Below are 61509 nucleotides of genomic sequence, written 5' to 3'. Positions count from 1 at the left end.
TATGTATATGTGTATGTATATTTATATATGTATGTGTGTATATTTATATATGTACATGTGAGTTTATATGTATTTATATCTATGTGTATATGTATGTATATGTGTCTATGTGTATATATGTTTGTGTGTGTACATATATACATTTATAAATGTTTGTATGCATGTATGTGTGTATATGCATGTATGTGTATGTATGCAGGTGTGTATGTATATGTATTTGTATGTGTGCATGTATGTGTGTATGTGTATTAATGCATATATATGGATGTGTATGTATATGTAGGTAAGTGTATGTATATATATGTGCATATGTGTACGTATATGTATGTGTAAGTATATGTGTGTATGTATTTGTATATGTGGATGTATATGTATGCGTATGTGTATGTATGAATGTGGGTATGTATATGTATATTTTGCATTGTGTATGTATATGGGTATATATGAGCGTATGCTTATAGACATGTATGTATGTATGCATGTATACATTTATATGTATGTATACCAATGACCGTCTTGTTTATGTTTGCATGTGTGTGTGTATGTATATGTATGTGTGCGTATTGTGTATTGTGTATGTACGCATGTATATGTGTGTGTGAGTGTATATATATGTATGTATAACAATAACCGTCTTTAGTGTCATGTCTGCTTGAGCATGTGAATTCGCTGGCAGGACTATATGTCATTTTTCGGGCTCATGAACTTTCAGTGTCTGAGGGAGTGGCACTCGTCTGACATGACGTTGCAATCATCATATATATATATATATATATATATATATATATATATATATATATATATATATATATATATATATATTCTCTAGTTTCTGAATTTTTTAACAAAGTTATCTCCCTTGAACGACGGCACCGTTTTTGAATGAGGCAAGTTAAAGAGCACATGACGCCTCCCTTCTCTCACAATGGATGTCCTGGTAATTCTCACCTTCTCATGGATTGTCCTTTTCATTTTCTTCGTTATTGCCCTACAGTTTATGTATGGCAGAAGATCTAAACTCGTCCTGAAAAATGCACACGTTCTCGTAAGTAAACGGGTTCCCTCTTTCAATCAAAAGACATATGACTTGAAACCGTTTGCGCTTGACGTGCAGTGTGACACGATTGGGCAATTTTCTAGTTTAGCAGCTCCCTCCGAACCCCCAATGGAATTCTATTTAAATTACAATCATAGGTTAATTACCAGAAAAGTTAGATTAAGTGGATTATTTACTTAAAAAAAAATTATAAGCTGACATTTTGGGGCTTAATCGATAGTTAATGGAAAGAGCTCAAAATAAGAAGGGTTGATCAAAGGATACTCTCTGTTGGGTTTGTTTTCCGAATTCCGCTGAAATTTTATTTTGAAAATTCTAAAAATATTACATTAAGCAGATTATCGGATTTAAGTGATCCTAACTAATCTGAGGACAATACATTGGCGTAGAAATATGTTCTAACACACACACACACAAAAGAAAAAAAAAAAGGAAGAAAAATGCAGAATACCGACCGTCCGTGCTATATTTTTGGTATTATTATACAAACACCGTGACAGCGTTAGGGTTTAGGGTTAGGGTTTAGGGTTAGTGTTAGGTTTAGGGTTAGGGTTAATTCGCTGTCACGGTGTTTGTATAGTTTTACCATATTTTTTAGATAGGATTTTCAAGTTGGTGCTTTTATGCACTTTTGCCATCGTGCTATTTTTAAATAGTTTTTTCATGTTAAATTCAAGCTTCACAATATCTTATTATTGTTAAGTGGAAGCACAGAATAGTTACAAAACACCCTCCCCTCCCATGTTAAGAATGGCTTTCAAAATAATGTTATTATTCCAGCCAGCACGGTGGCAAAAGTGCACAAGTACCCTCAATTTTTGCGATATCTTTTATGTATTAAATTATTAGATAAAAGTACAGAATAATTACATAATCTCCAAGTTATGAATGGGGACAAATATTCAGTTTAGGTTATAAACATAGCCTCTAACCCTTTCCGGGCGAAAAGGGATAGGTTGCAATTTACACCGTCGTGACGCCATCTAAGTAAACGTAAATAATTAGTTTCATTTTTTTTTTTTTTTTTTTTTTTACTTAATCTTAACTGACAATATATTTTATTTCTAAATGACGTTAAGAAAATTAAACAATAAATTTATAAACAATTTTTCTCTTCGTCACCACAAGAATTCCATCAAATGTATATCAAACACATTCTCTTTATTCCCAACCTTTCTCATTTTTGTTTTAGTATGAGCTTATAAACCTTCAGTGGGTTATGTGACGGCTACCGAGATACAAGTTGTGCGTGAAACTCGATCCATGAAGTTTCGTCATGGAACACTGTCGTGATCGTATATCCCATTCTCAAATTGTTCGAGATCTTCGTCGGCTGCCCATTCATCAGACATGTCACATGGTAGGATCCAAGATCTAATAATTGAAAATTAGGTTTCTCGACCCCTTTTCGCCACAACAGCTAAATTACAGTGGTTCGACCCATGTTCAACGGCTCCTAAAACCTCTGTTGTATTTTCCCTTAAAAAATACGATTCATCAATTTCAACCTCTTTAAGTTTCTTTGGGTTTGTATTACTGTACACATAGATTCGAAAAAGTTAAAAAAAAAACAAAAAAACAAAAACAAATATATAACAAATAAATGTTATCAAAGGCAAGATAAATTACTTTTCTGCCAAACTGGATATATTTTTTGTGTTTTTATTCAATGTAACATATTTATTCAGCTCGAAAAACATACAGTGTTTACCGATGTATTCGAAAATTCAAGATGGCGTCTCACACCCTCTTTAACACCGTAAGTTTGAAAAAGGTGCTATAAATAAAAAACCATACAAAATACTATTAAAAACCCGCCGAATATATGTCAACCTATGTCACGGTAACATATATTGAGCGAGTTTTTAACAGTATTTTATCCGGTGTTTTATTTATAACATCTTTTCCCACACTTACCGTGTTAAAGAGAGAATCAGACACCATCTTGAATGTTCCAATACATCGGTAAACACTGTATGGTTTTCGAGCTGAATAAACATGTTACATTGAATAAAAACATGAAAAATATATCCAGTTTGGTAGAAAAGTAACTTATCTTGCCTTTGATAACATTTATTTGTTATATATTTGTTTTTTGACAACTTTTTCGAATCTATGTGTACAGTAATACAAACCCCCCCCAAAAAATGAAACTAATAAATCGGTCATTTACGTTTATTTGGCTGAAGTCATGATGGTGTAATTTGCAACCTGTGCCTTTTCGTCATGCAAGGATTAGAGGTTATCTTTACAACCTAAACTGCATACTTGCCAGAATGGATTTCGAAATAATAGCGTTATTATTTCAGCATAAGTACCCACCTAATAGCTGTCATTAAACAGCCTAGTGATAATGGCACAAATATTTTTTTTCTAAACTCTTCCGATTATTGTCGATGAAGCCCGAAATTTAGGCATACATTGTTGTTGTTGTTTTTTTTTTTGGTATCGATCTACTTAATTTTAATAAAACTCCAGCAGAGGTTTGACTTAGAGGCAGCCACATTTGGTACGCCCCCACCTCTTAAGTAGGGTAAAATGGGCCACTTTTTAGCGTTTTCTTTCTTTGACATTCAATATCTTCTCCAAAACTGCATGCATTAAGGTGGAAATGTGCTCAGGGTAGCAAATGGGGTCTCAGCATTCAAACAAATAAAAATAAGACAAGGTAATGTTTCTGAATTTTTTAGATGAGGATTGATAATTTGTATGATTTGTACTACTGTTCTCACCTTGAGGGTTATTTTCAGAATATTTCGGCCGATGTAACTTCTTATCTTCTCCAGGTGTATCTTGTCAAACTCTGGAATCTTTCTGTCAAACTTAAGAATTTGTACAGAATTTTAAACACCACCCTTTATTTAATTGATGGGGTAGCAAGCTCTCATGCCTTCAGCCATAAGCACTTAGAAGTCCTAAGTAATTTGCAATTGTATTCTGAGAATTCGACGTACTGAGGATTAAACCTTCAACCTCCAGAAGAGTGTCACTCATAACTGAATTTTACCAAGTATTTTATCTGTTATGCCACAGGTTCTTGCAACTTTGATAAGATACATCTGAAGAAGGTTGGAGGTTACATCAGCCGAAACGTGAAAAATAACACTCAAGATGAGAACAACACTCGGAAGAATAAAGAAGTGAAGCATGCATGGTCCCCCGTGAGTGCATAGTGAACGAGGCATAAAAAAATGACTAAGTTCACGCCCCCCCCCCCCATTTAGCTCCAAAAGTCCCCAGGGGACGTCAAATCCTGGTGAAAATTAACAAACGGTGCAGTTTTAGGCCTAAACATATGTAAATTTTAGTTCTGCACGATGCAAAAAAAGAAATGACTAAGTCCATCATTTGCCCCCCCCCCCCGCCGCCTCCATTTAACCCCGAAAGTCCCCAAGGCCTTAACATATTTAAATTTGAGTTCAACACCATGCAAAACTGCTAAATAGACATACACAGAAAATTTTGGACAAATATGATAAAATAATCCCAAAAAATGGAGTGTTTTTATTAGCTCTAAAAGAGCCCCTGGGAAACACCTAAGAGTTATCGTGAAGTATAGACAAAAAAAATTATATAAAAATCAGTTAGTTACAACTTTTCAGAAAGTTTTATAAAAATCCAAAGCATCAATTTTTTTTAATAAGCATAAAAGTGTCAATTTTAGCAATTTTAACCCAATAGGCACTCCTTTGGGGGGCAATCAGAGTTTTCCCGAAAAATCCGTTCTATTACTTTTTTACTCATATTATGTTTAATGTTTGTTCAAACATTCCAACGCGTAGTTATGGAGAAAAGTGTGGACAGACGAATGGACAAGGGTGACTTTGCAGATACCCCCTCCTCCTTTTGTTGGGGGGGACCAAAAAAGATACAGATGCATGGTAATGTTTCCCATAGTAGTAAAATGTACCAAGTTTTATGAAGTACTTTACTGGGGGGGAGAGAGGGGGACGTACATTACACTATCAGGAAGAGCATCAAGTATTTTTTTCATCAATAAATGTCTATAAGATGAAGTTATTTTATTCTTACATACATTTTTTTTTTACAGTTAAAGTCCTCTTAAAAATCAGTATCACTTGGTGGTACACATACTCATCACAGATGTCATATGTCAATCAACTCAATGTCACAAGGTCACAAATGTGAAGCAAGCATGAAATGAATACAATGTTTTGAGTCACACCTGAAATATTCTGAAATGACAACCAAAACTCTGAATTGGGTCAGGTAAAAAATTAACTGACCCAATTTTTTTTTTTTTTTTTTTTTTTTTTTTATAGGAGAAAAACAACAAAATGATCTATAATTTGCAGTATTTCAAATTCCATATGAAATAACCATGATTATAGTGTGGTATCTGTTTCTGTTTTGTCTTTGATCAAAATAGAAGAAATCCTCTAGGCAATTCTTATTTTTTTATCATCTCACTCAAAACAGTTTTTTTGTGTCTGTGTGTGTTTTTTTTTTTTTTTTTTTTTTTTACAAAAGATTTCAGGAAATTAATGGTACAAAAAAGCAAAATAATACTGATCTTTAACAGCCAGTCTGGGAAAGAATTTTAGATGGTGTTATGGTTGACATGATTCCTATAACCATTCAGCAATTTGCCCGGATTACTATCAGTTATACAACAAATTTTCGGATGATCAGAACGAAAAAGAAGAAATGCAAAAAGTACTTGTATTATTTTAATTATTCAGACTATTGTTTTTATCTTAGATATTATTCTCACATTTCAGCCAATGTAACCTCTGACCTTCAGCTGTGCCTTGTTAAACTCGACAATCTATATAGAATTTCAAACTTATTTATTTAATCCATTGAGTAGATTTATTTTTTTCCATTATAGCCATGCTCATGTTGACGTTTTCAGAAATTATATTCTTAGCATTGTCTGTACTCCAGATTGAACCTTCAATTTCCAGGAGACTGTCACTTAGCACTTTGTCCATTGCACCACGAGTATATGGATTGAATAAAGAGCTCAGTTCAAAATTCCATATAGATTCCAGAGTTCAACATAAAATGTACCAAGTTTTATGAGGTACTTTCCAAATTTGACAAGATGCATCTGAAGTTTAGAGGTTACATTGGCTGAAACATTGCGTGAATAATATCCAAGATGAGAACAGTAATCTGAAGAATAATCTAGATTATTGATCCTCATCTCAGAAATTCTAAAACTTAAAAATTATTTGTTTAATTTTTTTGAGAGGGGGAGAGGTTGGCCACTTCACTATATAAAAATTTTGAATAAAATCTGTGCTGATTGATAAGTAACTTTTTAATGCAAAATAATCATATTTCTTTTATTTTTTATTTATTTATTTTTTTTTTACATGGAAGTCACCACTTATCAAGGCCCAGAGGCAACTCGAGGATAAGGGTTATTGCGTGTACAGTAATCAATGGGACAATATCATAGTAATCGTTAGTAATGGAGATCTGATAAAGTGTCTTACTTAAGGGGGCGGTTTATCAGGAATTTGTTTGTTGGACTTGAAGACATCCAAGTTGTAGTCAGTTTGGAAACAGGCAAACAGAAGAGAGTTCCACAGGTGTGCACTTCTAAGAGAGAAGCTTTATTCATGGAATCTACATTTTCATTTAATACTAGCTTGGGTGCCCGGCGTTGCCTGGGTGTTTGGAGGTGTGTGTTGAACAAAAAAAATAAAATAAAAAAAGCAGGCACTCTCTAACAAGTACTACAAAGGAGGAAAAGAATGTGAAAAAAGAAGTAACGTTTTTGTCGTTGCGTTCATTGCCAAACCGGAAGTGGCAAAGGTTTAAATTAAGGCTAGTCAATCAAAAAGAGGGGATGACTTTCAAAAATCTTGGTGAAAAAAGTGATCCCTCCCTGCTGGAAATTGCCCAGTTGAGGATGAAGGAATTAATGTTTTTAGCCAATTTTTCAATATTTGTCATCCGAAGGGTCGGGCTTCAAAGCGATCTCGATCTCATGAAAATCCGTTGCCTCTGTTGAAAGTTTTAGGCAGAAATACATACATACATACATACATTTAAACAGACAGGTGAGATTTATATTATAGATTATACAAGATATTTTCATTACTTTTTTCACATTTGTCCAAAGCGCAAGATTCATTGTGTTTCTGGATTTTTGAGATGAGGATTGATAATTTGGATTATATGGACTACTGTTCTCATTTTGATTGTTATTCACAAAACGTTTCGACTGATGTAATCTCCAATCTTTTTCAGGTGTATCTTGTCAAACTTGGGAATCTGCACAAAATTTTGGACAGAACTCTTTGTTTAATTACCAGGGATAGCATGCTCTCATTCTTTCAGCCATGACTGAGAAGTTTTAAACAATTCGTAATTGTATTCTTAGTATCTGAAGAATTGAGAATTGAACCTTTAACCTCTAGAAGAGTGTCATTTAAAATTGAATTTTACCTAATGCTTTTTGTCACAGGTCCTTGCAGACAATTCTAGTATGAATTTTAGGACTCTTAAACTTATTCTTACTTTTAGATGTACAATCTTGCCACTTATCACTATAGGCAACTACTTATTACCACACACACAATTTTTTTTCTTAGTGGTGACCTTATCTATTATTTATAATTAATGGTTGAACAGAAGGACTCCTGAGTTTAACAACATATATCTGAAGAAGGTTGGAGGTTACATCAGCCTAAATGCTGTGCAAATAACACTCAAGATGAGAACAGTAGTCCAAATGATATAAATAATATAACTTAAAGATTCTTTGTTCAGAGATTCTACAATAAATGTTTAATAATGTTTTTCTCTTTCTTACTCAGCATAGACAAGTAATTCATCTAGTTTTATATGAAATAAAAAATATATTTTTGGTCTCTAATCTTTGATCTTTTTTCCATTTCAGGTCACAGGTGGATCGAGTGGAATTGGTAAATCTGTAGCCATTTATGCTGCTTCCAAGGGAGCCAATGTCTCACTATTTGCAAGGAACCAGGTTTGCAGAAAGTTTTAAAGGCATTTTCAATGCCGTAAAATAATTGTACCATTTTTTTTCTACCATCAATTAATATTAAAGAAATATAGTCATGATTAGGTCCTATAATTAAAATCATTGCATATTGTTCTTTGAACCTAGAGATATGGAGTAAAACAATACTCGATGCCTCTGTTCAATCTCATGAGACAATGGATACCCCCTCCAGGATAGCTGCACAAGTAATTATAAGGCAAGGCTTACACAATCTCCAACCACACCTCTCTTGAATTGGCATTGCTTGAGTTCAGTGACAAGAAATGCTAGACAGCTTTAAACAATGCCAAGATAAGCAAAGAGCACATACAGCACCTGGAATTCCAAAATGGTCACCCATTTTAGTATTGACTAAGCTCAATGTTGCTTAACTTTGGTGATCTAACGGGAACTGGTGTGTAAATGTGATTATGCTTATAATGAAAAACAATACAGTAACTGGCTAGGATTCTCTAATCACACAGACGTAGCTGGTAGCGCAACACATAGCTTCTCTATATCCCATTCCCTATCTCAGTTGGTTACATTTCCGACACGTTTCCCAGACCAGCACGATCAACATGCCTCACTTCTAGATCTCTTTCTGACAACGGTTCCCAATGATTGTACAACAAATGCTCACAGCCCACTCGGGAATGCTGATCACGCTGTGATAATGGTAGAAATCAGCCTAAATTCTCGCCCTAAAACTGAAGACCCACTACTCAAAACAACGAGGTATTACAAAAAGGCTGATTGGGAAGCCATCAGGGAGCTCATCAGAGATGCCCCATGGCAAAATATCTTTACTCTTCCAGCGGAACAGTGTGCAAATGAGACAACTGAATGGTTCAAAACTGCTATTGAAGCACATGTTCCCGCACGGAAATTCTATAGAAAGCCCCACTCTCCCCAATGGTTTACTTCTGTTCCGCAGATTCAACCGACATAAGTCCAGCTCAAATAAACAGAAGTTTATAGAAGCTAGAAATAATTGTAAGAGAGTGATAGAGACAGCTAAGACAGATTACTCTGAAACCACCAGAAAGCGCATCGAAGCACAGAAATTAGGAACCCAGGATTTTTGGAAAATCTACAACAGTGTAGTTAATAATGGACAGTCAACTATTCCCCCACTAACAAACAATTATGAGGTTGCTTGCACGGCAAATGACAAGGCTAATCTGCTTGCCAGTCGGTTTGCCTCAAACTCCACACTGAACTCGGTACACCACTCACTCCCTGATTTTCCTCTGCGAACAGACGCCACACTTGACGATTTGAAAATCACCCCTTCTCAGGTACATGCTATTATAAAAAAACCTAGACACCTCAAAAGCATGTGGACCAGATCTCATCCCGGCTGTACTATTAAAAAAATGCTCTGCCGAGGTTGCTCCAGTTCTGTCCAAACTTTACAATAAATGCCTTAACGAATCTTGTTTTCTCGACTGCTGGAAAACCGCCTCTGTGGTACCAGTCTTCAAGAATTCTGGTGAAAGAACTGACTCACTAAATTATCACCCCATTAGTCTCCTCCCGCTTTTCGCCAAAATATTTGAGTCCTTAGTTAATCAAGCCCTAGTCCAGCACCTAACAGCTGCTAAACTCCTGACTGACAAACAATATGGATTCAGGCAAGCCCGTTCAACAGCAGATATCTTAACTATAGTTTCTGAACGTATATACCGTTCATTGGATAAAACAGGGGAGGGTAGAGCAGTGGCCCTTGATATATCTAAGGCTTTTGACAGGGTATGGCACGATGGTCTTCTAAGGAAAATTAGATCATATGGAATCACTGGAAGAATTCATAATGTAATTAAATCCTTCTTAAGTAATAGAAAAATCAAAGTTGTCCTCGACGGACGTACATCCAAACAATATGACATAAATGCGGGAGTACCTCAGTGGTCTATCCTTGGACCTCTATTATTCCTGATATTCATAAATGACCTCCCTGATAAAATTGTTTCGGAGATGGATATATTTGCCGATGACACCACTCTCTATAACAGATATGAGGGGAAAACAAATGAACACATATCCAAGGAAATGGCAGAAACACTAGAGGATGACCTCCAATCCATAGTGGAATGGGGACAAAAATGGTTGGTCACATTCAATGCTGCTAAGACTAAGCTTGTTTCCTTCAATAACTACAAGAAACCTTCTCTACCACCAATAGCAATGGCCAAGAACACATTGCCTGAAAGTACTTCTTTTAAACTCCTCGGCCTAACGTTTACAGGAAATATGAACTGGAATAGATACATTGAGAGCATTGCCAAGGCTGCTGCAAAGAAGGTTGGCTCCCTCTACCCTGCTAGAAAACTACTTACGCCTGACAGTATCCTATACCTCTATAAGGCAACCATTCGCCCATGTATGGAGTACTGTTGTCACATCTGGGCTGGTGCATCTGCTTCTTGTCTCTCGCTCCTGGACAGGGTTCAAAAGAGAGTCGCCAACCTGATAGATCCTGAACTGTCATCTGTCCCATCGACGAGATGTTGCATCCCTCTGCCTGTTCTACAAATACTTTAATGGTGAATGCTCTGATGAACTGCAAACACTTGTACCTCCCCGACGTAACTACCCCCGACAAACCCGACAAGCTACTAAGTCTCATCCCTTTACAGTAGAGATCCCTAGGTGCAAGAAAGCCTTTTACTCCAATAGTTTCTTCCCCAGAACTGCGGGTCTTTGGAACTCCCTTCCGGGATTCTGCTTTCCCAACTGCAATGATATGCAGAAGTTCAAGTGTAATGTTAACAAACATCTTTCTACTCTTCTCCCTTCATAATGACCCCACTAATTAAGTCCCTAATAGTAGCCCCCTGCTTCAAAGTGGCACTGTGCCTTATTTGGGGTGAAAATTGAATTAAAAAAAAAAAAAAAAAATACAAACTCTGTGTAAAGCTCTTAACTTCGTTATATGTAAGAAAACCAACAAAAATTATATTCTGAACAGTCATATCAATTTTGTCATAATTCTATTCTATATAATACTAGCGGGGGTACCCGGCGTTGCCCGGGTTTTTAGAGGCGTGTGTGTATGGGGGTAAAATGATTACAAAGCAAAGTAATAACCCTGTTTAAATATTAGGTATTTTTTTAGATTAGGTCCACTTGCACAATTTTCTTTTAAATTACGACTTTTAAAGGTTTTCGACTATGCTGAATATGGAAATCGCATTGAAATTTTGCAGAAAGAAGTAGTTATTGAGATATAAAAAATTGTTTTATGCATCATATTCTTTGGCGGCCATCTTTGTTATGTGTGTAGATTTGCTTATGGCGTGCATGCATGCACGTAATATAGACGGCCGGCAAAGAATACAATGCATAATACAACTTTTTATATCTCGATAACTACTTATTTCTGCAAAATTTCAATGCGATTTCCGTATTCAGCATAGTCGAAAACCTATAAGAGTTGTCATTTACAAGAAAATTGTGGAGGTGGACCTAATCTAAAAATTTACCAAATATTATAAAAACAAACAATGTTAAAACTTCTAAAAAAAACAAAACAAAAAAAAAAAACGGCGGTCCGGCAGTGCCCGGGTGTTTGAAAAACCAAAAAAAGTTTGAGGGAGGGGAGGTTCGAACTCGAATACTTGAGGCGAAAACGAAAAAAAAAAAAAAAAAGTTACGAATAAACTAAAAAGTGAATTAGGTCAAATATCAATCCCGCAGTTAAGTTTGTTTTGGTTTAGTTTCCCAACATATCGGTCCCCATTAAAAATAGGGGTGTCCATATGAAAGCAATTGTCTGATATAAGGTTTTCACCGCATTGATGAAAAGCTGATTGCTTTCTGGACGTTCTGGTGCGAAAGCCGAGAACACGCACCGTTTGAATTTAGTTTCACTTTATTTATACTAAAAAGCAGGACAAACAGGCAACACAGCGAAATAGCGCGACGTTTATAAAAGTCGATGTAAATAAATCTAGACCCGACACGCGTTCCCAAATCCTAGATATTATTATCTAGGGGGTATATAAATACTTCTAAGCGATAGTAACCCCCCCCCCTCAAGAATCGTGGCGAAAAAAGCCTTTGCGAGACATACATATGATCACACGCATTTGGCCTTTTATATAGACTAGCCTGTGTGGCCAACATTGCCTGGGTATTTGGAGGTGTGTGTTGAGCAAAGAAAATAAAAAAGAAAAGTAAAAGTGGTAGGCAGGCTCGAACCCGTGACGTGAAGGCGGAAAAGAAAGTGAAGTAGAAGTCCATTTGTTGTTTTCAAACAAAATAAATATCTGTTTATTTTGTAATAATGTGTTGTTTTGGCTTCAAACGGATCCAATACATATTTATTTTATTCAAACTCAACCAGCACTTCTATTCAAGGAACACAAACCCTAACGTGAATTCCGCATGACAAATGCACCGTTCCGACATTTGAAATGACTACTGCAGAAACAACAAACAGACTTCTACTAATTTTATGCTCCAACAACAACATGGCAAAAAAAAAAAGAAAAGACATACTGAAGATGAAGTTTAACTTTAAAATATATTTATGAATTTCAATATAAATTTCAATATAAATTTCAATATAAATTTCAAACAAAATAAATATCTGTTTATTTTGTAATAATGCGTTGTTTTGGCTTCAAACGTATCTAATACGTATTTATTTTATAAAGAAAAATTATGCTTTTTTTAAATTAACCACTCCGCTGACCTTAAGTCTCATCTGATCAAATAAATGTAACCATACTGGTTTCACCATGGACCCTGGACCGGTTGGGCTGGCTCCATCCAGAGAATTTATTGCATCCTAAACAAATGCTGACCAGGTCAACCGGAGAAGCAGATGCAATCGTTAGCCAATCTCGGTTTCAGCGAAGAACTCCATAAAATTGATGACTCAGAATCAGCTCAGCATCCTGAGTCATGGCTCTAGCTGGCATCCACATTGTTTTTTTCCAATGAGGAGGGACTGGATTGATGGCTTTGTGGATGAAATCATCTGGATGACAATGAAGAGTGTGATTGAACCAAAGAAGACGTCTTATTAGGAGAGCTTGTTGGAGAGAAGATATGTTGCAGTGAAAATGAACAGCAGCATTTGAGATGCACTGCTTCCAATGAACATGAAGGATGAGGCAGTAATAGTTGTCAAGCTTCCATAGGTCATTTTAAGGGACCACTTATGAATTCCATATTCCCTTGTTACTCTATCCAAAATGTAACCATATAATAAAATGATTGTGCATAGTATGAGAAAATATGACAATCCAAAGTTACAACTAGATATTACACAATATTAACTTATTAGAAACCATTTATAAAATGAATATGTAAATTTTAAAATCCTAAATCTGTTTATGGGTGTTTTCAAATTGCTATATAAACAGTACTGACAGGGAGACTCGACGTTACCCGGGATTGAATGATAGTCAACGGATGTTTCACACTCCAATATTTTTATTATCATCAAAATCAGTGAAATCGCTCATTTTTCAATCAAATCGATTGATTGCCTGCTTTAGTTGGGAACTCATCATGGTGCACCGGGAGGAAGCTTCACATGCCCCCTCGCAGTAAGTTAGTCCACAATACATTATAGTCTGCATTGAACTGGAGAGAACCTACTGTTGATTTTATAAGATTATTTTTATATATAATGGCTTGAATTGAAGTATAAAATGCAAAAGTTAAATATTCTAGTTCAATTGTGCTCTAAACAGAAACCTTCATTTCAAACACACTCCTGTCATAGCGAAGAACCTGCTGTTCATTTGTATGCAAAGCCTTTCGGCTTGTGTGGTAATAAAACTTCTCAAATGCACATGATGTTAGGTTGTGTAAGGTGTTAACTTAGTTCAAAATCACCTGTTCCTTCTTTCAGGTGATTATTTTGATTATTGATACTCATCAAAGACATTCCGATACAAAACATATCTAAGAACACTGCCAGGCTCATAAAATATCTTTGTGTGAAATTTCATAAAAGTTGGCCCAACCGTTTTCGAGTCCATCAAGAACGAACTTACACACACACACACACACACACACACACACACACAAACTTCCTTTAATATGATAGTAGAGATAGATTTTAAAATCTCATGTTGTATAAACACAACTTATTTTGATGTTAATATAGTTAGAATAAGCAAACTATATCAGCCTCCATATTTTTGCCTTGAAACATAACATATGCACTAACAAAAGAATAAGCAGAATTATTACAAGATTATTCTTTTTGTTATAGGAAAAGCTACAAGCAACAGCAACTGAGATAAAAGGCCATTTCATCAACAAAGACCAAGTGAGTAATTTCTGTTTATTTCATTCCTTAATTGCCTTTTAGTGATCTTTGATTTGCTAGGTCAGCATTGGTACATGAGTGTATACATTACATAGTTGGAAATGAACAATATTTTAGCACCTCTAAAACCAAGCTTCTCTACTTTCACCATCAATGCTGGGATCTTTGTTTTTCCCAAGTTGAAATGAATGGCTCTCTCTCTCTCTCTTTCTCTCTCTCTCTCTCTCTTTGAAGAAGCTCCCTCCTTGTCTTTAATAAGCTAATAAGACATTCACTTTAGACCTTAAATAGAAAACTTACATCAATTTTATTACTAAAACTTCTGGAAAAATTGATGAATCATTTTTATTGCTGTAGAAAGTTCCCAACTCCTGATACAATTCTCTACCTGTATAAGAGTCAGATACCTCTTAAGATAAAGGGCAGGTACCGCTCAGAGCACTTTTTCTAACCTTGACAAAGTACAAAACCGGCTTTACAATCTAATTGGTCATGATGTCTTCCATTTTCTACAGCCTCTTTTCTTGTGGAAGAGATGTTTGGTAATTTTTCTTCACTCTATCATTACTTTTATAACAGGTTCTCGTCTGAGCTCCAATTTCTGGTTCCCCATTTAAAACATTCACAACAAAATCTCGTCTGATTGCAACTACTGCAAAGAACTTTCTTCCTCTGTATATCTAAAACCAAATGGAACTTCCATGAACAGAGTTTTTTTGTTTTTTTTTCTCCCAAAGAACTTCTCATTTGTGGAACACAATAGCAGAAGGCTGCTTCTTAACTGACTACAACATTGCTGTCTTCAAGCCCAATATTAAACAAATACTTGTTGAACTGTCCTCTTAAGTAATCAAATTTTATCCAGTCCAGTTTCTTATAGTATTGTTCATCATCCAACTGTCAATTGCATTAACCTTTATCCTCGAGTTGCCTTTGGCCCTCGTAGGTTTTGATTGATTAGTATAAAACAAATATCTTTTTCTATTTATGTCATTAAGATGTATCCGTTTACATCATTTATTATGCTGCTGCTCCTCCTACTACCAATACTACTTTCACTATCCCCCTCCCCTTCCACTGTATTCTTCTTTTCCAGCTACTTCTTGTCTAAGTTTTTAATCCTCTCACCATCCAAAGCATTCAATGTGCAAACAAGCAAGCAAGATTATTAGTGGTTTCATATTATATGAATTAAATAAATGCCAACTCTTCCAGCATCAAATATTATTATTTTAACTTTATTATACAGAAAGTGACTTATGCTTCCGTTGACTTGACTGGTAATTTTGAACATGTTATCTCGGCTGTGGAAAAGGTATGTATAATTAATTTCTTACAGTGTATCACTTTGAAAATCTAGCATGTTCTGGATTTAAACTTATATTTGAATGATTCTTTTATAGCTTCTGAGTTGCAAGCTTTTAATTCATCAGTATCATTTAGATTGCCTGCATGAACAAGTCTGATGTTGCAAGACTTGTAATCTTTTATGATTTTAGACCAGCACTATTACTGACAATGTAGCTAAGAGCATTTTATAATCACTATTAACAATACTCCCCACTCCACTCTCTTCTGAGCTTGACCATTACTCCTGATCTTAAATGGAACACGTACATCAAATCTGTTGCCAAGGCCGCTGGAAACATGGTGGGATCTTTCTATCGATCCAGTAGATATCTCACTGCTGATGCTATTCTCTATCTATATAAGAGCCAGGTACGTCCAAGGATGGAATACTGTTGCCACATCTGGGCAGGAGCTGCTAGAAAGGACTTGTCCTGCTTTGATAGAGTTCAAAATAGACTTCGTAGCCTCGTAGGAGATGTCCTTTTCTCCTCCTTGCAACCTCTATCTCACAGAAGAGATGTTGCGAGTTTGTCTCTGATGTATCGTTATTTTCATGGAAAGTGTTCAACTGAGCTTCAATCTATGGTCCCCCCTCGCCAAACTTTCACAAGAAACACTCGTCTAGCTGTAAACACTATCAATAATTTCCCCCACTCTTTATCTGTGCCTAAACCTAAACGTAGATTCCATGAACAAAGCTTCTTTCTTAGAACTGCACGCCTGTGGAATTGTCTTCCGTTTTCCTGCTTTCCGGCTGACTACAATATGGTTGTGTTCAAGTCTAAAGTAAATAAGTTCTTGATGAGCCGTTCCATATAAGTTATCAAATTTACCAAATTTTCATTACTAATGATTACTATATTGTCCAATTTCTACTGTACACTCTTTAACCCTTATCCTTGAGTGGCCTCTGGGCCTTGATAATGTGGTGATGCCTATGTAAAAAAAAAAAAAAAAAAAAAAAAAATCTAAACACAGATTCCATGAACAAAGCTTCTTTCCTAAAACTGGCCACATGTAGAATACTGTTCCATTGGACTGCTTCCTGGCCAATTGCAATATAATAGCCTTGAAGTTCAATGTAAATGAGTTCCTGTTGAGCTGACCTCTTAAGTAATCCAAATTCTACCTAATTTACACCATTAACAATTACTAAACTACCACCTTATATTCATTAATCCTTATCCTTGAGTGGCGTTTGGGCTTTGATAAGTGGTGACATTTTTGTGAAAAAGAAAACAAGAAAAAAAAACGTTGATTCATTTACTTTCCTTTTTATAAGATCATTGATTAAAAAAGAAATGCTCAAAAAGACATAAATAAATATTCCATCATGTTTTTTTTCTCTTAATTGTAATTCCTAACCTCAATTTAGCTCTGTTGAGCGATGTTCAAAACTGGTTAGCTAGCCCTTTCAATATTTTTATTTTTTAATTCATTATGTTTAAAAATAAATATGATCTGTATATAGCCATATTAAAATAAATAAATATTGTTTTCAATTTTAATACTGCTTGTTGGATTGTCTATTGGAGTGTTATTAATCCCCCCCCCCCCACTCGTTCTTTGATCTTTGCAATATGTCCATTTCATTCATGGGATTCACTGGCTTGATTTCGGTGTTGATATAGTAGTCAATGTTTGCATTTCCTCTTCTCTACATTGCTGCCCTTTTCTTCTCAATGATTGTTTACGAATGCTAATAAAAAAAAAAAGAATCTTTGACAAATATAATTGGATTTTAAAAGCTTCTTTGATGTTCTATTAATTTTTGATAGTATACATGTACACACCTCAAACAACTCCCGCACCTCATGGGGAGAGGAAGCAGCTATCCAAAAGCCAAACTACTCTCTCTGGTGCTTCAGACAAAAGCAACACAACTCTTATTAATTTGTCACATCTGATTACTGTGCCAATGACATCATAAACATGCTGTCTTCTAATCTTAATTGCAAAATCCACTCTTTTAAATTTTTTAACCCTCTGTAGAAATTTACCATACTAATCCTATTTTTAAACACTCGTCACTAATGTTGTTGGATCTTAATGTGGAATTTAATGGACGTTATCTGAGCAATTTCATTTAACAAAAGTCTGATCATTGTAAATATGATATTTCAGAAATGTGTGTTTGTCATAAAGAACACAAAAAGAGATCTTTCTCAGACCAACTTTATTTATATAGATTAAAGCAATGACACATCAGCATCAGGGAGGTGACAGTGGCTAAGTAGTTAATGACACAGACTGACAACTGTTATATATAAAAGTTGTCAGTCTGTGTCATTAACTACTAGGCTATATAATGAACAGAACATATATATATTTATGGCACCAAAATATAACCATTGTTATATAGTTGAGTCTATATAATGAATGTATATATATTTATGAGATGTTTTTAAATGTGTATAACATATCTATTTATGTATGTATATATATATATAACGTGTTTGTGATCTACTTTATCTATATACCATGGAGTTCATATATATATATATGTGTGTGTGTGTGATTGTCTAGTGTTCATGCCTGGGGTTTACATCTGGCCAAACAAGGAAACATACCTTCCTCAATCTTTTAATCTTGGTCGACAGATCTGCAAAAGCTGCAATCAAGATTCATCCCCAGGAACAACCATCAAGTCTCGAGTTATATTTTCATGCAACTTTTATTTCCAAATATTCCCCACCTGGAAGTTGCACGCTTTTCTTGTTCTACGTTTTTGCTATTTTCTGCCCTGATAGCTTCCCCGGCGTACAGAATCCATTATGACTAGCCACCATCTTCCCGATTGCTAGCCTACTCCTCTCATCTGTTCAATTCAACTGTTCCATCTAAACTGACTTTGACCTCCTTAATAAACTGCCTATGTGTATATATAAAACTATTTCTTTGTAACTCCACCATCACTACAATGTTGCACTAAAGAATCAGATCACCTGATGTTTGTCACATAATCCATTTGTTTTGTTGTTAGCTAAAATTCCTTACTGTTTGCTTTATGTTGAAAATTTCATTTCTAAGTTAACATTCTTGATACATATTTTAGCTGACAAAAACATCTAAACTTCAAAACAATCACAACAATAATCATTCATGATTAGATTCTGGCATTTTCCGGGAAGCAACAATATAACACAACCTAATTGTGCCAAGTTCGAATCCAGTTCGTTCTACATAAACACTTTCACTTAGGAATGTTGGCAATCTTCATGTGGTCCCTTCTTGAAGTACCCAATGTCCTTCTAGAAAGAATTCTAACTAGAAAGATATCAGGGAAATGAATGCCAACAAAAATCATCTGTTTCATACCAAGATAAATGGATGATACTCAACAACAACAGCATCAGTAAATGTCCAGATTATTCACCAACCCAATTGTCGGCGATCACTACACAATAGTCACAGTAACAATTCAGCTTAGTCATCACCACCCAAAACCACCATATACAAAGAAACAGTTCTGACAAGCCTTAACTACAGAATTAGAGATGGCATCTCAAGTCAACAACACTCTTGCAACTTGCTTTGATGATACTTAAACTTCAAAATAAAACTACACCAAATCTGAATCCATCAGCCATAGGAAATGGGTACTAAATTTCTACCTCCAAGACTCCTTTATCCTCCTTCAAAAACATTGTGATTTCATTCCTGCAAAGTGACTCTGCACACATTGACTAGAAATATTAAGTCAGATTAGAATAATTTTTGTGCAATGTTCAACACTTTTAAAGAGAAATGCTTTGATATGCTTCACTGTTAATTGGTGTATGTATCAGACAAAAAGATGATGAATGTGAATTTTATCCAAATATTAATGAGAAATTAGATTGTAGTCAGCTAACGTCTTCCTAACTTCTGGCGTGGCTGCTACCAGAAGTGGAAACGAGGTAAATCAGTTCCCTGTGCATGTACTCCTTTTTTTATTACATTCTTCTGATCATTCTTATTCTATTTAATAATCATTGAAAACTTGGGGTGGGGCAGTCTTATTTTAATTAAGAATTATTGAAATTAGGTCGTTTTCTTTTTTTTTTTTTTATAATTATTGAAAACATTTTTTGCGCTCTTTTTTTAAAAAGAATTATTGAAAACATTTTTTAAAATCTTTTAAAACTACTTTGGGAATATTATGCATGGGGTACGTTTTTTTTATGATGTTTGAAATTTTGTTATTTTGATTTCAATAATTTTATTTTTTTTTATAAATTCAAACAAAAAACTTAATTTTGTCATTAAAAGTGGAAATAAAAACTAATTGTGTTATTTTTACCTGTATAATTTTAATTTTTATTGTATATTTTTCAATAATGTCCATTTTTCTTTTAATATTTTATTTCAATAAATGACTTCACAATAAAAATAGTGAAGAAAAATAAAAGTGAAGGGACTGATTTGCATTGTCACCACTTCCAGTAGCAGCCACGCCGGAAGTTAGGAAGTACGTTAGCTGACTTTAACCAAAAATTATGAAACCTAATCTGTAAACAAGAAAATGAGTTTCAGTTAATTCATATACGAATTCTTTTATTTCAAAATATAGATTTGCCTTTACTGTAGTTTATTTTTCTGTTTCTATCTACAAGGTCAATAAAGAGCAGAAAAAACCTGTTGATATATTGGTAAACTGTGCCGGGAATTCTTTGAGTGCCCAATTTGAAAATACAAAATTTGAAGATTTTAAGGTAATTTCTTTTTTAAGAATCTTTTATTTATTTATTTAGTTTTTTACATTTTTGTTGAGTCCCTTTGTCATAAGAAGAGCATGTGAGAAAATTTAATGAAGCACAAATGAACCATAATATTTGAGTCTTGCCATTTGACTTCACTTCTAACCAAAAATTATTTTCTATTTGAAAATTTTAAGCAATTTTTTTCCTACTAATGACTCACCAATTATCAAAGCGAAAAAATGCTCAAGGATAATCATTAATGAGATGGATAGATTGACAGTTAAATGATAATGAATATTATGAGAAGATTAAAAATCTACATACGACACATTCAAAGCAATAACTAATTCAGAAAACAGCAATTCTCTTCTCTTTGTCAGAAATATTGACCACAGAATGTGAGGAATGAAGGATAACATAGGTAAAAAGGAACAGTCATGAAGCTGTAAGTCAATTTTCTACTCTCTATAAATGGACGAATAGAAAATACAGGGTAGAACGATAAAATTGTTGCCCTAAAGAAAACAATATTACAGCTTTATTGCCAAACTTTTATTGAAAAAATCAATTCAGGTAACTTGATTATGTAGTAGAGCTGACATTTATTCAATGTAGCTGTGTTCAGCTGCAATCACTGCCTCAATATGGGTCTGGAACTGGGAGCATGCTTTTTCCACAAGCGCCAGTGGGAACGGTGGATACTCAGCAGATAGCGGCAATCAGGCTGGCTTTTGTGTTGTGGGAGGTCATGCTGGTGATGTTCTCAACATATGACCTAACGAACTAGTCCAGTAGGTTCAGGTTGGGAGGAGGGGGGGCAGTAAGAGTAGGGTACAAAGTTGTAGCACTTCTTCTGAAGCAAAGCCTGGGTCTCTTTGGACTTGTAGTCCTGCTGCCATGCCCAGGGTCTGCAAGCAGCCATCTGATTGCAGCGAGGGATCACCACACTCTTCAGCACATCCAAGTACACTTTGGTGTTTTCATCACCCTGGGCATGCCCTCAAGCATTGAATCATCTGAATTTGCATTTTGAGAGTGCTGGCAATGGTCCTGTTGTCATAACTTGGATCGGTAGAGAGCATGAGTTGTACAGTGGCACATCACCAATCTCGCCTGTTGAATATTATGTCACTTTCAGGCAAGATAGAAGGCTTCTATTGTTCTTGGGATTTGTATACAACTGACCAACTAGTAGATGATCGGCAACAAAAAAGAAAACCGTTTTTCATCAAACTGAAATGGAATCATGCTGTCTTTTCTAGGGTGACAATTTCATCATTCTACTCTGTAATTTCTGGCTTGAATTAAATTTTAAAGACAAAAGTCAAGTATTGCAGTTCATTTGTGTTCTTAAACTAAAAAAAAAAATTATTCTAGTATTTCCTCATCCTTGTATAAAAGAAACAAATATGGAAATTTAATTAAAAAATAGACATTTAAACTCATTAAAAACAAGCAAAAGTTATAGACCATTGATTTAGAATGTGTTTTATATCAACGTGATGGTTGAATATGGTTAAATTTGTGCTCATTTGTGCATTAAATACTAATCTCTATTAAATCCTAGCTATGCAGTGAATGGATATCATAATACTTAGTTTGCTGCACCTAATTATAACAAAGGTACATACAAAATTTCAGCTAGATTGGTCCAGTAGTTTCCGAGAAAAAGTGCAACTTTAATACTTATCCCTATTAAGTTATAACTATGCATTAAATGGATATCTTAATACTTAGTTTGCTGCAGCTTAACAAAAGTCCATACAAAATTTCAACCAGATTGGACCAGTAGTTTGCAAGAAAAAGTGGAACAGACAGACTAAGAGAAATATAAAATAGATAAACAAGTTTAAATTTTTCTTGTTGAGTAATTTTTCTTTTTGTCTATTTTTTTTAAAACTTAATTCTTTATGCTAAACTAACAGATATTTTTCATTTTTTTTTTTTTTTAGTACATGATGGACGTAAACTATTTTTCTGCCGTCTCCGTCAGCCAAGCTGTAGTGAAATCCATGAAAAAGAATGGACATGGTTCTATCGTATTTGTCTCTTCCCAAGCCGGCCAGTTAAGCTTTTATGGATACACTGCGTATTCTGGTTCCAAGTTTGCTTTGCGAGGATTGGCAGAAGCTTTATGCAGTGAAGTCAGTTTTTTAATCAATCCATCTCATTTATGTGTTTGTTAATCTATATTTATGTAAATATTTTTGTTTCTTTTTTTATTGATTGACTTTTAATTTATTTATACTTGTTGAAGTGCTGGTAACTATTTGCCAGTCGTGAAAGAAAAAGAGGTTGACACTTCATATTGATATTATCAATTTTATTCAATAAACACTGTGAAAACTGCAAAGGAAGAAATAGATAATATTAAAAAAAATAGACAAGAGAATGCATTTCAATAGAAAAGTAGACACAAGGAGGAAATGAAGAAATTCAAAAAGGAAGGGGAAGTTTTACCATGTTGCATCTCTTTCAGTAGTCGGGTTAGAATGAGAAAAGAAATGCTATTTGTCCCTTGATCCTTATTTTCTTCTTGAATTGCAAGGCGCGCAGTAAATAAGTGCAGCACAAACTGATGAAAAAAGGTTAATTATCAAGTTATCAAAATTATTCAAATAACTAGCTAGGAGAGGCGTTCTAAAAGTAATGCCTCCTATTTTTTATTCTGCCTGAATGGATCATGCTAACTGAACTCATGCATTCGTCATCTGTAAGTTTCATCTCTCTGTTTCAGATATTGACATTGTGAGACTTTAAGAAAGCAATCCCTATCACAGACGTGCGTCAGAAGCAGAGATAAATTATTGAATTACTGGCAAAAGTGCATTGAGAATGGTGGTGACTATGTAGAAAAATAAATAAATTCTGAAGCACAAAAGGTTGCTTGTTTTAATGGTATCACTGCCGTCTTGTAGTTCTTCAATCTTTTGAGTTAAAAAAAATAGGGCAACCCTCTTATTTGCATTAAATATACCATAAAAATGTCTATAATAATAATAAAAATATTTAACTCACTAAAAAGTCTATTTAGGGTCCATTACAGAACGCAATTATTTATTTATTTATTTTTTTTACTCCCGTTCACCCTAACAAGGCATATCGCCACTTGGATGTAAGAGGCTACTATTTGGGACAATGTCTAAGAAAGATTAACAAGATGTTGGTTTACATTACATTTAAACTTTTGCATATCAGTACAGCCAGGGAAGCAGGTAGCAGGAAGGGAATTCCAAAGTCTAGCTGTTCAAGGGAAGAAACTATTAGAATAGAAAGCTTTCTGGCATTTAAGGACCTCAACAGTGAAGGGGTGAAATTTTATTGCTAAGCGGATTAGTCCGAAATATGTAAGTTGAGGGGACACAAGTGCAACGAGTTCATCAGAGCACATTCCATTAAAATATTTGTAAAACAGGCACAGAGATGCAACATTGTGGTGATGGAACACGGGTTGGAGCTTAGTTGACAAAGTGGGACCTATTAGATTGAAGACTCTTTTTTGGACCCTATCCAAGAGAGAGAGCGACAATACCTCCATCTATGTGCGAATGGTGGCCTTGTAGAGTTACAGGATACTCTCGGGTGTGAGTAGTTTTCTAGCATGCTAGAGGCAGCAGCCTTCACAATGTCCTCAATGTATTTGTTCCTGTTCATATTGCCTGTTAATGACAAGCAGAGGAGTTCGAAGAAAGAATTCTCAGGTAAGGTATTATTTGTCATGGATATAGGCGGGTGCAGAGGCCTCTTGTAATTGTTAAAGTAGAGCAACTTCATCTTACTAGCATTAAATGTTACCATCCATTTGCAACCCCATTCCACTACAGTCTGGAGGTAATTTTCTAACGATTCTGCCATTGTCTTAGATTTATGTACATCCGTTCTTCCCTCGTGCCTATGAAAGAGCGTTGTATCATCAGCAAATGTACCCATCTCAGACACAATATTATCAGGGAGGTTGTTTATGAATATCAAGAATAATAGTAGTTCAAGGAACTACCCCTCAGACACTCCCGCATTAATGTTATGCTGTTTGAATATCCGTCCATCAATGACAACCTGGATGGTTCTATTGTCTAAGAAGGATCTAATTATATTTAGTATACATCCATTTATACCATACAATTTAATTTTCATGAGCAGACTTCCATGCCAAACTTTATCAAAGGGTTTGGATATATCAAGGGCTATAGCCCTGGCTGTGTCTGCCTTATCCAGTACATGGTAAATGCGTTCAGAGATAACTGTTAAAATATCTGCTGTAGAACGACATTGCCTAAATCAATACTGTTTGTCAGAGAGACGATTTGCTTTTGTGAGGTGGTGGACTAATGTTTGATTAATTTAAGTCTCAAAGATTTTAGTGAAGAGGAGGAGGAGGAGGAGACTAATATGGCGATAATTGAGAGGGTCAGTCCTTTTACCAGAATTCTTGTACACTGGTACCACAAAGGCATTTTCCATCTATTAGGGAAGCAAGATTCATCAAGGCATTTATTGTAGAGTTTGGAAAGTATGGTGGCTAGCTTAGCTGTGCATTTCTTAATTAGTATAGCAGGGATGAGTGAGATTAGGCCCACATGCCTTGGAAGTGCCCAAGTTTTTTATAATAGCGTAGACATGAGAAGAGGTGATTTTTACATCATCTAGTGTTGCTTCAGTCGGCATGAGGAAATTTAGAAGGGAGTTGTTTGTTGGCTCTAAGGTGGAGTTGGAGGCGAATCACGATTGTTGGATAGTGGAGGAATTACTGATTTCCCTTTATTCACTACACTATTATAGATTTTCCAGAAATCACGAGTTCCTATATTTTGCTATTCTATGCATTCCCTGATTATTTCAGCATGCTTTCTTTTGCCTGTGGCTATTTCTCTCTGACAATAATTTCTAGCATCTACAAATTTCTGCCTATTTGTATTTGACTTATGACATATGAACCAGTGGAATGCATGCTGTCTTTGTTTAATGGCAGCTGCACAATCTGTAGTGAACCATGGCTTGCTATAATACTTTGGTGTGGGAACATGTGCTTCAATGCCCGCTTGCACCATTCCTTTAAATTTTCCTATTCTGACAGTCAACACAATTGGAAAAAAAGTATTTTTCTTTAAGTTCTATTAAAAAGAATTAAATTATTTTTTTTAATGAGTTTTATGAGAAAAAAGACAATTAAAAATAATTTTTTTTTCTTGTATCACAAATCATTCTATCATAACTGGAGTTGAGACAAAGCCATAATTATCAAAGACAAAGTAAAAAATATTTATTTTTCTCTGCAAACTATATCCAGTGGCAAAACCCTAATTTGAGAGTTGTGTGGAGTCACCCCTTTGGTATTATTGCTCTAAGGTCTCTCTGTAGACGGGTTCTTTATTTATATTTATTCATACAGTTTGGTTTGGTTTGGTTGTTTCGAAGAGGAAAATTGTTTTTGTTTTTGATTTTGGAAAACATGATTGAGTTTTGAAAAAGGAAAGGTGAAAACAATAACATAAACGTTTGGTGCATTTTAAGTCAGGAAGCCAGTATTTTCAGGCAGTCTGATCAATAGAATGAGTCAGTTTAAGTCATGAGTAGCAAGTTAAAATAATGTTAATAAATATTTGAAGATATTAGGAACTTGAAGCATAAAGACTTTTATTAAATTGATGAGATTCAACATTGAGTAACGTGAAAAGAGTTGATATTAGTGTTGGGACAATTAATCAGAATCCGGAATCGAAAAATTTGTGGGTATCAGCATCAGAAAAATTTGTATCGATTTTTCTGATGCTGGCACAATTCTTTTAATTATTTTTATTTGATTTTGTTTAAAATAAAATCTTCCACTGTTGGTAGTAATGATAAAATAATAAATATTTATTGATTCTAAACCATTAGTGAAGCTAAAATCGATAAATTGTTCCTACCCACAACTGTATTTTTACGTTTAGAGAAAATATCTGCACATTTAACATGTTTGTTTTTAGGGTAATCAGAGAAAAAATGCAACTATATAGTTAGATATTTAAAGATTTTTTTTTTTTTTTTTTTTTTTTTTTTTTACATAGGCATCACCACTTATCAAGGGCAAGAGACCACTTGAGGATAAGGGTTAAAGAGTGTACAGTAGAAATTGGACAATATAGTAATCGTTAATAATGGAAATTCGGTAAATTTGTTAACTTATATGGAACGGTTCATCAAAAACTTGTTTACTTTAGACTTGAAGACAACTATATTGCAGTCAGCTGGAAAGCAGGAAAACGGAAGATAATTCCACAGTCGTGCAAATTGTATCTGAATCGTCCCCTCACTAGTTGATATGCCACAAAGCAAAAAATTAACAAGCAAACTCTTAAATTTCCCCATGCATCCTGAAACAATAAAGTTAGCATTCCCAACGATGTCGAGTTATGTAGAGTTGGGTGGGAGAAGATAAGGAAATACGAAGATCTTATGTACAATATGAAAATAAAGTAAAGTCTTTGCAAGATCGTCATCATTCCAATAATCATGGGGGAAACCGGACTCATGGAAAAGAATTTAAAAAACTACCTGGTATATATACCTGGTGAACCAAGTGCAGGAGAGATACAAACAATTGCACTGAAAGGAATAATTAGAATCTTAAACAGATCTCTTGGTTGGAATGTCTGAGATAGCAAGTGAATGTCTGGCATCCGGTAGGATGCTCCATCCCCAGTTAAAAACAAAAAAGAAAATTGAAAAATAAAAAAAAAGGCAGAAGATTTCAGTAAACTTCAAAGACTTCAGTTTTTGCTAACATTATACAGAAGACGGCAAAAATATTATTCATTGAGAATATGAAAATATTGAATTCCTTTGAAATGTCTTTTGATAAAAACAAAATGTCATTTCTTTTTAGTTGAAACCATACAACATCAGTGTGACCCTGGCTTTTCCACCTGATACGGACACTCCAGGCTTTGCTGAAGAACAAAAGTCTAAAGTAAGTGAGAATATGCATAATGACAGTCGTATGTTTTTAAATGTAAAATGTTTACCAGGTTCAACAGGTTATTAGGTATGATTGACAGGGTATATGTTTGGAATCAGCTGTAGCTCTCTATTGGAAAGTAAATAGCCAATTGATTAACTTGATCATGCGGCATAGTAAATTGAATAAAATTTATTGTATCATGTTTTGCAAATTAAAATTTACCTTTCCTCAAAATGAAAAACATCTTTTTTATTAATTATAAAACATATTTCTAACAGTAAGCAAATTTTTCATAGCAAGGGCAGTTCAAGGAAAATAAAATTTTCATTTTAACAGGCAGTACACGGTTTTATTTAATGCTAGCGGGGGTACCCGGCATTGCCCAAGTGTATTTAGATGGTGTAATAAGGAATCTGGGGATAGTAGTGGTGGTGGTGGGGTGGGGGGGTCAAAACAACAGTAGGCAGTTTGAGTGAAGAGAGGTGTTAAAAAAAAAAAAGTGGGAGTAGGTAGACAGGCTCAAAACCCATAATGCGAAAGAGAAAAAAAAAAAACATGATGTCTTAGTCGATGCATACATGGTGCAAGCAGAAGTTGAGAATGTTGCCATTAAACGCAGTCAATCCAACGGAGGTGATGACTTGTGAAAATGTTGACGAAAAACGTGATTCCCTCCTTGTAAAAAAAGTTGAGGGTGAAGGAATGAATGTTTTTGGCCAATTTTTCAATATTTATCATCCGAAGGATCGAGCTTTAAAACGATACCAATCTCGTGATGATCTGTTACGTGTGTTGAAAGTTTTTGGCAGACATACAAACACACACGCAGGCACATTTTGCTTTTTATATATTTGAAGACTAGCAGAGAGGCACTCAGCCTTGCCCGGTCATAAAATATGCTTAATATATTTTAATTCAAGCAGATTTTGTAATTATTTTTACAGAGCGAGTTCTCTATTGAATATTATATTGTACCTAATATTAAAAGTTTTTAAAAATATGACTTGGGTGCCATCAGCTAAAATAGAAACCAAAACTATTAGCTCTCCAGCTGTGATCCCTCATTTAGCGCTCCAGCCATATTCACTACTGTTTGAGCTAAACTGACGAATAGATAAGAAAGTTATAAAATTAAACCGTGCTTCTTAACAGTGGATTTCTATTAATTTTAACATGTGCATATGATTGAGCACAAAAAACGAACTGCATGATTCAATCTCTATCTTCAGCAACTAGAGACTGCGGCTAAACACTATCATGGCTAGTAAGAAAGAGAAAAAGTATTGTCTAAACTTTCTTGATGAGGGCTTTGGTACAAGCTAAAAATTAGAAACTTTAAATAAATATTTATTTAAAATATATTGCACAAATCTGATTTTTTAACTGTCATGTTTTGAAAATGAAACCATATTTAAAATATATTGCACAAATCTGATTTTTTAACTGTCATATTTTGAAAATGAAACCATATTTAGCTATGATTAGTTTACACATGCGTAAACTAATAAAAATGTTGGCAAGTTGAAATAAACATTTTGCATTTCAACTTGCTGGCTTCTGTACACGTTATTCATCCATCCAAACAAAGATTTTACTCATTATAAACCACCCTTGGTTTACGATTACTGTTTCCGGTTAATTTCAGTGCTATATGATCAGTAGTTTAAGAGTTTAGTGGTTAAATATTTACACACTGACAGACACGCATACATACATCTACTGTTTTATTTCTATAGATTTTGATTTATTTTTACATCATAAATATATGAATGTGTTAATAATTTTAATATTTTAACTATTTAGAAGCACAAAAAAATTTAATATAGTTCTAATATTATAGATTCATTTTTTTTTTTTTTAATTATAACTTGCTGAGAAAAATCAATGCATAAATAATGATTTAAAAAGAAATTGAATATTGGGCTTCAAACAAAGATAGAAAATCAAAACAAAACCACCTTAGATATGGAAGAGATGAGTTGATGAAAATCTGATCCTAGTAGGTGACATAAGTGAAACAGCGACACACAAGAGTTGGAAGAAATTCATAAAGCGTCTAACCTCCAGCATTAGACACAAAGATGATAAATCAGACTAATAATATAAATAATGGGCATTAATTTGTAAAACTCCTAAAAATTTCCAATATTTAAACAAAAATAAAATGAAACGTATAAATTCAGCATCTTCGTAACAAGGTTTTGTTAAAAAGTTTATATCTTTAAACTTTATATAAATATTTCAAAAGTAACAATCAACAAAAATAAAAATATTTTAAGGTCTTAATTCTGAATCCATAAATTGCTGATGCTATTTTTAAAATAATTACAGTGAAATAAATTCATAGAAATGAAATAACAAATGATTTAGTCTTAATTATTATTGAATTGTGTATATTTATCCTTTAAACTTTGATAAGTTGGATAAAATACATGGGCAATACAGAGTAGTTCTGCCATTAAAAAAAAGAAACTCATCAATTCCATTAATAATGATTTAAATTGAAATTGCAAAGTATTAAGGGTAATTAATTTTTTTTTTTTTTCAAGCCTAAAGAAACAAGACTGATCTCAGAAGCTGGTGGTCTGGTGAGCCCTGATCTTGTGGCTAAAAAGATTATGGATGCTGCATTGGTAAGTTTACAAACAAATTAAAACATTATTTTAATAATATATTTAACTACAATGGTTTTTGTTACCCATAACATTTAATAACTCTTTTAATAGTCTACATGAAGTTAGTAGGGATTTGTGTATTCATTTTTTTTTTTTTTTTTTTTTTTTCAGACTTTTGTTCTCATCTTCAGAGTTGTTGTTTCACCACGTTTCGACCAACTCATCCTCTGGCCTTCTTTAGGTGATTAACCGCAACCAGATAGGAATGCTGAGTCTTGTAAATGTATCCTTAGTAATTAGTGCTTCCCATAGTTGCTGTCTGGCCTGGTTGGGTTAACCACTATCTTCAGACAATGCTCACCTGAAACCTTAGAGACTCAATGGCTCTACCCACTGCACTGCTGAAGAAGGCCAGAGGATGAGTTGGTCGTCAAAATGTGGTGAAACAACAACTATGAAGATGAAGACAAACGTTTGCAAAAAACTAAATACACAAATTATGAAGCCTCATCTAAAAGGATTAAAAACCAAAAATACAACTAAGTGGGGATTTTGTAAACACTTTGAGTGTTGAAAAATAAATGTATATTCTAGTTTTAGGAAGATTGTTTGCTAACTAGCAGGGGGGGGGGGTATCAAATATGCTTACATATATTTTAATTCATGCAAGTTTCATATTTATTTCTACAGAGCCAATTCTCTTTCGAATATTATATTGTATTTAATATATAGTAGTGATTTCAAAAGTTAAAAAAAAATGACTTAGGTGCCATCAGCTAGAATCGAAACCAAAACATTTAATGCTCCAACCACATCTCTTACCTACGAAGCTATCGAGAGATGGGTAAGAAAGATTTAATATTTAAACAATTTGAAGAAATGAATTGAATTTGGGCATGCGCAGCAAGAAATAAAAAAATATGTCAGCAAATTGAAATGAACAGTTTGCATTTCAACTTGCTGATATATGTTTGTATGCGTTATTCATCCATCCAAACAAAGATTTTTCTTGTTATAAACTATTCTTAGTATATGATTACCATTTTCTGTTAATTTTGGTGTTATGTTACCAGTAGTTTAAGAGTTTATCGGTTAAATATTTACAGACAGATACGCACACATCCATCTACTGTTTTATTTATATAGATTACTGTTATCATTTTTATAAAACAATAAAAATTTGCACTTGTCATGGGAGAGTGATGGAGGTTGAGACTTTTTTTTTTTTTTTAAAGGATAGTATGATGTATTTTGAATGAATGAATTGAACTGTCACTTTTGTTTGTTTGTTTGGTGAACATCATTCATGATGAGGAATTTTTTGGCATTCATTTCTCCAATATCTGTCTAGATGGATATCGAGAACTTACAGAAGGAACCTTTAAAGGCTGCCAACATTCCTAAGTTAAAGTGTTTCTGTGGAATGAACTGGGTTCGAACCTGGCACACCCAAGGTTGTCAGCTTGCATTGTTAATCACTGAGACACCATCACCTCCCTGTTATCTCTGTTGGTGGCAGCAGGGAAAGTGAATGGTTGGAGAGAGAGAAATGCATAGACAAGAAGAAGAACAGGGAATTGTGGGTAGAAAAAAAATGGCTATAAATGGAGAGAATTGATGTTATTTTATCAAAAATCTTGAAGTATTCTGATACTCATGTTGTCAGCTTCTCATAATATTGTTCATCAATTTACCAAAAACATACCTGGCTCTCTTGATTAGCATCTGTGCTTCTTGTAATGATCTTGCTTGACATGTACAATCCAGCAACTACAATCAAACAGCAATTAGCAATCAATGAACATGTATAAGGTGCCTTCAATAAGTTTCCAGACTTTTTTCATATAGGCACTTTTATTGACAGTACACACATGAAATTCTAGTCCCCTTCAAAGTAATCTCTTCCGGCTGCAATTCACTTGTATCATTCCAACAACTCCTGGGAGGCCCCATGAAAATCCTCTTGTGTGAGCATGTCGATGACTCTTGTCACAGCCTCTTTCATCTCTTCAATTATCTCATAATGACAGCCTCTAATGTTTTTCTTGAGCTTAAGGAATAACCAAAAGTCATAGGAAACAAGGCTTGGACTATAGGGAGGGTGAAAAACAGTCTTGATGCCCATCTTGGTCAAATAGTCTGCCACTGACCCGATTTGAAGAATGCAGGCCTTATTTGATGGAATCTCTCCCTGGACTTCCTTAAAACCTCAACATAGTATTCCTTGTTGATTGTCTGTCCAGTGGGAACCTAATGCATGTAGATCATGCCCGTGCTTTCAAAAACAAAAGGATCTTCATAAGTTTTTGGGTGGATTTGCTCTGTCTGGCTTTCTTGGGTTTGGGAAAGCAAGCATACTTCCACTAGGAACTCTGCCTCTTGGTCTCTGGGTCATAGCAGTAGATCCAGCTTTCATTGCAGGTCACCAGAGCATCTAGAACTGAAGGATTTAAATTGATCAGACTGACCATCTCCCTGCTGTCATGACGTCTTTCTTTTTGATCTTCTCTAAGCATCCTTGGGACAAACTTTGTGCAAATCTTTTGCATTTTCAGTTTCTCGCAAATAATTTTGTATACAGTTCCTACACCGACATTAAACTTTGCATTTATTATTTCTATAGACACATAACGGTCCTTATCCATGAAATTCTTCATTTTGCCAATCGACTCTGGTGTTCTGACTTCCTTACTCCTTCAACACCTCTCATCATCCCTCACAGACTACCTGCCTTCCTTGAATCTCTTATACCACTCAAAAACTGATGCTCAATTCATGCAAGATAGTCCCAAAGCAGTCTGAAACATTCCATATGTTTCTGTGGCATTTTTTCCAAGTTTAAAAGAGAATTTTATTGCATATTGTTTTTCTAAAGTGTCCTCAGTCCAGACTGCATTTTTGAAATTCACCAGCGGTGACAATCAGGCTTTAGTAGAGTGTATTCCAGTTCCTAGTATAGCTGTGCATTTGATCGTGAAATTTAAAAAATTGGTCAGTCATCTTGTAAGATGTATGGCAATAACATACTGAATTTTCAAGAGTCTACAACAATTTTAAATGCTTGTACAAAAAAAGTCTGGAAACTTATTGAAGGCACTTTGTAACTGCTTGCTATAATCATAAAAAAAAAGTGTTATCCAACCAAAGAATATTCAATTCAATTTTTAGATACTTACCTATACGTATTTACAATACTAAAATTTAATCACTTTAGTCTGAGTTTCATTCCAAATGATTCAAATTTGCATGATTTTCGAAAGCCATTGCTTTTGAAAATCTTACAAATTTGGATTATTTGGAATTATCTCTCCTGTCCTGCAAAATAATATTGAAATATCATCTATCATCATTTAACCATAATGGCAGAATCATTAGAAAATGACCCCCAGACCGCAGTGGAATGAGGTCGCAAATGGATGGTAACATTTAATGCTAGTAAGACTAAGCTGCTCTCCTTTAACAATTAATTACAAGAAGCCTCCCCAAATACCAATATCCATGACAAATAACACCTTACCTGAGAATTCTTACTTCAAACTCTTCTGCTTAACATTCACGTGCAATATGAACTGAAACAAATACATTGATGACATTGTGAAGGCTGCTGCAAAGAAGATCGGTTCTCTCTAGCATGCTAGAAGACTACTCACACCTAAGAGTATTCTTTACCTCTAACAGGCCACCATTCACCCATGCATGGAGTATTGTTCGCACATTAGTCTTTGATAGGGTCCAAAAAAGAGTTTTCAATCTAATAGGTCCCACTTTGTCAACTAAGCTCCAACCCCTGTCCCATCACCACAATGTTGCATCCATGTGCCTGTTTTACAAGTATTTTGATGAAATGTGCTCTGATGAACTCGTTGCACTTGTGCCTCCTCGACGTACATATCCCCGACAAACCCGCTTAGCAATAAAATCACACCCCTTCACTGTTGAGTTCCCTAAAATGCCAGAAAGCTTTCTATTCTAATAGTTTCTTCCCTTGAACAGCTAGACTTTGGAATTCCCTTCCTGCTACCTGCTTCTCTGACTGTACTGATATACAGAAATTTAAATGTCATGGAAAGCGACATCTTATTAATCTTTCTATCGGCATGGTCCCAAATAGTAGCCTTTTATGTCCAAGTGGCGATATGCCTTGTTAGAGGTGAACAAAAGTCTAAAAAAAAAAAAAAATGCAATTCTGTTATTAAAAAATAACCATTTCATCAATTTTTGTGATTTTTAGTGTATGATATTTTCTGTCACAGGCACATACACCATAAAGATTTTTTTTCTTTATTTTTGATATTTTTGTTTTTTATAAGGAGGGGGTGGTATGGATTTTCATCAATTTTTATCCTAATGGTACAATTGTTTTTCCTCGACTAGAAACGCTCATTCCAGTGTTCAGTAGGATTGGATGGATTTCTCTTATCAACTCTGACAGCAGGAATGGTTCCAGTTTCTTCAGCCTTCGAAGCATTTCTACAAGTGAGTTATGTCTTACATCTACCTATTATAGTTGGTTTTTTTTTTTTTTGTTACGATGTGGAAGATGATGTGTTTCTGGCACCACCTTACAGTGTTATTTATGTTATTTGGATTATATACATCTGTATTTTATACTGTACTGTATTTTGTTACTAATTTTTAATGCCGTATCCCGAGGTTTTACTGTATCTATTATACTAAGGCTGAGTTAATCAACGTTTGTTTCCCTAAGTTTTTTTTTCTTATATATTTTAATCACATAAAATACTTGTCACTTACCTAGTTTTACCGCAATATTAAAAAAAATGGCACAAAAGCTTTATAAATGCACATACCTGTTAGGTTAAAAAAAAAAAAGTTGTATACCAAAATTTATGCAAATTCATCTAGTATTTTTGTTTGTATAAAATAAAATTTGATCAGTAAACAATTTCTATCTGACATTATTATGATGACTGTATGTTGAATGATGTCCTTTTGCTGATAACCTTAATGTAAGCAGAAAATGGTGGATGAGACATTTCAATGTTAAAATGCATTTTTTTTTTTTTTTAAATACTTGATGAATTCACATAATTTTTGGTGAACTGTCTTTTTAAAATCTAACATGTAAATGCATAATAAAAATTTTTGTGACATATATTTATTTATTATATTTTTAATTTTTAATGTTGAGATAAAACTGGTTGAGCGCCAAATGTTCAAAGTATTTGAAATAAATTTTATGTTTCTTATAAATTAGATGAAATTGAGACGAGTAATTGAAATTTCCAAATTGTTCAATATAATCCGCTATTGTTATTAAAAGTGATGATTCCGTTATATCTGACAAGTTGTCATAAAATGAACATTGCATATATTTTGGGCTGCAGGTTGAGCATTGTCTTTATATAAAGTTAGGCATATGTATACGTTCGTATATTCGTATGTACAAGATTCATTTCTAAACTAATTAATCGATCATTATGAATTTTGGAGGCCAGCTGTGAGGTATAATGGGTCCAAATGTGGGCTATATTTAGTTTAGTGAAAAGAGAGTAAAAAGATCTTTGTGAAAATCCAGACACCTGATTTTTGTGAAATTTTAACTAGGCGTTATACATCAATTAATATATATTCCACCAAATTTCAATTTTCTTTGATCTATTATAAAGTTTTTTTTTTTTAGCAAACGTAATCTCCCATTTGAAAATTCAAATATATCAGATTTGCATTAAATTTTATTAACCAATTAAGCAAAATTCCCCGAATTTCAATTTTTTCTTAACACCCGTTAAGCTTTAAATTTTAGACATTTTCTAGAATCAAAATCATGTAATAAATTTTGATCAGAATTTGAGTACGGATTCTAATATCATTATTCATGGTATTTGTTCAGTTTTAAGAGATGACGAATAACGCCAGTAAAGGTGTCTATATGTGTAATTCTAAAGCAACAGTTGCGCAATCCCTAACCACACCTTACCTGAGCACTACTTTATTCCAGTGGCAAGGAGAAGTCCAGGACGATTGGAAACAATGCCGAGATAAGCAGAGAGCACATACAACACCTGGTATTTCCAAATAGTCATCCATTTAGTACTGATCAGGTTCAACATTGCTTAACTTTGACACGCGTTTCCATTCGATCATCAATGTGATTATGCCAGATTATATCTTGATGTTAATCTTTATGAAGGGATATAAAAGTGGTGCAATATTGTTCTGTTTAGGGAATTAATTTTACCTGTCCTGGGACGGGTATTGTACTAGTTCAATTCTAAATTAATTACATGGTGGCACAGTCAATATCTTTTAACGCATAAGCAGCATGTGATTCCAGTTGTAAGTAGAATTAGAAGTAAAACAGCCATACTTTGATATTACAGCCAAACAATTTTTTTTGATTAGTTTCAAATCTTCATAAGATAATCAAATTTTATTCTTCAATTGTCGACTTATAGTGAGAATAATTGTTGGTACTTTTGCACTTTTGCCACCGTGCTGAAATAATGACATTTTGGAAGCCATTCTTAACATGGGGAGTGGAGGGTGTTTTGTAACTATTCTGTGCTTCCACCAAACAATTTAATAAAAAAAAAAAAAAAAAAGAAAAGAGATATTGGGAAACTTGAATTTAACCTGAAAAAACTATTTAAAAATAGCATGATGACAAAAGTGCACAAGCACTTAATTGTTTTGTTGTTGCCTTTTCTTTTTTAATTTTTCCTTTTCTTTTTTCTTCACTCTTGACTTCATGTTTGTCTTTTTTTCTTTCTTATAAATTTCAGATTTTCCTGATGGGACCATTCCGGATGATTGCACTTTTTTATTTGTACAGTTTCGATTGGATCATCCACAACTGTTACAAAGAAAAGACAAAAAAAGAAAAGGCGTCCTAAGTTTAAATTGACAAAATCCATTCCTACTAAATGAGTATTTTGTGCTAATTTATAATGCAATAAAAACCATGGCCTTTAATTGTATGGCAGATGCTGAAATTAGGGTCCAATTATAAAATGTTTTAATTTCCTAAGAAGAAAAGTAATCAAGACTTCTGGACAATTCAAGATATTTGCCTTATTGCGTGTGTGTGTGTGTGTGTGTATATTATAAATTTATGTAAACATTACTGGTTACATATGTGAATACGTATTTCAACTGCAATCTTATTTGAAATCCATTTTCCTCAGGCCTTTGTATTAGGGTTGATATGAAGGTCTAAGGAAGATGGATTTCAAATGAGATCACAGCTAAAACATGTATGCACATATGTAGCTAATAATGTTTAAATAAATAAAGGAATTTATACTATAATACAGCTCTACCAATTATGGAGCACTATTTTATAAACATTGTAGTTTCATTGGATTAGTATCTAGGAAACAACAATACAATCACTATATATATATATATATATATATATATATACACACACAGACAAGTTAGCTGTCACTGTATGTATATATATATATATATATATATATATATATATATACACACAGACAAGTTAGCTGTCACTGAATCCCTAAACTGAGAGATGGGGTCTGCTGAGATGATCTCTGTAATACTCTGAAGCCCTCCTTAGTTTTATTTTTAATTTTTTATTTATTATATTGTTGGGAAAAGTATATAGAGTTACTTTCAACAATAACAGCATTAACAAAAAAAACATATTTACATTAATCTGGGTTACATTTAAATCTTCTCAAATTTTGACTCTTAAAAATCACTAATATTAAATTACTTATAAAATGTATAATTTATTAAATGAATTCTTGAAATTTCATTGTGATTAAAAAAAAATAAAATAATAATCTGTTTACAAAGTGAGGGTTTATTGTCAAAGGTTGGGTGGAAGGCATGAGACCCTAATGCCAACACTAACTGTATAGTAATTATATATTCCAAGTGTTCATAAAGGTTCGATAAAAAGTCCTACGAATCTTAGTGTGTTCATATGATAGTGCTTAATAACAAGTAGAGTATTATATTTATATAAACATGTCTGGCTATGTAAATGCATACATGTTTTAACTAAAGTCCAAAAGGGCTAAAGTCTCATCAGATTGAGAATTCTATGGAAAAAGATTATCAAATTAAAAAAAAACAAAAACATGTTTCCAAGCAAAAGACATAACGTTACTATAATCCAGTTAACCACCTAGAATTCAGTTCTCTTCGTTTTGGAAAAATGTGTTTTCTTTGAATTTGGTAATCATTTTAAATTGCATTCTGAAACTTTGTTTTAAACTTTAATCACAACTTGTGAGATGTTAAATTTCATCAAACTCTGTTATATTGCCATAGACATTTTCATAACTTACTACCAAACTATACTCTCATATTGAGCACTGTTCAAGTAAACACTGAAAATCGATACATAAAATATAACATTTTATATGGATACATGAAATAATAGTATACATATATAAATACTTTATTATGTTAACTCTTTTGAACACAGGCAACAAAACCTGTTTATGAATCCATTAAAAAAATCATCCTTTATTATCTATCAGAGCAAATAGTTGTTTTGGTGCATAGGAAGATACATATAACTTTCAGCATATTTATTTTTCTTAGGCCACCATCAGTGCTCATATATATCAACAAAATAAACGACAACCTCTACAGGAATAAACTTTTGTTGCATTTTGTCTTTCAATTTTATAATCCGTACTAGATGGCTTTTATTTATTTTTTTCTCTAACTATTTTAATTTGGGCCAAAATAATTACTTGCTCTAATCTATTATATAAATCTCACCTGTCTGTTTAAATGTATCTATGTTTATATGTCTGCCTAAAACTTTCGACAGAAGCAACGGATTTTCACAAGATTAGTATCGTTTTGAAGTCTGACCTTTCGGACGACAAATATGGAAAAATTGGCTAAAAATATTAATTCCTTCACCCTCAACTGGGCAGTTGTCTATAAGGAGTCATTTTTTTGCAATCATCGTATCGGTTGTAATGACTTTACTAATTCCAACGTTCCGAACGTCATGGAGTAGGGGTAAGATGTCAGGTTTTCTTTTCTGCCTTTGCCTACTACAACTTTTTTTTTTTACTCTCAACACACACCTCCAAACATCCGGGCAATGCTGGGCACCTAGGCTAGTGAATAATAAATTTTCCCTGTATTCAAAGTGGTTAACATAATGAGAAAAGTATTCATAGTTCTAGAGTTATTAATAAAAGTTTTTTCGTTTTTTTTTTTTTTTAAGAAAAATTCATATTTCAAATATAAAATATATATTTATAAATACATCCAACTATAATATATATTTTTTTTATCAATATTAATAATTGTTTTTAAATTTACAGACATGTGTTTCAAACTTCCATTCTCATCAGTGTAGGAAATGACAATTACTGTCAGTCAGGGATTCGATAGCAGTCACAAAGTCATCCTTGACTTTGTAGACTGGCATTCAACCTTTAGATTACTAATAAGGGAATTAAGTTCTATTAACATACATGTGTATGTGTATATATATATATATATATATATATATATATTATTCCAGATTAGAAATAGTTAAAAAAAAAAAAAAAAAGGCTGAATTTCAACCAAAAGTAAAAAAAAAACACTGAGTTTCAACAAGGTTGTTGATAGTGCTCAATTAAAAGAGCAAGATATTATTTAATTTGATTTAGGTAAACAAAATTACCATAACTTACTACAACAAAGCTAATGTTATAGTCTTAAAAGACATCAGGCGACAATATACCTAAGAAGTAAGAACATAGGTATATTTGTCACCTGATGATGTCTTATGACTGAAACAGTAGATTTATTGTGGCGACTTATGGTAATTTTGTTTACCTAAATTAAATAATATATATATATATATAAAGCATAGAAACTTTGAATGTAAAGATATTCTTTAAGGCAGTTAGGAATTTCAAGTTAGCTTTCAATTTGTCTGCCAGTTCTATATGAAGATCTCATGCAAAACAGTACTCATTTACTGAAAGAAATAATGTCTGATGTTGGGTGTATTACAAATTTAAACGTTTCTAAACAAAATAGTGCAGATTTACCTCAAATGTGAACTACATGTGTTTCAAATGAAACTGTTATCTTCATCTTTGTTGTTATCGTCACAGTATTCTGACTGCTGCAAACTTGGATTTATCATAAAAAATACCATGAAAAACAAAATGACAATCTATTGATCGATTTCTTCATTTGTAACCTTTGTCTCTAATATTATGCTCTTGATTCAATTCATTCTAAATATCATTGCCCACACCCACCTTCAGCAAAAAAAAAAAAAAATTGAGATATATTTTCTGTGAGAAATTTAAAGAAAAAGAACAATGGAAGTATTTTTTATTTATCGACTAATTTTTTGACTGCTCAAGATTAACAAAATTTTTTTTTTTTTTTGATGAAGCAAAACAAATTTTTATGGAGTTTTTTTTTTTTTTATTATTTATTTAATAAAAATATTATTTACTCAAAAACTGCATTTTTATTTTCTTTAACTCTAATTTTCAGGCGTAGCAAACAGGAATAAGTATTAAGAAAATATAATCATTCAATTTGCACATTTCAAACTCAGCAGATGAACAAAAATGACTGGCATAAAAAAACAAGAGAAACAGAGCATCTTATAGAAATGCTTGCACGCATCTGAAACATGTTTGTATTCAATAATAAATATTTATGCAGTGAATGACCTGTTTTTACGTGTATGTTGCCTCAGCATATTCCAGCAGTTTACATAAACCGCTGGAATATAGCGAAATGCTCAGCCAATGAAAAATCACGCAACCAGATGACAATTCTGGTGACAGTACTAAACCGTAATGCCAAAATCCTCTTTCCCATATAATTAAGAAGTACACCTCAGGACTACAGCAAAGTAGAACCAGAAAAAAAAAAATACCAAAGAAAGCATTTGTTACAAAAACAAAAAAAAAACATTTTGTGATAAAAACAAAAAATACAAAAAAAATTTTTTTCCCTTTGTTTCTACACATTATTTTACAAAAAAAAAAAAAAAATATATTTATTCATGAAAGTTATCATAGATTGATGTTTTTTTTATTGTACTAGCATGCCACGTAAAACATGCTTAAGTATGTAGATTTCATATGTATTATCATTGAGCCAATTCTCTATTGATTATTATATTGTAACTAATATATGCTAGTGGTTTCAAGTTTTTTTAATACAACTTGGATGCCTTCAACTAGAATCTAAACTAAAAAATTTAGCTATCTAACAGTATTTACTACCATCTGAGCTAACGACACATGCATACCAAACTTGATAAATTAACTTGGTTAAATGCATAAATGTATATTTGTGCATGTGTACAGTATTTGGACACTTTAAGAGCTATTTTTTCAGCTAAAAAACAAATCGATTTTATTCCACAGGTCCAAATCATCCATTTATCAATTTTCAAGCTTGTAGACCAAAAATTGACAGATTTTGGTAGAGACTGTTCTGCAGAGAGACATGGTTACTTCTATAATATAAAGAGATTTCCATTTTTCTGCATTGAAATTTCTATACTATCATGAAGTTTTTTATCTAGTGTTTTAAAATTGAATCAGCTTTTGGCATATTCTGGTGGTTTATGTAAGCTGCCAGAATATGTAAAGGCAACATGACGGAAAAATGAGTCGTTCATTGCATAAGTATCCAGTAATAATGTAAACATGTACAATGCAGCATGTTTTGTTAGTGCATGTGAGTGGCAGACGTTGCAATGATAGATGTTTGGTCATATAGAAGAAGGGGTGGTGTACAAAGTTGAAAATATCTCTGGCCAGAGTCAGGCCACCCAACAGATATTCTCTTTTGACAAAGTGCATCATTTAATGGGAATGTGCTGTGATTGATTTTTGTGTGGCGAAGGGAGGGGGGCACTTTTCTAGATATTCTCTAGATGAAAACAACTACGAATAGAGACTGTCTTAGACAGTCTTTAGTGGATGTCTGGAGCAGCTAACTCCAAGACAAATGAATCATCCAAGGGTGAAGAGATCCCAGGAGAATTGAAGGAGAGGTGGTTATAGCTAGCCCATTCTCCCAGAAGAGGAAGAGTGGAAGTTGAATGTTTAAGGGGCAGTTGGTTTTGGTGAGAGTGACAGAACAGTTGAGTCAGTGTGCACTTCTGGCTCAGGTGGGTCTTTTGAGGGTTCTTGGCTCAATGGATTTTGTAATGTGGCTTATGTCTGGTCAAAGACAGATCTAAAAGTCTGCTATTCAATCTTGGTGAAACGAATGCCACTCATCCAACATAATAAACATTATTATTGTTTATAGATTGGACTTGTTTTGTTTTGACTGGAATACAAATTCTTTGTTGCAGTGCCGGATCGATCAATGGATGACTTTGGCCTGGTACAATGTGTGGAACAATCACAACAGTGAATGCACATGTGACCACACATGGTCTGCCGACCCCCAAATGTTGTGTGTGCTATGGATTTTTCATTCAACTTCATATGACCGGATCATCATTTTCACACTGGCAACTGTCAATGAGGACACACACTGGTCCACAAGTATAAAAATAAAGTGAAAAAACACAGGAAAAACCTAGACGCGATGCTTCACATAACTAAAAAAAATATCGGTTGGAAACTACCCTTTCCATGATGAGATTCACAGTTATATCTACTGTCAAGGCCATCTTTGTTGATTATTTGATTAATTCATCTCTGGTTGTTCAAGAGCTCTCGATCTGGTCCAAACCATAATCTGACTTCAGTGGCATTCAAACTTCTACTGTCCATGTGTCACTATCAGCTATCAACTCACCACTGGCTACCCAGAGTTGTGATTTCAAGTCCCCCACCCCAGCTAACTGGAAGCTGCCCTTCCCTCTCTAAACATCTCATTGACCCTCCCCCATCCTGTCAGGTGTCGTTGATTTTCTTTGTTATCCGTTCTGTAGATTTCTAATTGTCATTTTTCAAATCTAAAAGCTTGACATAAAAAAATACCACTTCATAGTATTACACACATAGTGCATCATCACAGCAATAATGAATTCATTGTGTATAGTGTTCAAATGCACTCAAGCATGAATCTATTCAATCTCGAGAGAGAATTGATAACCTCGGTAAATGTGTCTGAATGGGGAGTCAATTGTTCTATACCAGACATGTTGGAAAAACAAATGAGCACACATCTAAAGCAGTGTCTGAAAGCTGAGAAAATGACCTCCAATTTGTAGTGGACATAAAAGTATGGTAACATTTAATGCTATGAAGACAAAGCTACTCTCATTCAACAATCACAAAGAACTTTTCCAGCCACCAATTGCCATGCATTCATTATTCAAACTCCTAGGCCCAACATTCACAGGTAACATGAATTGGAACAAATACATAGAAGATAAGCTGCAAAGAAGGTGGGCTCCCTCTATCATGCTAGAAATATAGGATACTGTCCAAGTGAGTATATCTCTACAAAGCCACCATTCACCCATGCATAAATTATTGTCACATATAGGCCAGTGCATCAACCACTAGTCCCTCTCTGTTGGACAAGGTACAAAAAAGGGTCAACAATCTAATAGGTCGTGCACTGTCAACAAAGCTTCAACTCCTGTCTCATCATTGCAATCTTGCATCTCTATGCTTGTTTGGCAAGTACTTTAATGAAATGCACTCTGACACATTCACATCATTGGTACGTCCTTGACATAAATACTTGACTAACCCAACAAGCAGCAAATTTCCACCCCTTCACTGTAGATGTCTCTCGATAACAGAGAGTCTTCTACTTTAAAAATTTCTTCCCTTTTATTGCTAGAATTTGGAATTCTCTCCCCTGTTTCCCAGACTGTACAAACATGCAGAAATTTAAATGTTATGTGAACAGTCATCTTGCTGCTCAATCCCCTACTTAGAGTGTCTTTGCAAATATGATCCCTTATGCACAGTAGCTCCTTTACGTCTCAATGGCATTTTGCTTTGTTTGGAGTAAATCTGATTTAAAAATAAAAAATAAAAAAAACTACCAAGCACATGTTTCCTTAGCTTGAAACCAATGGTGATGAGAAATCTAACAAGCCCAGATAATGCTGGGATAAACAGATAGCCATCTGACATAATGCCACCTGTTATAACCGAATGGTCACCTGTTTAGTGCTGACCAGGCTACATGTTGCTTAACTTTGGTCTAATAGGAAGTTATGTGCCAATATGCTATAGTTGCACTACAGTTCATCAAAAGTGTACATGCACTGAGTAGAGGACATCAGGTAAGGTTTTGGCAAATTTCAAGAAGCATGAGGATTTTAAATGATGTAATGTCTCTGCAGCCAATAATGGATGCAGACACGTTGTTCCATGGTTCAGCAATTTTGAGCACAGAAAAACGTTTCCGAAGGTCACAGGAACTGTGTTGTTTTCTAACTTTGTAAGCATGTCCATATGCGTTACATATATAGAGATTAAAAAGGAGCTCGAAGTTGTTGACAAGATCACTAATAATTTTATGGGTGTTTATCAAGTAAATTGCTAGATGCTAAAGCAAGGTATTCAGAGTATGGCAGTTGTCTACTGAGGAATTTATTGAAACTTTCCATGCAGGCCTTCAAAAATTTCATTGCCAAAGCACAATCAAAATTTTGTTCTGATAGAAAAGGTTCTTTAAAGTTTGGTGAAGTCTTAGCAATAGCAGATTTTCCTTAGAATTATTCATTTATTTTGCAAGATTCAGCTCAAGGATTCCACTGGAATAATGATCAAGCTACATTGCACCCATTCATCTGCTACTATAGAAATAGAATTGAACTTGAGCATATTAATTTTGTTATGATATCTGATTGTTTTAAGCATGATGCAGTATCTGTCCATTTGTTTCAAAGAAAGGTTATAGAAAAATTAAAAGAAATTATAAATTTTAATGTACAAAAAATGATATTTTTCTCTGATGAAGCTGTTACACATTATAAAAATTTAAAAAATTTTATAAATCTGTGCAACCATAAATCTGATTTTGGTATTGATGTAGAGTGGCACTTTTTTGCTACTTCTCACGGGAAAGGACTATGTGATGGGTTAGGTGGCACTGTAAAAAGGTTAGCAGCAAAAGCTAGCCTGCAGCAACCCTATAATGAACAAATAATGACGCCAAGGCAGCTGTATTTTTATGCAATAAAAAATATTTCTGGAATACATTTCTGATATTCCTCAACTGCAGAATGGACAAAAGAAGCAAACATCTTAGAAGACAGATTTAGCAATTCCTCCACGATTATAGGAACACAAAAATGACATACTTTCATTCTTGTCTCTCAGAGAGAAGTGGAAATAAAAATAGTGTGAACACAAAAGAAAGGAAGAGTAGTTCGAATCACAAAACGGAACAATATGGAGTTCGAAGACATTAACGTATTTGTGACAGCACTTTATGAGATGAATTGGTTGTTAGGATGTGTACTTGACAAAAATCAAGATAATGGTGAGGTGAAAGTGACATTTTTACAACCAAATGGACCCTCTCCATCTTTCTATTATCCATCACATCCAAATATATCAATTTTGAAATATTCTGATATTCTTAGCTCAGTTGATCCAATAACTGAAACAGGAATATCTTATAAACTTTCAAAAAATGAGATGAAAACTGCATCATATGTTTTAGAAAGAAAGATTATGAAAGAAAAATCTAAATAAATACTTTAATGTTCATTATTATAAAAATGTTTCAGTAAAACAGATTTTTCATTTTGAAATGTATCCTAATGAACACGTTGATTTCTTGTGTAGTGTATACTTAAGACTTTTAAAAATGCCAAAGAAACTGTTTACCATCGCTATCGAATGTTGTTTATTTTTTTGATACCATAACCTAATTAAATCTCAATGCACTTTTTAGAAATTTTTATTACATCACTTTCTGTATCAAAATCTGTGTTGTATAGGAAAAGTATGAAAGTCATAAAACAGTTGACTTCACAACCAGAATTTGTATAAAATTCAACATGTCAACAATTTTTAAGAACATGCATTTAAAAAATTTTTCATTGAAAAAAATTACCAATAAACAACAGAAATTGCTTTTTAGTAAACCATTGAGATCACATGTTTTATCGTATAAGTTAATAAACCCTTAACACCTTTCAAAATTCTTTTTTATTATATATCACTTTTTCCATAACAAAATCCGTGGTGCATTAAAAAAACGGTGCTTATGCACTTTTTGAACCACGCTATTTTTCAAATTGTATTTTCAGCTTAATTTAAAGTTTTACGATATGTTCTTTTTTATTATAAAATTGTTAGGTGAAAGTACACATTAGGTACAAAACACCCTCCTCTCCACAGGTTAAGAATGGCTTCCAAAATAACATTATTATTTCAGCATGTTTCAAAAAGTGCACAAGTACCAAAAAAAAAATGAAGAAAATTCAATTAAAATATCATATTTAAGCGGTCCCACTAGTTATAATATTATTCAATTATTTCATGCAAGTTAAAAACTTTCCAAATAGATTTTACTAACATGAATTTGTTAGAACTTTATACGACCATCAATTATTCAGACTACACCCACTCCACCAACATTCTATGAAATATAAAGATGCTTTTTAGACATGCCAATGCATCCTTACTTTCGTGAAATATGCAAGGCCTGACTAGTCACTTGAGAACAATACAGCGTTTAATGAAAAGAATGTATTTTGCAACAACCGCCAATCAAAGAATTTATCAACAATGACTTCATGAAGAAAATTTGTCGAAACCATTTAACAAAAAGCAAAATAAATTTTATTTTTCTTACAATTAATTTTAACCAAAGACTGATTTGCAGTAGATGATCGGTGTCATCCAGGATTTTTATTTTATTAATTTTCAATTTTTGTTTCGCATTTTCTTTATTCTAGTATATTTTAAATATTAATTTGTTTTTAACACTAATACGCAGTTAAAGCAAAATAAATTGTTTTCGATTATTAAAATAATTTTCAATGTTTTTGATAATGTTTATTCATTTATTTATTTTTTATTATCACTTATGTTTGAATTCATGTTTTGAAGCATAACACATAAATCTATGACGTCATGCCAAAGTCATAATTATTTTTTTCAAGTAACTTTTTAAAGTTTATTTATATAACTAACAGGGCTACCCGGCGTTGCCCGAGACCGTATAAACAATGAAAAAACAAAAGCAGATATTGAACATATGTTTTATTCTTAGGGGAGAGGAATCTTTCAGGGTGAGAGAGAGAGAGAGAGAAGATAAAGAGTGTGAGAGAGAGGCAGAAGAGAAAGTTGTTCAATCTTCTTTCCCAAATTTGAATACTGTGCACGTTTGAACTCTCATCGTCGAGTTGATCCTCGAGTTGCCTATTGGCCTTGATAAGTGCTAATATAGAGAGAAGAGAAACAGGGTGAAAGAGAGAGAAGATAAAGAGTGTGAGAGAGAGGCAGAAGAGAAAGTTGTTCCATCCTCTTTCCCAAATTTGAATACTGTGCACGTTTGAACTCTAATCATCGAGTTGATCCTCGAGTTGCCTATTGGCCTTGATAAGTGCTAATATAGAGAGAAGAGAAACAGGGTGAGAGAGAGAGAGAAGATAAAGAGTGTGAGAGAGAGGCAGAAGAGAAAGTTGTTCTATCCTCTTTCCCAAATTTGAATACTGTGCACGTTTGAACTCTCATCGTCGAGTTGATCCTCGAGTTGCCTATTGGCCTTGATAAGTGCTAATATAGAGAGAAGAGAAACAGGGGTAGAGAGAGAGAGAAGATAAAGAGTGTGAGAGAGAGGCAGAAGAGAAAGTTGTTCTATCCTCTTTCCCAAATTTGACTACTGTTCACGTTTGAACTCTCATCGTCGAGTTGATCCTCGAGTTGCCTATTGGCCTTGATAAGTGCTAATATAGAGAGAAGAGAAACAGGGTGAAAGAGAGAGAAGATAAAGAGTGTGAGAGAGAGGCAGAAGAGAAAGTTGTTCCATCCTCTTTCCCAAATTTGAATACTGTGCACGTTTGAACTCTCATCGTCGAGTTGATCCTCGAGTTGCCTATTGGCCTTGATAAGTGCTAATATAGAGAGAAGAGAAACAGGGTGAGAGAGAGAGAGAAGATAAAGAGTGTGAGAGAGAGACAGAAGAGAAAGTTGTTCTATCCTCTTTCCCAAATTTGAATACTGTGCACATTTGAACTCTCATCGTCGAGTTTATCCTCGAGTTGCCTATTGGCCTTGATAAGTGCTAATATAGAGAGAAGAGAAACAGGGGTAGAGAGAGAGAAGATAAAGAGTGTGAGAGAGAGGCAGAAGAGAAAGTTGTTCCATCCTTTTCCCAAATTTCACTACTGTGCACGTTTGAACTCTCATCGTCGAGTTTATCCTCGAGTTGCCTATTGGCCTTGATAAGTGCTAATACAGAGAGAAGAGAAACAGGGTGAGAGAGAGAGAAGATAAAGAGTGTGAGAGAGAGGCAGAAGAGAATGCTGTTCCATCCTCTTTCCCAAATTTGACTACTGTGCACATTAGAACTCTCATCGTCGAGTTTATCCTCGAGTTGCCTATTGGCCTTGATAAGTGATAATATAGAGAGAAGAGAAACAGGGGTAGAGAGAGAGAAGATAAAGAGTGTGAGAGAGAGGCAGAAGAGAAAGTTGTTCCATCCTCTTTCCCAAATTTCACTACTGTGCACATTTGAACTCTCATCGTCGAGTTTATCCTCGAGTTGCCTATTGGCCTTGATAAGTGCTAATATAGAGAGAAGAGAAACAGGGGTAGAGAGAGAGAGAAGATAAAGAGTGTGAGAGAGAGGCAGAAGAGAAAGTTGTTCCATCCTCTTTCCCAAATTTCACTACTGTGCACATTTGAACTCTCATCGTCGAGTTTATCCTCGAGTTGCCTATTGGCCTTGATAAGTGCTAATATAGAGAGAAGAGAAACAGGGTGAGAGAGAGAGAGAAGATAAAGAGTGTGAGAGAGAGGCAGAAGAGAAAGTTGTTCTATCCTCTTTCCTAAATTTCACTACTGTGCACGTTTGAACTCTCATCGTCGAGTTTATCCTCGAGTTGCCTATTGGCCTTGATAAGTGCTAATATAGAGAGAAGAGAAACAGGGGTAGAGAGAGAGAGAGAAGATAAAGAGTGTGAGAGAGAGGCAGAAGAGAAAGTTGTTCCATCCTCTTTCCCAAATTTCACTACTGTGCACATTTGAACTCTCATCGTCGACTTTATCCTCGAGTTGCCTATTGGCCTTGATAAGTGCTAATATAGAGAGAAGAGAAACAGGGGTAGAGAGAGAGAGAAGATAAAGAGTGTGAGAGAGAGGCAGAAGAGAAAGTTGTTCTATCCTCTTTCCCAAATTTCACTACTGTGCACGTTTGAACTCTCCTCCTGGAGTTGCCTATTGGCCTTGATAAGTGCTAATATAGATAGAAGGGAAAGAGGGTGAGAGAGAGAGAGAGTAGATAAAGAGGGTGAGAGAGAGAAAGAGAAGAGAAAGAGGTCTAGAGAGAGAGAGAGAGAGAGAAGAGAGAGTGAGAGAGAGAAATATGGTGATAGAGAGAGAGTTAGGAAAGTGGTAGAGAGAGAAAGACGGCGAGAGAGAGAGAAGAGAAAGGGAGTGAGAGAGAGAGAGAAGAGAAAGACGGCGAGAGAGAGAGAGAAAGACGGCGAGAGAGAGAGAGAGAAAGACGGCGAGAGAGAGAGAGAGAGAGAGAAAGAGTGCTTGGGAAAACTGCGACCTTATTTTCGTGTACATAAGCGGCCTGATACTGATACCCACCCCTCCCCCTTCAAGTTTAACAGAGTTAGAAAGTAAAAAGAAAATGGCTAAAGCTTTGTTTACATGTTTTACAAAGAGCAAAGTCACCTTCGCCGGCAAAAAACTTCAAGCAAAAATAAAAACATTTTCCCTACGTCAATTTTCGTGTAATTTTGGGATTTTGCTTTTTGGAGTGCGATAAATCCGTTGGTAATAACGGTTCGAGTCGAAAACTAATATTTAACTGTGTTATAGTATCAATTACTCCTCCGAAGGCAGTTTTTATGTACCTCAGCCGCAGCCGACATTTTACTGAGCTGACGTCACGTCACGTGACACGTAATGAATAACGTTAAAATGACAGGTTTTTTGGGGCCCCCTAGGAGAAAAACGATCAGTTCACACCCTTCTACTGGTCCGTTTGACGTGAAATTTCGATATTTGTCATCCGGGATATGGGGCTTCGATATGATACCAAATTTATCAAGTCTGGTTCTGTCTTTCAAAAGTTTTAGCGTTACAAACAAACATACATACACACAGGCGTTTCGCTTTTATATATATAGAAGAAGAAGAAGATAACAAACTCCAAATAGATCCATTGGTAGTACCTCAGATTTCGGTTTCCAGTCATGGCATTTGCTTTATTTGTTAGGAATTTGTTATTTACTATTAATGCAATATTTTACATTTCAAAAAAGAAATTAAGATGTGATATTTTTAAATGTGATAAATTCTGTAATCTATAATTCTCACCTGTCTGTTTAAATGTATGTATGCATGTTTGTATGTCTAAAATTTTCGACAGAGGCAATGGATTTTCACAAGATTAGTCTCGTTTTGAAGCTCCACCCTTCGGATGACAAATATAAAAAAATTGGCTAAAAACATTAATTCCTTCACCTTCAACTGGGCACTTTTCTACAGGAAGGGGTCGCTTTTTTTGCCAATATTTTAAAAAGTAATCCCCTCTTTTTGATTGACTAGCCTTAATTTAAACCCCGTTTTTTTATGTGTTCTTTTTCTCCTTTGTGGTACGGGTTCAAGCTTGCCTGCCTACTACCAGTTTTTTATTTTTTTGCTCAACACATACCTCCAAACACCCGGATAACGCCGAACACCCAGACTAGTTTATTATATTTTTAAAAAATTTGTGACTGACAGATGAACAAAATCTCTTTACATATAAGACACTTAAGCAGAAGCGAGGAATAAATGGAAACTATTATTGCATACTAGTGGACAAATCTCCTCTGAAATAAAGAGGAACCCACTGTGAGTAATATGTAAACATGACCATTGCTTGCTTAAGTGCTCATATGTTGTTACGAACTAGCAACGAGTTAAGGTTTCAATCATTCAGTACCTGGCTTTGTATTCTCTTCACCCATAATGAACCCTAATAGATTGAGAGTTCATCAAAGGTACATCTCATTATGTTGGGTTGTAATTGTTAACAGCCGCTATGAAAGGTTTCAAGTTTCAATTACCATCTACAGACTGTTGCATTATCTATGTAAACAAATGTCGTCTTCAATTTTCTGTACTTATATTGTTAATAATTCACTGAAAGATTATCACATTATTAATCACACCAAAGATCAAAGAAAATCTATCTAAACTGATATAAATGCCTATTTACTTCAAAGGCTTTGTGTTTTTTTTAACCTCCATGTTTTGTGTGAGAAGTTTGACAGACTGCAAGAATTATATTGCATTGTTTGCCAGCTAACAACTCTCATGTTTGTAAACAAAAACACACCGTTGGCTGAAATATGACATTCCCGAAAATACGACCCAACCATGCATGCTAAAAATAGCAACATTTTCTTCAACAATAAAAAAACAAAAAACTTCATTTTTCACAAACTGAACAAAAACAAAAGACTATTATTTTGACCCTAGATTAAAATAAATACAGTTAATAAACACCAAAGACATTTTTAACTGTAAGTAATACAGTGTGAAATTAATTATAGTCATTCACTTATTTATCAAGCCATGTCGACTGTAGCACAAACAGCTTTCCATGAAACATGCAACTTTAATAGCAAATCTTCATAACAGTAGGGTTGGTTGGTTGGGTGTTTTTGTTTTACGGCATATCAACCCTTTTCGGGTTATTTAATGCCAAACCCAAAGATTTTGAATAAAAAATGTTTGATAGAATATATTTGTTGTTTTCAAGTCGGTTTCTATTTAACCCATAGTTGGAACCCTAACAGGTACTACCACTCCGGGTCAGAGTGGACCTGGGAGCAATTAAAGGGTGGCTCCACACTCCCCAAAGCCCGCAAGCTGGGGCCTCACCACTGGATATAGTTCATAACAGTAGGGAGCAAAGGACTTCTCTAACAGTGATTTTGACATGCTCAGTCAAGTTGATTGAGCCCAGAAAGAAACTTTTGGCTCTTTACCTTGGCATCGAACATTTCCGATATTTACTGGAATGTCGGAATTTCACTGTTTTGACCAATCACAAATCCTTGACAACTTCCCTGTCAAACAACTCAAATAAATACATGGCTCATGAGATTAAACATCTGGACCATATCTCACAACTTATGTCCGTATTGAATCCACAAGGTTAGCATGCTCTCATTCCATCAGCCATGGCCAGATAGAAGTCTTTTTGCAATTTTTTTCTTAGTATCACCCACACTGAAGATTGAGCCTTCAACTCTGTTGTTACGGCATGGATCAACTACAAGAAAGTGTATGACAGAATCCTGCAAACATGGATAATAGAATGCCTGAGAATGTACAAAATACCAAGCAAGATGATCAACTTAATAGAAAATGCAAGAAAACATGGAGACTTGAACGGACAGCTGATGGGCAATGCATAAGTGAAATTAGAATACAAAGGTGCATCTTCCAAGGTGATTCCCTATCACCACTACCATTCATCGTAGCCATGATACCCCTTAACAATATACTAAGAAAGTGACAAGCTGGAGACAAGTTCACTAATGCAAATGAAAGAATGAACCACCTAATGTACATGGATGACCATTGCAAAAACCAAGAAGGAATTAGAGACGCTAATAAACACAACCCAAATTTTTAACCAGGATATCCACCTTGAATTTTGCATAGAAAAGTGAGCACTGCTGATCATGAGAAGAGGAAAACTGGAAACAACAGAAATTATGATACAATCCAACCAAACAGAGATGTGAGCACTATGTGAATGTGATAGCTACAAATATTTGGACATTCTGGAAGCAGACACCATCAAAGCAATAGAAATGAAAGAGAAAATTGGAAAGGAGTACCTCAGAACAAGAAAGCTCCTCAAAACCAAATTATATGGTAGAAACCTAATTAAAGTTATAAACACATGGACAGTGTTACTAGTAAGATACTCTGGACCATTTATAGATTGGACCAAAGAGGAACTGAAGTATCTCAACCAGAAGACATGGCTATGCACAATGCACTACACCCAAAGGACGATACTGACGGACTCTATGTGAAAAGGAAAGACGGAGGAACAGAGCTGGTCTAAATGCAATGTAAACCAACATGTTAATCTTTCTTAGGCATGGTACCAATTAGTAGCCTCTTACATCCAAGTGGCAATGTGCCTTGTTTAGGGTGATGGCGATAAAAAAAAAAGATGTGGTAAATATGGAGGAATGAAATCTAAGTAAATATACTTCTGAACGTAATGAAATAAGAAGAGAAAAAATAACTAAAACCTGGGATCAAAAAGAGTCAGAGATTGGAAGAAAGTTTATTTCTAAATTGTGAGCTGTCTCATAAGACTATCTTAACATTATAGTTTTTTTTTTTTGTTTTTAAGTTTTTTGCCTTACTTGAGTAGTTTACGAGTCATTTTAATGCAAAACTTAATTATTGAAAGTCATTTACAATTCATAAGATTTCAATCAACTCAAAATCATACCTTGTCTTTTTGTCGGGGTTGATGCCGTACATGTATCTTGCTAGATAATCTTTATTGCTATGATCAGAAGCCATCCAACAGATTTATCACATTCTAATTTTTGGAGATGAATGATCTATTTACACTGGATGCACCTGATTGTCCAGTAAGCTGAAAGGTTCAGATCCAAAGAAGAGAGGAGACAAAAAGTTAGAAACATTTATTTCATGTTGTATTAGTATATCTTAAAAATACATTTTTGTTTCATTCAGGATTCCCATGAATTTGCAGCCATCATTGTCTGTTGTATATCTGATGTCATTTCCACCTAATTTTTTTTGGACTTCTTTCTTTCTTTTTCTTTTGAAAAATCCTAGCTTAATTTCAAGCAGAGTCACCTCCATGACCTCTTCACAACCCTTTGTCAAGAACATATCCTGTTTACAACATAATGGCTATTTCATCAGAGCAAATGTATCTAGTTAACATGCTCACAAATACTTAATAGCTTATAAAATCTTTCTTAATATATTTATCTTAGGTTTCCTCATTCTTTTAAAATTACAGTCTTTGTTTAGAGTTCTTAATTCAGTGTTTGAGTAACTTATTTTCCTGTTTTCAATTGGCAAGTAGATGTCGGGCAAAAACTTCATATTTAGATTGCACATAGATTACATGCAAATAGGTGGATAGCTTCCTCATATGAAAGGGAGTCTAAAGTAAACATGTAGACCAGAGTTCCCAACAATTCTTGCTTATGAAACCCTTGAGCACTATCATCATCACCTATATATGCATACTAGCCTGGGTTCCCAGCATTGCCCGGGTGTTTCGAAGTGTGTGTTGAACAAAAAAAAGTGGTAGTAGACAAGTAGGCTCGAACCTGTACTGCGAAGGAGGAAAAGACTATGAACAAAAAAGCAAAGAAATGTGACATCTTTGCTGTTGCGTCCATCGCCAAACCGGAAGTGGCGAAGGTTTAAATTAAGGCTAGTCAACCGAAAAGAGGGGATGACTTTTAAAAATATTGGCGAAAAAAGTAGAAAAGTTCTCAATTCAGGGTGAAGGAATTAATGTTTTTAGTCAATTTTCAATATTTGTCGTCCAAAGAAAATCCGTCGCCTCTGCCAAAAGTTTTAGGCAGACATACAAACATACATACATACATTTAAACAGACAGGTGAGATTTATATTATACATGATTATTTTAAGTGTAACATTTGCTTCTGTGTTAGTAAAACAATAAATTTTGTTATATTTCTAACATAATATCCAAATAAAAATCTTCAAAATTTCAATAAATATATGTTTATCTAGTAAACCAAACAAAATAAACAAAAACGAAATAATTTTTTTTTGTGGGTCTTCTTAAAACTTCTGTAAGCCTCCAGGTGTTCATGTGGTCTTTAGTTTGGAAAGCCTGGTGTAGTTGAAGAGATAGCTTTGATTCCGGAGTTCAACAAGATACACATATAAAGGTTGGAGTTATATCAAATCAAATGTGAAAATAACACTCAAGATGAAAAAGGCAGTCTTATTAATTTGAATAATACAAATGATAAATTCTCATCTAAAAAATTCAGAAACTTAATAGCCTTGATTTATCGGTGAAGATGCTCTATTCTTATGGTGTCTATAAACTTTTCAAAACTCAAATTCAAATGCTGTTATTGCTCAGTAGCTGTATCTTGCTCAGTATTGACCTCGAGCCATTGTGGTCTTATGCAATGTTTCTTGTTGCTTTTTAACCAAATAAATTCTTCATTATCATGTGCAGTGGTTGTGATAATTTCTTGAGCACCATATTTGTGTAAGCCAAGACATAAATTGAGAACAGCTTTACAACAAAGATGTCACTCAAGATTTAAAAGTTGTCATCAAAATTATAACAAAATATAAATCCAATGATTTTATATATTCACCGAGTAGACTTTGAAGATTTCCACCAATAAAAATAAAGTAAATCTAAATATTTAAATACGTTTTTCGAAAGTTTTTTTTTTAATTAAATCCCATTATGCATGTATTATAAGTTAAGTTACAAAAGAAAGAGTCAAAATATAATAATAATATTATAATTAAAATTACAATTCTTTATATTAAAACCCCTGAAAAAAAAAGTCGAATGTAATGATAATAATTATAGAATAATAATGGCACTTACCTGATAATTTCTTGATTTGGAGAATGCAATGAAATGGTTATAAAAATAAAAATAATAATAAAAATACATGTTTTTCTATAGAGATTAATGAATTTTCTGTGGTTAATTAATCATGCTTGTGATAATTTTCAGCCAAGAAGTCATTAGGGATGTAAAAGAATCTATCATCACATTCTCTCACCTTTTTTTTTTTTTTTTTTTCCTAGGCATCACCACATTATCAAGGCCAAGAGGCCACTCAAGGATAAGGGTTAAAGAGTGTACAGTAGAAATTGGACAATATAGCAATCATTAGTAATGAGAATTTGGTAAATTTGATAACTTATATGGAACGGCTCATCAAGAACTTATTTACGTTAGACTTGAAGACAACCATATTGTAGTCAGCCGGAAAGCAGGAAAATGTGCAGTTCTAAGAAAGAAGCTTTGTTCATGGAATCTACGTTTAGGTTTAGGCACAGATAAAGAGTGGGGGAAATTATTGATAGTGTTTACAGCTAGACGAGTGTTTCTTGTGAAAGTTTGGCGAGGGGGGACCATAGATTGAAGCTCAGTCGAACACTTTCCATGAAAATAATGATACATCAGAGACAAACTCGCAACATCTCTTCTGTGGGATAGAGGTTGCAAGGAAGAGAAAAGGACATTTCCTACGAGGCTACGAAGTCTATTTTGAACTCTATCAAGGCAGGCCAAGTCCTTTCTAGCAGCTCCTGCCCAGATGCTGAAAATAAAAAAGAATAAGAGAAATATTATTTATATTTACTGAACTTTTCTTACCACAGCTCAAAATGCAATATCAACAGAAGCTTAGATGATTGTCTTTTGGCAGTTTTTGAATATATATATATATATATATATATATATATATATATATATATCAGTGATGGGCTGATTCCCATATTTTCTCCTTATTCCAATAAAATTACAGATTAAAAAAAAAAAAAATTCCTAATTCTGATACAATTATTGATTTCGATTATATATATATATATTTTTTTTTTTTTTTAAATCGCTAAATATTTAGCTATAAAGTTACAGTTTTTTTGTTTTTTTTTCTTCAAATCACTGTAGTAAAAACATGTAAAATGTGCATATATTTTCACAAACATAATACACTTAGAGGGAGGAGTGATCAATAGATTTTACTTCTATTGGAAGATTAAAATCAATAAATATTTACCATTTCATCATTAGATTGATTGCCCCAACACTAATGTGTGTGTGTATATATATATATATATATATATATATATATATATATATATATATATAGTATGTGAGGTCATGTCATATGCTACTGGTACCATGTAACCCAGTACTACCTGCCTCATGGTCAGGTCACCGGTGACTAAACTGGTTCCCCCACCAGACTTGTTTGATGAGGAGGGCGGCTAGTCTCCCTGAAGGATTAAAAACAACACCTTCCAAAGGGCATATGAACTCTTTTTCTGGGTCAACGGCCAACTAGCACCGTGTATATTTGTGTGTGTGTATATGTGTATTGGGGTAGAGAAGGCTCCCGTAAGCCGTGGTGAAGGCAACCTTTCTAGGAGAAGCAAATCTCTGATTTAAAAAACCATAAAGCGGAAGACCAGTACCCGCATTAAGCTGGTCTGCAGTTTAATTTGTTGCTGGCTATCTTGCTCTTGCTTGTTGCTGGATCTAAACATTTTGAACCGAGAGAGAGACTTAGCTGTCGTACAAAGCTAAGACTCTGTAACATCATATTTGTATAGATACTCCCTCAGACATTTGGGCTCTTGGATTTTAAATGTCTGAGGGAGTGGCACTCGTCTGACAAGACGTTGCAATCCTCATATATATATATATATATATATATATATATATATATATCTTTATTAGAATTGCAAAATTTTAAAATGATAAAAAAGAAATGAACCATATTCGGATGTTATAAAATAAATAAGTCGATTAAAAAAAAAAATCACCAATTGTAATAAAACCTGAAGCGCTTTTCGTCAGACAAACTTTTCAAGGATATATGTCTGAAAGAAAGAAAAAAAACTGTTTTTTTTTTTTAGAAATACTAATACAAAAGGGATAGGAACAGAAAAAAAAATGCATGTTCCTCATTTCATCTGGGATCATCAGCCTATTTCAAGGGTTTCCCAATTAGTAGAATTGGCTAATGGACAACACTTAGTAGATAAAAAGGACTGTGGTTCTACTTTCTCTCCAGAGTGTTTTTCTGTTTTGCACAGAGGACACACTAAGTTCCACCTGTCTGTCCTCGAGGTGCTTGCGATCAGTTTTAGCCCCCCTACTTTATACAAGCAGAGAGACCTTCGGTTACAGTTGAAACTATTTAGGGGGACATATTCCATTCAAGTATTTTTTTCGTTTCTATCCCTTTCGTATTAGTATTTCTACCAAAAAAAAAAAAAAAAAAAGATATATATATATATATATATATATATATATATATAAAAATAAAAAGTGAATGTGTCTGTGTGTGTACATTTCCCTACACAATAACTCTCAATTAAATCTACAGACTCGAAATTTGATATGCAGGGTATGGAGATTTGGGAAAATCTTTGTAATCTGTTTTCGGACAGAAATTTGGCTGTTAAGGGGTCAAAGTTCAACAATTTGACCTTTGAGAACTCTACCAAACTCCTCCGACAATTTTGGGTAGGGATATAGAATAGCAATAGTTGTGAGAAATTTTCTAGCGCAGTAGAAGGAACCCATCTTGCTTGCAGCAACCTTGTCAATGTATCCTATGTATTTGTTTAAATTCATATTATCTGTGACTGTTAGACTGAAGAATTTGAATGATGGACTCTGAAGGTGCAATTAATCATGGCAATTGGCGGTTCATCACTTTAAAAAAAATTCATCATTGTGACATTGAAATGTTTCGTTTCTGACTTTAATTTTGCGATTTTAAAAAAAAATTATTTTTTGGTTAGTTTTACATAATTACTTTTTTTACATAATTATTTTTTGGTTAGTTTTACATAATTTTTTTACATAATTATTTTTTGGTTAGTTTTATGCAACGTACATGATTACTTGAACAGGAAATATTTTGAGAATTGTGTTTATTGTATCAGCAAATCTATGTCATACGAAAATTCAATAGATTGTTTGAAATTTGCAGTAGCATAACCAGCCTGTCAGCCGTAACTGCTGCTGCTGATTTTTGGGGACCTTTCATAATAGTTATAATTTCAATCACTGTACAGGCAGTTCATTTGCATTTCATATTCAATCACACGACATAATAAATTTTTGCTAGGCAGGGAGAATGATATAATTGTGAAAGAACTACATACAATATGTAATTAAAAAAAAAATAAATTGTTTTGAACTATTAAAAAAATTCCCAATGCTATTGATAATGTCTACCTATTCATTTTTATCGTTTGTGTCTGAATTCATGTTTTAAAATATGATATAAACTAGCATGGGTGCCTGGCGTTGCCTGGGTGGTTTGGAGGTGTGTGTTGAGCAAAAAAAAAAAAAAAAAAAAAGTGATAGTAGGAAGGCAGGCTCGAATCCGTACCACTAAGGAGGAAAAGAACAGGAAAAAAACGTGACGTCTTTGCTGTTACGACCACTGTCAAACTGGAAGTGACATAGGTTTAAATTAAGGCTAGACAATCGAAAAGAGGGGATGACTTTTGAAATTATTGGTGAAAAAAGCGACCCCTCCCTGTAGAAAACAGTGCCCAGTGAGGGTGAAGAAATTAATGTTTTTAGCCAATTTTTCGGTATTTGTCATCTAAAAGGTCGAGCTTAAAAACGATACTGATCTTGTGAAAATCCGTCGCCTCTGTCAAAAGTTTTAGGCAGACATGCAAACATACATACATTTATATATTGGTAGCTCAAATTTTTGGCCCAAACTGATTAAAAAGCTTGCCCTATCTCTGAATACCCTTTATGTAAAATTTCAAATGTTTAGACCAGAAATTGTCTGAGTAATTTAGTAAAGACTGCAGAGGTCAATTTTTTTTTTTTAACTTTGACCCCTATTATAACCCCTTAAGATTTATTGTTTTGGGCTCAAATCAAGTTATTAAGTTAGATCCATGTCCAAGGAACCTATATCTAAAATTTCAATTGTTTAGACCCAAAAGTGTCGGAGGAGTGTGGTAGAGTTCTCAAAGGTCAAATTGTTGAACTTTGTACCCCTTAACAGATAAATTTCTGTCCGAAAACGGATTAGAAAGATTTTCCAAAATCTCAGTACCCTGTATATCAAATTTCGAGTCTGTAGACTGAGAATTGACAGAGTTATTGTGTAGGGAAATGTACACACACATACACACAGACAAACAGACACTTTCAATTTTATAGATATATAGATTATATATCTATGATGTCATGCCAAGGCTATAATTATTTTGTTAAGGTAATTTTTAAGGTCTATTTATAAAGAAGTCCAAATAGGTCATTTGGTAAAACCTCAGATTGAAGATCTCAAGGTTTTGATTTCTGGTCATGGCATTCACTTTATTTGTTGGAAATTTAGTATTTACTATTAATGCAATATTCTTCATTTTTAAAAATTTAGTATTTACTATTAATGCAATATTCTTCATTTTTAAAAATCTAATATTTCAAAATAAGACAAAGTCTATAATGTATATCTTAAGTTTAAAAATACTGTTTGTGACTGACAGGCAGATGGACACAATCTCTAGTTATATAATACTAGAGGGGGGGGCGGCGATGCCCGGGTGTGTGTAGGTGATGTAGTAGGGAACCCCGAAAAAAAAAAAAAAAAAAAATGTGGTAGTAGGCAGGCAGACTCGAACCCGCAATGTGAAGAAGGAAAAAAAAACATGACGTCTTAGCTGATTTCTCCATTGCGCAAGCGTTAAAATTAAGCAAAGTGAATCCAATGGAGACAATGACTTGCTAAAATGTCGGTGAAGAAAGCGACCACTCCTTGTACAAAACTGCCCAGTTGAGGGTGAAGGGTGTTTTTGGTCAATTTTTCGATATTTGTCGTTCGAAGGGTCAAGCTTGAAAATGATACAGATCTTGTGAGGATCCGTCGTGTGTGTCGAAAGTTTTTGCAAAACATACAAACACACCCACACACACACACACATATTTTGCCCTTTATATATATAGAAGATGTGTTGAGGCCACAAACGCAGCAAAAATGTTAAAGATTTTGTTAATCATGGGAAACATGTAAAAAAATATTGTAAATAACAATATTTTTTAAACAGTTATACAATTTCTTCAAATAGAATAACTGTTTTATTAACTACCAATACATATGATGGGGTGTTCCAAAAGTAATGCTTCCTATTTTTTTTTTATTTCACCCAAATGGATCAGAGAGGATTGCAAATTGCATTGTTACGATGACTGACCTTATGCATTTATGACCTGAAAGTTTCATCTCTCTGTTGCAAATATTGACAGTGAGACTAAGAAAAGCAATCCCTGTCATAGACATGTGTCAGAAATAGAGACGTATCATTGAATTCTTGGCAAAAGCACATGCAGAAAAATAAATTCTGGAACACAAAAGGTTACTTGTTTTAATGGTACCATTCCCGCCTTTAAGGTTCTTCAACTTTTTGGGTAAAAAGAAAAAAATCGGAAGCTTTCCTTTTGGAATGACACTCATATATAAAGATATACATGATGTATCTAATTATAATAAATCGTAGGGGAACGAATTACTGAATAGATCAATGACATGAATGACACTGGCAAGTTATTTCCCTTTGTAGACCTTAAAAGAGTTAAAGAGCAATTGAGAATCAGTGGAATTGAACAACTTTGACCTAACACCCAACAGAATGAAGAATATCCATAAGATGCAGTCATCTATACTTTATTTAAAAGAAATATGTTTATTAATGTCAT

The 61509-nt window shown here is 34.0% G+C and overlaps 1 protein-coding gene across 2 annotated transcripts; it reads left to right on the top strand.

Moving 5' to 3' along the window:
* The first annotated feature begins 864 nt into the window (after positions 1 to 864).
* On the top strand, positions 865 to 36896 carry LOC145254738 (3-ketodihydrosphingosine reductase-like). Of its 2 annotated transcripts, none has more exons than XM_080113517.1 (10): positions 865 to 1045; positions 7935 to 8024; positions 14278 to 14334; positions 15584 to 15649; positions 20280 to 20378; positions 22319 to 22510; positions 27232 to 27315; positions 29856 to 29939; positions 34296 to 34397; positions 36668 to 36896. In XM_080113517.1, exons 1-10 carry the CDS (start codon positions 926 to 928, stop codon positions 36776 to 36778), a joined length of 1005 nt encoding a protein of 334 aa, XP_079969643.1. In that variant the 5' UTR covers positions 865 to 925; the 3' UTR covers positions 36779 to 36896. The 2 variants fall into 2 exon arrangements, with proteins under 2 accessions (XP_079969643.1, XP_079969729.1); XM_080113603.1 differs by having other exon boundaries at positions 894 to 937.
* Positions 36897 to 61509: the final 24613 nt, after the last annotated feature.

The sequence above is a fragment of the Euprymna scolopes genome, chromosome 1 (genome assembly GCF_053919585.1).
Source record: "Euprymna scolopes isolate OS-2025 chromosome 1, ASM5391958v1, whole genome shotgun sequence".
Taxonomy (NCBI): Eukaryota; Metazoa; Mollusca; class Cephalopoda; order Sepiida; family Sepiolidae; genus Euprymna; species Euprymna scolopes.
This window is presented reverse-complemented; position numbering and strand designations above follow the sequence as displayed.

What these genes read in the sequence shown, in the direction of transcription:
- LOC145254738 (XM_080113517.1), top strand. Translation starts at nt 926, where the DNA reads ATGGATGTCCTGGTAATTCTCACCTTCTCATGGATTGTCCTTTTCATT. An exon ending in TTATCTCGGCTGTGGAAAAG is followed by an intron (nt 15,650 to 20,279) that starts GTATGTATAATT and finishes TCTATCTACAAG; the next exon opens with GTCAATAAAGAGCAGAAAAA. An exon ending in CTGAAGAACAAAAGTCTAAA is followed by an intron (nt 27,316 to 29,855) that starts GTAAGTGAGAAT and finishes TTTTTTTTCAAG; the next exon opens with CCTAAAGAAACAAGACTGAT.